This window comes from Moschus berezovskii, chromosome 25 (assembly GCF_049115385.1).
Source record: "Moschus berezovskii isolate FMDL1 chromosome 25, NW_MosBer_1.0, whole genome shotgun sequence".
In the NCBI taxonomy this organism is placed as follows: Eukaryota; Metazoa; Chordata; class Mammalia; order Artiodactyla; family Moschidae; genus Moschus; species Moschus berezovskii.
The window spans coordinates 20,046,509-20,107,891 of record NC_142484.1 but is presented as its reverse complement, the minus strand read 5'-3'; the positions used below and the strand labels follow the sequence as shown (position 1 = coordinate 20,107,891).

The window sequence follows — 61,383 nt, the reverse complement described above, 5'->3', positions numbered from 1 at the left end:
CCTGGTATTACGCTGGAACTTTTGGAAGACGGGGCCTCCCAGGTGGTGCTAGTGGTAAAGAACCCACCTATCAATGTAAGAGATGTGGGTTTGATCCCTGGGTCGGGAAGATCCCCTGGAGGAGGGCATGGCAACCCACTCCAGTATTCTTGCCTGGAGAATCCCATGGACAGAGGAGCCTGGCGGGCTGCAGACATGACTGGTGGCAGTGGTCTCCTAGCCTGCATCTCCCTCTTCCTTGCCCACCTCTCTTGGACCCTTCATTACGTAAACCATAGAATGCAGGATCCAGAATAGACGTATTTGTCACTCTTGTGATTACTGAGTGCTCTTCTCCCCCATTAGACTTTAAGCTCCATGAAAGTGCTGTTTCAGCCTGTCTTGACTACTGCTGTGTCCTCGCTGCCTGAGAGCATGCTGACACACAACAGGTGTTTAATACTGGGGTGGCCAGAAAACTCACTTGGGTTTTCTATAAGCTGTTATGGAAAAACCAGAATGCACTTTGTGGCCACCCCAGTACATTTTTTTTCCCTGCATGAAGGAATGAATGAATTGCCTTTTCTCTGCTTCATGGAGGTAGAGGTATAGGCAGCCCCTAGAGTGGGCTGGGTGAAGATTCTGGGTCAGCTGGAGAAAGCAGGACCTCAGAGATCAGATGTTGCAGAGGCCTACCGTACTTGGCTTGAGTTGGAGGACAAAACTAAGATTCTCAGGTCTTTTGCTTCATCTGGGCAGTCCTACTGCCAGGGGAAGCCATCAAGACCGTGCAAAATCTGTCCCGACATTTCTTTCCTCTGTCTTGTCCGTCTGTCCCTCGCCATTCCTTCATCCCCCTTTATCCCAAGCTCCATCCCAAGCCACATCCACTGCTATTGTTCAGTCACTAAGTCATGTCTGACTCTTTGCAACCCCATGGATTGCAGCACACCAGGCTTCCCTGTCCTTCACAATCTCCTAGAGTTTGCTCAAACTCATGTCCATTGAGTCGGTGATGCCATCCAACCATCTCACCCTCTGTTGCCCCTCTTCTCCTCCTGCCCTCAATCTTTCCCAGCATCAGGGTCTTTTCTAATGAGTCAGCTGTTTGCATCAGGTAGCCAAAGTGCTGGAGCTTCAGCTTCAGCATCAGTCCCTCCAATGAATATTCAGGGTTGATTTCCTTTAGGACTGGCTGGTTTGATTTCCTTCCTGTACAAGGAACTCTCTCAAGAGTCTTCCCGTGGCTACATTCATACACGACTTCTAGTTATTTTCTGAATATGCAATGCCCTCTGTATTTTTATGGTTCCCCTCTCCCCCTTCCTGATATTGTCCTTCTCCATCTCAACTTCCTAACAAGAATTAATTCTTAATCCATGTCAGTCACCACCTATCATTTGGAGACTCCCCAGATCCACCAATCTGTTTCACAGACTCCAGACCCATATATCTGAATTCCAGCTGGAATACCAGCTGGACACTTCCAGCTCAGCATCCCAGAACACTTGAATTTCAACATTTGTGATGTTGAATTTATCATGTGTACCGCCATTACTGAGCCTGTGCTTTAGAGCTGGAGAGCTGCAACTGCTGAAGCCCACCACAGCTACTGAAGCCTGCCCACTTAGCGCCCCCTGCGCTCTGCAACAAGAGAAGCTGCCACGATGAGAAGCCCAGGGCACTGCAAGGAAGAGTAAGCACCCACTGGCAACAACCAGAGAAAAGCCTGCGCACAGCAGCACCGACCCAGCACAGCCAAAAATAAACATATAAATAAAATTATTTTTAAAAAATTTAAAGCTAGTTAAAATGAGAGCAAAAGAAGCCAGGAAAGAACATGGCTTCTTTGGTAGAGCAGGTGGGGGTGGGCAGAGCCTGTGTGCCGGGCTGACACTGGGTTTACCGCATCCCGGGGAAGCCCAGCCCTCCACCTTGTCTCCCATCAGACTATAAGCTTCATTCAGCTTTTATCATTAGGGGAATGAACTGTTGCAAAATGCCAAATGTCCTACCCTGATTGTACATGCTTAGATATATATGGCTCAAAACATGCCGTGGGGCAACCAACATCTGATCCAGCCAAATAAAGAAATACAACAACAAAGCAAAACCAACCAACAACAACAAAAATAGGGGGATTCCCTGCAGTCCAGTGGCTAAGACTTTGCGCTTCCAATGCAAGGGGTGTAGGGTCAATCCCTGGTCAGGGAACTAAGATCCTACATGCTCTGTGGTGTGACAGAAAAAAAAAAAAAAACGCATTTTTGTACACAGGGTTTTTGAGAGTCTGAGGTTTGGGGATGCAAGCAACCACTGCGTTGTTTACAACTGCTCTTCCCTCTGCACGCCTCTCTCTCTTTTCTCTGGAGCCCTACTAACCACAAATCTCCCCCAATCCTCCTCACATCCTTGGGAAGAACAATTTTCTTCTCCATCCCCTATCTTACCCTTGGTTCTGCTTTCACAGATGTACAGATTCCACCATTTCTCCACAAAAACAGAGGCCTTAGCTTTCAGAACTGGAAAAGTTTGTAGTTTTTTCTTTGCCATCATCAGTAGGGACCTTAATCCATCCAAGACGATGCCAATTCACTTAGAATCAGTGTTTTCAATGATTATATTTCTCCATTACACGAATAACATGTTCCTTTCATTCATCTATAATACCCATTTCTGCCAGTAGATTTCTCTAGCCTTCTTAGGAGGCATTCAGAAAACAGTTCTGGACTTTGTCTGTGTACAGGGCTTTCTGCAAATCTGAGGAAGACGTCTTGGGCCAAGTCTGATGGCTCACGCCTATGGAAAAGCTCAGAAGTCTTGTTCGGACAGTTAATTCTTATATTAATTTTGTCAGACTGCTGGCTGCTGAAACTCACACACTAAACTGACATGCCGGCAGTCCTATGCATTTCTACTTTTGTTCAGTGCTGCGCCTAAGCTCAGTGGTATCCGACTCTTTGTGACCCCATGGACTGTAGCCTGCCAAGCTCCTCTATCCAGACAAGAATACTGGAGTGGGTTGCCATGCCCTTCTCCCGGGGATCTTCCCAACCCAGGGATCGAACCCAGGTCTCCCACATTGCAGATGGATTCTTTACTGTCTGAGCCACCAGGGAAGCCCAAGAATACTGGGGTGGGTAGCCTATCCCCTTCTCTAGAGGAACTTCCCAATCCTGGAATCAAACTGGGGTCTCCTCCATCGCAGGCGGATTCTTTACCCGCTGAGCTACTACTCAATCTGTACTTCTGAACATTAAATGCTGAATCTGGTGCAGCTACCGACAAAGAATGCTCCCATTTGACACAAGAGGGCGCCACTGACCAGACCCACCTCACTTAACCCAGGCAGCTTTGGCCTCAGCAGTGTTCAAGAGATTACTCCAAAATTGTTTCATTTTGCTTCTCCTGATTGCAAAAATAAAGTGGGAAATTTAAAAACAAAAATGGTGGTACCAGAAATAAGAATGTTAGGTTCCATAAACTTAGTATTTGATCTATAAATGAAATACAACTGCACCAGAATTAGGACCCTGAACCTCAATTGGATGCTCTTTGGACTTAATTCAGTCGACTTCACACGTGAATAGTTGTGAGGATCACTGGACACAAGGAACAGGTTTGAACTCTGAAAGTAAATATAGTTTGTTCCTAAATGATGACATGCACTTAGGAATTTAGTATTTTAGTTAACTAGGAAGGAAGACCTGGTTGTAACACAGAGGCTACTTTTTCTCTTCAGTAATATTTATTTTTGGCTGGGCTTGGCCTTTGTTGCTTTGCGTAGGCTTTCTCTAGTTGCAGCAAGGAGGGGCTGGTCTTCGTTGTAGTGCTCGGGCTTCTCAGTGGGATGGTTTCTCAATGTGGGGGCTCTCTTGTTGCGGAGGACAGGCTCGAGGTGCACGGGCTCCAGTAGTTGCAGCTAAGGAGCTCTACAGCTCAAACTCAGTAGTTGTGACACTCAGGCTTAGTTGCTCTGAGGCTTGTGGGATCTTCCCAGACCAGGGATCGAACCCATGTCCCCTGCCTTGGCAAGTGGATTCCCATCCACAGCACCACCCAGGAAGTCCAACACAGAGGCTACTTTCGACATTTCTACTTTCACATGCATTTTCAGGTTCAGAGTATGTCCAGAAGTTGGTGATACCTGTATAAAAATATCTGTACTTTCCATGTAGAGTATCAGATAAAACATTCCCCCCCGTCAAAACCCAGGAAAAGGTGAGGTAAAGTTATTATGCTCATTTTACAGATGTAACGCAACGGCTTACTCCTTCATTCCATCACCCCATGTTGTGGAGGGCCACATCCCTGAAGTAGCCAGCCGTCATCCTGTCTGTCATCTTCCTCCTCTTAGAGGATCCTCTGGGGATCCTTTCCCCGACTCTCCCAGCTCCTAGCGGTTGCCCTCCAGGCATCAGTTCCAACTTGATCTTGAAGCTGGGCTCCAATCAGGAAGCTGGCAGATTCAAGTAGCAACTCAGATGAGCTCCGAGGAAAATAGAAAATAGTAGGGGCTGGTGTCTGTTTAACACAGTGTTCAAAGTCCTAGCCACAGCAATTAGACAAAAAGAAATAAAAGGTATCCAGATTTACAAGGAAGAAGTAAAACTGTCACTGTTTGCAGATGACATGATACTTTATAAAGAAAACCCTGAAGTCTCTATCAAAAAGGTGTTAGAATTAATAAATGAATTCAGTAAAGTTGCAGAGTATAAGATTAGCATACAGAAATCTGTTGGTTTTCTATACACCAATAATGAACAAAAAGAGAAATGAAAAAAAATTCCATTTAAAACTGGAAACCGGCAAAAGAACTATACAACCAAAACTGTAAAAAAGATCTTCATGTAACCTGCTGGTGCTGCTGCTGCTAAGTCGCTTCAGTCGTGTCCGACTCTGTGCAACCCCATAGACAGTGGCCCACCAGGCTCCCCCGTCCCTGGGATTCTCCAGGCAAGAATACTGGAGTGGGTCGCCATTTCCTTTTCCAATGCATGAAAGTGAAAAGTGAAAGTGAAGTCGCTCAGTCGTGTGCGACTCTTCACGATCCCATGGACTGCAGCCTACCAGCTCCTCCGTCCATGGGATTTTCCAGGCAAGAGTATTGGAGTGGGGTGCCATTGCCTTCTCTGTCATGTAACCTAGTAGGATGGAAAACAAAGGCATTGCATCGGAACCTGCACACTTGAAGGGATGTGTAAAGAAGAGAAGGTCCATACAGATGGACTCTTGCCCTGGGGGTGAACAAGTAAAGCTACAATCAGGGCATCCCATCAGGTTCCCAAGTGGAGGAGACAAGTCCCCTTGCCTCCCAGGAAATCCACTGACACAGACAAAGGGCTGGAGAAGGCTAGACTGTACTTGTGAGGAGTGCATGCATGGTGGCTTGCTGTTGCCTTGCTTTACTTCCCAACCTGAAGGTGCAAACACCCTGGCCCACTCACAGCACACCAAAGGCTGGCGCGAGATCTGGGATAAGGTTTTCTCTAGCTCTGCAGAAACAGACCAGGGCAGCTGGGGTGTGATTGGACGGGAGCCGCAGAGCCCACTGAGGAGGGCCCACACAGTGGGCAGGTCTCTAGCCACAGCAGACATCAGAGTAGGTACTAGGAGACGCCACAAGAGGGCGCAGCCGCTAAGCACTGAATCTCGGGCTCTGGGAGAGGACTTGCTTTCAGTTCAGTTCAACCACTCAGTCCTGTCCGACTCTTTGCGGCCCCATAGACTGCAGCACGCCAGTCTTTCTGTCCATCACCAACTCCCAGAGCTTGCTCAGATTCATGTCCACTGAGTCAGTGATGCAATCCAACCATCTCATCCTCTGTTGTCCCCTATTCCTGCCTTCAATCCTTCCCAGCATCACTGGAAAGTCTTTTCCCGTGAGTCAGTGCTTCCCATCAGGTGGCCAAAGTATTGGAGTTTCAGCTTCAACATCAGTTCTTTCAATGAATATTCAGAACTGATTTCCTTTAGGATGGACTGGTTGGATCTCCTTGCAGTCCAAGGGGACTCTCAAGAGTTTTCTCCACCACCACAGTTCAAAAGCATCAATTTTTTGGTGCTCAGCTTTCTTTATAGTCCAACTCCCACATCCATACATGACTACTGGAAAAACCAAAGGACTAGACGGACCTTTGTCGGCAAAATAATGTCTCTGCTTTTTAATATGCTGTCTAGGTTTTAGCTTTTCTTCCAAGGAGCAAGCGTGCATAAGTGGCTCAGATGGTAAAGAATCCGCTTCTAATGAGGGAGACCTGGGTTCAATCTCCAAGTTGGGAAGATCCCCTGGAGGGATCCCCTGGAGGAGGGCACGGCAACCCACTCCAGTGTTCTTGCCTGGAGAATCCTCAAGGACAGAGGAGCCTGGTGGGTTGCAAGAGTCAGACATGATTTAGTGACTAAGCACTCAGCACAGACAGACAAGGGGGGCTGGCCTATGACTCGGGTAGGCCTTAGTGGGCACAGTCTCCACAAGAGGCTGGGTGGTGCCACAGAGGGTGCAGTGGTTAAGCGCTGAACATCAGATAGGCCCTGGGAGAGGACTTGGTTTAGCTACAGCCCAGGGTCTGGGGAAGACAGGTCTTGGGAAATGTCAGCCACTTCAATTCCTGCAGCCACAACACCCCGACCTCCAAACACACCACCACTCCACACCGTAGGCATACCCTGGATCTGAGATTGACACAACAGAAAAGGCTATGGAGTTGGGCTGGATTGAACGGAACCATGGATGCCTAGGCAGGAGCGTTTGGACCCTCTGTGACTGCACAGCAATCTTCTCCTTTGGGGCCGGAAATGCACTCAACAGCAATGGAGCCTGATCAAACCAGACCCTTAGGACTTCTACTTCAGCAACTGGGGAGTAGACCCCACCCTTACCAGAGCAGGGACAGCACAGTGTGGACAGGAAGCCCCACCTCATATCCTACACAGTCTCTAAAACCCCAACACAACACACACAGCCTACCAAGGGCATCTGGCCAGCACACTTGGAGGAAAGACACAGCTGGCGTCCACACTAACCAGCCCTTTTAACAAAAATACTGGACACAGACTACACAAGGATGCTCCCACATAAAAGCACTCCTTCAAGACCACAGCAGGTAATAGTTTCTCCAAAATTCATAGAGATAGATGAAGTTCAGTAATATGAAAATGCAGAGGAATGACTCAATTAAGAGAATGAGAAAAATCCCCTGAAAGAATAATTAATGAAACTTTACCTCACCAGTCTACAAGACCTCAAGTTCAAAAGTGTTAGTTGCTCTGTCATGTCCAACTCTTTGGGACCCCATGGAGTGGGGTCCCACCAGGCTCCTCTGTCCATGAATTTCTCCAGGCAAGAATACTGGAGTGGATCACCATTTCCTCCTCCAGGGAATCTTCCTGACCCAGGGATCAAACCCATGTGTCTTGTGTCTCCTGCACTGGCAGGTGGATTCTTCACCACTGAGCCACCTGGGAAGCCCAAAGTTGTCCTAGACAACTTCTGTTTGTGCTTGCCAAAAAACCCTCTGTGAGGACAGGTTTTGAAAAAGCCTGGAAGCCTCTTAGAAGAAGTTAGAGTTCTTTTGGGAAGGAGGAAGAGGAAAGGATAGAGTTGAGTCTGTCAGTTTGTTATCTTGTCACATAATTGGGGCATCTTGAATAATAGTGGCTTCCCAGCTGGCACAGTGGTAAAGAATCTGCACGCCAATGCAGGAGATGTGGCTTCCATGCCTGGATCAGGAAGATGACCTGGAGGAGGAAATGGCAACCTGCTCCAGTATTCTTGCCTGGGAAATCCCGTGGACAGAGGAGTCTGATGGGCCACAGTCTATGGGGTTGCAAAGAGTTGGACACAGCTGAGCACACACACACACAGACTCACACACGACTAATAAACTGCTACCAATCTCCCCTGTCCAACTGTTACTCGTTGTGTATTTAGCCATCTTCATAACCCCAAGGTGGAGATTTTTCCCTCTTAAATCAGCACTTGCCAAGGGCATTTGCCATCTACCTCCACATGGATTAAATGATGTGCTGCTGCAGCTGCTGACTTTGAACACCCCCCTGAAAGAAGCTCAGGGTGCAGAACAGAAATGAGACACTCTATTCTCTGGGGAAAACTGGCAGAACAGGTCTTTAAATAGCTATCTTCAGGAGCCAATTTTATGAGCCCAGTTCTTGTATCTCCCCATATCTAGAAAAGCACTAAAATCCTTCATGAAGATGTCTGCTCTTCATGACTAGCAGAAGTCTTCTGGGAAAAAAAATGTGCTTGAATGCACGAACTCCCTCTTCACCAAAGTATACACCAAATCACATGTATACTGACCTTCTCCACCCTAACTCTGCAGAGCAGTTTCTCAGAGCTATCTGAAATGCAGTCTCCTGGGCTATAGTCCTCATTTTCCCCCAAATAAAACCAACCGCGAAACCCTCACATTGTGCTTTTTTCCCCCTCATGTCAGCACTCTCCATCAAGGAGAGCAGTATGTGATTGTAACACCCACTGAGCTGGAAGCTTGCCTAGACTTGGATTCTTTGTAGAGAAGCTCCCAGGGACTGAATCCCACAGGGCTGAGCTAAGCCACAGGGTCCACTCCCTCTTCCTACCTGGGCCCCCCAGAAACCACATAATCAGGAGACTAGAAAAATCACTTGGTAAAGCAGCTTTCTTCAGTCAATATGCTCATGGAGTCCAGAAGAGGGTGAAGCCGAATAGGTATCTGTGTCCCAACACTGAATTAAATTTCAGAGACAGAGTTTGGAGTGAAGTAGAAAAGAATAGCTTTTTTGCCTTGCCAGGCAAAGGGGTCCAGAGCCGTCAAAACTGTGTGTTCCAATCTAGAGGGAGTAGTGAGTTTTATAGTGTTCAAGGAGCAGGGTGTGATCAGCTCATGGACATTCTTCTGACTGGTTGGTGGTGAGGTCAGTGGGAGTGGTCATCTTCAGCCTCTGGCTCCAGCTATCTGGGTCTACACGCCTGTGGGCGGCTTCCCTCTCCCACCTGGAGGGGTTTCTCTATTTGACAAACAGCTCAAAAATATTGTTTTGTGTCTGCCTTGAGGGGGGACCAGAGCCTTGCTCCCAAGGCTACACTATTGCGTTCTGACTGTTCCTCCCTTATCTCTGCATTTCATCCCTTCCATGATTGGCAACTGTCTGAACCTGCCCTTTGGAACTCAGGGAAGGGGACACAGAATTTAATTTCATGGCTGCAGTCACCATCCACAGTGATTTAGGAGCCCAAGAAAATAAAGTCTGTCACCGTTGCCATTGTTTCCCCATCTATTTGCCATGAAGCAATGGGACCAGATGCCATGATTTAGTTTTTCAAATATTAAGTTTTAAGGCAACTCTTTCACTCTCCTCTTTCACGTTCGTCAGGAGGCTCTTCAGTTCCTCTTCACTTTCTGATATAATGGGAGTGTCACCACGTCCTCTGGCCTCCACTAATTCTGAAGAGAAGTCAGCTTTTAACTTTATTTAGGAAGTCCCTTGTATGTCATGGGTCATTTTTTTTTTATGCTGCTTACAAGATGTTTTTGATCTTTAAACATTTTTACTATGATAATCCTAGGTGTAAATCTCTCTTGGGTTTACCCTATTAAGAATTTGTTGATTTCTGAATAATGTACCTGTCAGGGTTCCCCAGAGAAACAGAACCAACCATATTGTTATAAAGAAGCCAATTCTGACTCCATGTTAGAAACTATTTATTTGACTTGCTTCTTGTTGCTTTTGTTATTACAGTCATGCACAATGGCTTGCATCAGTGGACCCTGCCTGTATGCCTGACTATTAAAATAAAGAGCCTTTGTTCATCTCATGGAGAGATAATCTGGCCCTGCCCACCTGTGAATAGCTAGACAAAAAGAAGAGATGAACACACCCCTTCCACAGGACGGCCCTTCCTGGAGATGTTTTGCAAGACTGAAGACCCTTTTTACTTCCTCACTGCCTCTCTCTCTATTCTGTCTTCGATTTTAGTTCTTCATTGCTTGTCTCTCTCTGACTCTACAAGAACCTGGCATCCAGACTCTGACAAGATGGCTACTTTCAGACATTATTCTGTCATCTTCTCAGTCAGCCGATTTTCCAAATAAATTTGTATTCCTTGCCTCAACATCTCGTCTCTCAGTTTTATTGGCCAGTTTTCCAAGTTTGTTACCAAGTCCAGGCTCGCTCTGCTCACTGCACGAGAGGCTGATAAATCCGAGGCTGACCGAGAAGATGGCAGACTAATGTCTCAAAGCAACCATCTTGTCAGGGGCTGGATGACAGATTCTTTCATAGAGTCAGAGAGAGAGAAGCAATGAGGAGCTAAAGTCAAAAGGCAGAAAAGAGAGGGAGAGGCCGTGAGGAAGTGAAAAGGGTCTTTAGTCTTGCAAAACATCTCTGGGAAGGGCCAGCCTTCGGAAGGGGTGTGTTAATCTCTTTTTTTGTAGCCATTCACACGTAGGCAGGGTCAGATTATCTCTCTATGAGCTGAACAAAGGCACTTTAGTTTAACATTCAGGCATAGGGGTAGGGTCCTATGAGGCAAGCCATTATGTATGATTATAATAACAGCAGCAATGAAAAGCAAGTCAAAGAAACAGCTTCCAACATGGAGTCACAATTGGCTTCGTCTCTGCAACACTGGTGAGCCCTGAGGGAATTTAGGATGTGATACTACCCCCAGATAGCTGAGGTGCATAGCAAAGGAATGATTTCAGTGAGCTCAGACTCTTGGATCTTCCCATACATAGAAAAGCAATAAATTCCTTAACTTGGGATATCTGATTTTCTTTAATTATCAATAAATGTTTGACAAAACTTTCAACATGGGCTTCCCCAGTGGCTCAGAATCTGCCTACTAATGCAAGAGACACAGGTTCAATCCCTGGGTCAGGAAGATTTCCTGGAGAAGGAAATGGCAACCCACTCCAATATTGTTGCCTGGGAAATCCCATGGACAGAGAAGCCTGTTGGGCTACAGTTCATGGGATCAAAAAAGAGCTGGACACAGCTAAGCGACTGAATAACAACTCAACTTTTAGACTGCACTTTTTTTTTTCAGCTGAAACCCCTACCCCAGCTTTATTGAGGTATGCGTGCAAGTTAAGTTACTTCAATAGTGTGAGTTTGTGTGACCCTATGGGCTATAGCCTGCCAGCCTCCGTTGTCCATGGGATTCTCCAGAAAAGAATACTGGAGTGGATTGTCATGCCCTTCTCCAGGGATCTTCCTGACTTGGGGATCAAACCTATGTCTCTATGTCTCTTGCATTGGCAGGCAGGTTTTTTACCACTAGTGCCACAGGGAAGCCCTTACTGAGGTATAATTGATAATGACAATCATGTATATTTAAAAGATACAGTGTGATGGTTTCACGCATGTACACACTGTGAAATGATTACCACAGTCAAACCAATTAAAATATCTGTGGGACTTCCCTGGTGGATCAGTGGTAAAGAATCTGCCTGCCAGTGTAGGAGACACAGGTTCGATCTTGGTCCAGGAAGGTCCCACATGCCACAGAGCACGTGGTGCGTGGGCCACGACTACTGAGCCTGTGCTCTAGAGCCTGGGAGCCAAAACTACTGAGCCCATGTGCTGCAACTACTGAAGCCCACACACCTAGAGTCTGTGCTCTTCAACAAAAGCAGCCACCAATAAGAAGAAGCCAGAGCACTGCAACCAGACAGTAACCCCTGCTTGCCACAACTAGAGAAAAGCCGGCACACAGCAACAAAGACCCCTTATAGCCACAAACAAATAATAAATAAATAAAATTATTTTTTAAAATCTATCTTACATAGTTATCTTTGGGTGTGTATGTATGTTGTAAGAACCCTTAAGATCTATTCTCTTAGCAAGTGTCAAGTACACGATACAGTTTTGTTAAGTATAGTCACCATTCTACACATTAGACCTCCAGAACTTAGTCATCTTACAATGAAATTTTGTGCCCTCTGACCAACATCTCCCCCTCCCCCCCACACCTCCCACCCCCACCCCCCAATCACAGGTGTTTTTTACTGCCTGTTTTTTGTTTTTTTTTTTTCTGTGTCTGGGTCATACTTTCTTGTTTCTTTGCATTTCTCATGATTTGAGGTTGAAAACTGAACATTTAAATAAATCACCACTGCAATTCTGGATATTGATTCCTGCTGTTTCACCTTACCTCCCAGCGTTTGTTGTTTTTATTGTGATTTTCTGTTTATTTGTTTAGTGAATTGGTTGGACTACTGTGATAGGGACAGAGTAAAGAGTCAAAGTAGGTGATTAGTTAATTCCTCTAGAGGATTGTAAGTAGAAAAAATATGAGAGACCCCTTAAGCTACTGATTACTCAAGAAAGCAGGTTTGCTTAATCACAAAACCAAGCAGGCTTGCTTAGCAACAAAACCATGAAACAGAAGCGTGAGACATGCCCCCAAACAATAAAACAATGGTGGCATGAGACCCACAGCCTACCCAGCGAGCTCAGTAAATTAATGATTCCTAGGACATATGCTCTGCACACACAAAAACAGCAACTTGTGAGCCTAGCTTGACCATGTTCAGTTCAGTTCAGTCGCTCAGTCGTGTCCGACTCTCCGCGACCCCATGAATCACAGCACGCCAGGCCGAAAATTCCCCTGGTCAACTGGAGGAGGAGCTGATGACGGAAACATGATGTCTATTCAAGAAAGACCAAGAAGTTCTTCTCCACTTCCCCACTTTTCCTTTGACTATAAAACTACAGCCCATAAGTTCCCAGGGCATGATACCCTCTCGTTCACCTACTTGTAAGCCTCACAAGTATCCTATTCTAATACATCACTTCTTAGCTATCACTCTGCTGTGTGTGCTCAGTAATACAGCTGTGTCCAACTCTCTGCAGCCCCATGGACTATAGCCCCCACCAGGCTTCTCTGCCCGTGGAATCTTACAGGCAAATATAGTGGAATGGAGTGCCATTTCCTACTCTAAGGGATCTACCCTGACCCAGAGATTGAACCTTGCATCTCCTGCATTGAGTCTCTTGCATCTCCTGCATTGGCAGAGCGATTCTTTATCACTGCACCACCTGGGAAGCTCATCTATCACTTTGCCTCTCACCGAGTTCTTTTTGTGCTGAGACATAAGGGACTATGCTCTTCGGAGCCGCCTGAGATGACACCCCGGCAGTTTCAAGTGTAGTGAAATCTGTTTCCCCTGTAGTGTGTCAGTTCTGATGTCACCCTTAGAGGGCACAGTTTAGTGCATGGTCACAGTCATCCTGGGATGAGGGGGTAGGGTATGCCAGATCTTTCCCGGATTTTCTGTGAAACTGTCATTACACCAAGCTGTGGACTTCATGCTTACCGGCTGATGGCCTCCTGTGACATGAAAATCTTCAGAATCTGATCCCATTATTTTCAGGCCCCTTGGCAAAGGTCAACCTTCAAGCCAGTCTTTCATATCTGTTCTGCCCCAAGCAGGATTTTTTTAGCTGTTTCTCTCTGGTAAACTAGCTAACCTACAGTTTATGGTGTTCCTTGCAGGGAGGTAAGAGTCTTTACTTACCACCAAAAGTGCCATTGTTTTTGAGGGCGCCCTTTTTCTTGAACATCCCCACACTCTGTTTAAAATCAAGTTGGTTCTTTTGAGGGAGAACTTCGGATTCTTATATTCTTATGGACTGCTGGCATCCAAACTAAAGCAAACTTTGCTTTCATCAACCTGGCCTCTTCAATGGCTTTTGAGTGGCAAAAATCTGGATCCCACTTTTGGTGGCACTACCTGCCCAGATTCTCACTGTTCCTACTGAGATTTAGTAGATTTTCTTGAAAAAAAATAAAAAGTTTCTTGATTTGCTGTACGCCCTTATGACAATTTTCAGAGATTTAGAATGATTGTAGTTAAGATCCTTTTTGCCAGTGATAATTATTTCATTGGATAGTGTGGGGAAGGGTCGGCAGATTTTCTCCTGACACTATTCTGGAAAGTGAGTTCTCCACTAGCTGTAGTCCAGCTTCCAGAATATGAAAAGAAAATTTTATTTAAAAAGGAAAAATGAGATTAAAAAATAATGAGAGCTCTGGGTCGCTTGTGAAACAGAGCAGGACCCGATGGTCCTTCCCACGCCCCACCCGCCACATCCTCTACCTGCCTTTTGTCTGTGGGAAACTTTAGTCAAAGAATAAGCTTAATCAGAGAAATGAGAAATACGGAAATAAAGGAAAACAGTCAAAGGAGACCAAAAAAGAATAATATGGTCACTAAATATAGTCAAGGACCTTTAGTTCTTTCTCAAGAGAAGTGAAAGTTACTCGGTCTTGTCCAACTCTTTGTGACCCCATGGACTATAGCCCGCCAGGCTCCTCCATCCGTGGAGTTCTCCAGGCAAGAATGCTGGAGTGAGTTGCCATTCGCTTCTCCAAGGGATCTTCCTGACCCAGGGATTGAATCCGGGTCTCCTGCATTGCAGGCAGATTCTTTACCATCTGAGCCACCAAGGACTATAGATAATATTTTGAGCTACATCCTGAGAGCTGTTTTATAGATACAAAAACACTAGGGTGAAGAAATTAGCTACATTATGACCAAACTGTACCCATGACATAAGCTGCCACAATTTTCTGAGAATTCATCTAAAAAAGGGGGGAACAAACGGACCCTGGAACTGAAGATTCACTATACCTAAAACAGTCAAGATGATGTGGTCCAGGCCATCAATGACCAATGTGAAGCAGCTGACTGTGCTGTTTCTGCATGTGGCCCCTTCCTTCTGTCTATATAAGTTCTTGCCCCACTTATTGCCAGGGGAAGGAGGGGAGTCAGCCTTTGGACAGATGTCCACCACCCTACCTGCCCACCTCTCCCCCCACCCCCAGTTGCCGACACCTGAAATAAAGCAAACTTTCCACCAATCTGGCCTGTTTTTTGGCTTTTGAGCAGTGAGCAGCCGGACCCCACCTACACCCTTTCAGTAACACTTGTAGTACAGATCTTGATGACTTGGGGAGAAATACTGCATTTTGCTCCTATTTGCCAAAAAGTGAAAAAAACAAAAGCAGTTGTGTTTCATTTCCAAGGAAGGAGACAATACTACAGAGACAGGCTGGGATCCTTTGCTCAAGTGCTTATATCTGACAAACAGGTTGGAACAATTTGCTCCAGGGCTTGTATCTGACAAATATCTCCTTGAGCAAAACCCCCACAGAAACTAAAAATAACTGTGTACATGTGCAGTTGGAGCAGATTATGGACAACAAGATAAAAAGAGACCAAAAACCCAATTTCTGAAGAGCTGGGAGCAAATGTAGGGTACGTGTATGACCCCTGCACTCAACACCACTAAAGGGGTGGGCAAACCACCTAAGTAACTCCTCTTGCCTGACCCCTGGACACACCCCTACCATCACCCCATACAAGGAGCCAGCTTGCCTCCCCTGAGCGAGAAAGTGAGCAAGTGAACCTGTGGCTTGTTCCCCCTTCCCCTGCTGCATCAGGGGCCCCAGTAAAGCTTTGCCTGAATTTTCTGTCTGGCCTCTGATCAATTTCTATTGATTAAGAAGGCCAAGAACCCTGGTTGGTAACACTATCATTAAAATCTATTTGTGTCTGGTCTGCACTTTACAAAGTCTAAGCATGTGTTTATTTCCCTGGGCTTATTTTAATAAGAGAGAATCCTCAATAGCAGTTTTTTGTCCACATCATACTTCAGTAGTTCGGTCAATATGGTAAACCTCTTAAATGGTAAAACATCACTAATTCAACTGAATTCCCAAGTCCTTCGGTGATGTAAGTCAGACTCTAGTCTTCCGTTTTACAATTGTGCAATGGGGACACAAGAGAGTCAGCTCTTCTTACGTACCGTACCTTGGCTTCCTCAGTAGGGCCAGTGGAAGTGAGCAAGGCCAGTAATTGCTAGAAAGAATGTAGGGCCCTAGTTCCTTCAGGCACTCTGTTCTCTTTGTCTAGGAAAGTGCAAGCCTTTGCCTGGACTGTCATTGGCTGCTCCTCCCAGCCTGGAATTATAAAGTCGGGATCTCAGAGTCTCTTGAGGCTGTGGTTCAGTCCTGCCTTCTGTAAGTCTTTGGGGCTGGAGCCAGATCCAGAGATGGCTAAGTGCCTTCTGCTACTGTTGCTGGTGGTCCTGTCCTCACTGCTCGGACTCCTGCAAGGTGAGCTCCCCTGCTCCCCCTCCCCCTCAACATGTAGGAGGGCAGAGGGGAACCTGGGTGAGTGGCAGCTTATGGTTCTAGGCATTGCCTGTCTCTTCCACTCTTTGCCTGCCTAGACGTTTGAATGTCCAAGAGATAAGATTACCATTTACCCTGTAATCTGGGGCATTCTGCTTTTGTAGGAATACATTTCAATATCTTTTTTGCTTGGAAGTCTGTTTTTCATAATTTCAACTGGTTAAACATTTTTGAAAGCTGAAATACTTGGGTACTTCATTTCTTGAACACTTGAAGATGTTAAACTGTTGGGGTTATGTGATAGAAACAGGATGGATCCTCACCCAAACTTGGATTATATGTCAAGACTGATGATACCATGTACGTACCAGGAGGGTATGAAAAGCCTTAATTAGTTATCTCATGAGGCTTTCTTGGGAGAGTAGGGCTTACTGCCAGGTGTCTTAAGATGGCTTGGGGGAGCAGAGAAAAGAGACTCTTGAATTTAGATGATGGTGAGGAAGAGAGGCAGGGCGATGGTTCCTACATTCAGGTGGGGGCTTGTGTGGTGTGAAACTCCCACCAGTGTTGAAAGAAGGAGCCCCTGGGGCCCGCATGTGGGGCACAAGGGACAAGACTTCAAGGTTGCCAGCTGTGAAACATCAAAAACCGGAGTCAGACACTTTATTACATGACCAAACTTCAATGAATACTTGTGGGACCTTTTACAAAATGTCCTTCACTTGTTGTAGAACACAAATTGAATCCCAATGTAGTTCTTCAGAAGCTTAACCATTTTCTAATCTGCTTGATGACAGGGAGCAGGGAGAATTTTTGCTGAAGACTATTTTTTATTCCACATCACCTTTACCACAAAACTTTTACAGTTCAGTTATTCTACCTGTGGGTGTTTATCTGCACATACACATAGAATATATATTTTCATATATATAGTTCATAATATATGCTATATAAATACATCACTTGTTTTAATATTTATGCATTAATATATATTTGTGTACTTTAATATTTATATACAATATATTCATAATGTATAAATATTTTAAATATACTTGCTGCTGCTAAGTCACTTCAGTCGTGTCCGACTCTGTGTGACCCCATAGACATATACATTTATTTATATTCATATACTATCTTGTTTGGACACAGGACACAATTCACAATTATATGTGCATCAAAACCAACTGCAAGGGCATTTTTCACTCTCTGGGTTCTCAGTTTAGTGACTTTTGCTGCACTATCGTATTCTACTGGCATTTCTATTTATTCTTCCACTGTAAAAATAAATGAGTTTATGTGCTTTGTGGATTTTCCAATTAAATTTATTGTAGCATTACGAAAAGTGTTTCACCTTCTACAGAATATACTTTCATAGTTTTTTTTAATTCCATGACTGATTAAAACTGGTATGATCATTGGCATTAACAGGCACCGCTTTTTTCCAGTGTTCTTTAGCAAATGGAATCAGCCTGCTAACAGTCAATGTTTTGTTTTTTCTGTAAAAGCACAAGAAAACTTGGAGTACAAAATATGAAAAATTAATTTATAAGAGCATACACTTGATCTAAATGAAAATCCATCATCTGAAGCTGATAGGAATAAAAAATCATTTGTCTGGAAGCTGATTCCAGGAAATTCCAGGAGGGGTGTGGAGAATTAAGACAATGCGCAGGCATGCCTGGTCGCTTCCGTCGTGTCCAACTCTCTGTGACCCCATGGACTGCAGCCCGCCAGGCTCCTCTGTCCATGGGATTCTCCAGGCAAGAACGCTGGAGTGGGTTGCCATGGCCTCCTCCCGGGGATCTTCCCAACCCAGGGATCGAACCCACATCTTTTATGTCTCTTGTATTGGCAGGCTGGTTCTTTACTACTAGGGCCACCAGGAACACACAAAGAAATTAATAAGCTGGACACCATGGTGAACAAATGGAGCCCATCCTGCTGGAAACTGTGGAGGGCAGTGTAGGGGATCCAACTCATGGGAGGAAAGCTGGTGTATTCATCTACCAACTCCCCATCTGTTCTTGGGAGAAGGGTGCTCCCAGGGGCATTTGCTCTCCACTCTGTGCGCTGCCCGACGTGCATGTTGAGTGTGTCAGAGTCACATGTGCCACAGGGGCTGCCTCAGCGTGTGCAGGTGGAGGCTGAGGGCTGTGGGCTGGGCAAGAGGAATTGCACCTGCTTCATCCAGTTCATGAGGCCTTTGTAGCAGTTGCTCATATGAAATCATTCAAGAACACAGTTCTAATAAAATGACGATAACTTTCAAAAGAGTCAGTGAAATTCTCAAGCAGATTTGTATCTCCAGTCCAAATGCTCAAGGACATCACAGATCCAGGGGTGATGGTAAATACTGACAAGACAGACTGCTCAGGTTATACAGTCATCATTAAGTTTATAGGAAGTGGAATTGAGAGCTCAGTTTCTTTTTTATTGAGTGTGTATTTTTCAAAGTTCATTATTTTTGAAATTTTGGAAAGTGTTTTGCAAAATAAAAATGTGTGAGTAAATAAAAACATAAATGTACAGTTTTAAATGACACAAAAAGATGAAACCATGATAAGCACATTGCAAGACCTTCTATTTGTTCTGTTGTAGGTTTCCTAGTCCCTGTTTCCCACATCCACACCTCATTTATGAGCGCATGCTGAGTCACTTCAGTCATGTCTGACTCTTTGTGACCTTATACACTGTAGCCTGCCAGGCTCCTCTGTCCTTGCGGATTCTCCAGGCAAGAATACTGGAATGGGTTGCCATGTTGTCCTCCAGGGGATCTTCCCCACGCAGGGGTCGAACCCGGGTCTCCTATATCTCCTCTATTAGCAGGCGGGTTCTTTACCACTAGCACCACCTGGGAAGCCCTATTTCAATATACACCTGACCTATAATTTCTCACATTTTTGCTTGGATGCAGTTGACTCGTGGCTTCCTTCCCAACTTCCAGTTACCTCCAACCCTGTCCTGGGCCTCTGTTACTCTCTCCTTTAAAGTCTATTGTCTGCAGAGCTGCCAGAGTGTACATGTAAAAAGCTAGTCAATGCCACTGCCTGTTGAAAAAGCCTCTGATGGCCTTTTCCACCTTTGAATACGATCTCAGTTCTTATGATGGCCTAAATGATGGTCCAAATAAGATGTAAGCCAAGTTGCAGACATCATTTTTACTCTTCCAGTAGGCATATTAAAAAACTCAGGAATGTGTAGAATTAACTTTAATATACACTTTATTTAACCCAATATATCTAAACTATTGGGCTTCCCTGGTGGCTCAGTGGTAAAGAATTCTGCAATTCAGGAGCCGCAGGAGATGCAGGTTTGATCCCTGGGTCAGGAAGATCCCCAGGAGAAGGGAATGGCTACCCACTCCAGTATTCTTGCCTGGAGAATCCCATGGACAGAGGAGACTGGTGGGCTACAGTCCATGAGGTCACAAAGACTCAGACACGACTATCATTTCAGCATGTAATCAACATCAAAGTCACTGATGAGCAATTTAAACGATTTTTGTGTGTGTGTGCTACGTGTCTGAAATTGACTTACAGCCCATCTATTTGGACTACTGGCATTTCACAGGCTCAACAGCCACACGGGGTCCATGAACACCTCCACAACAGCGCAGGCCTATGCAGATACCTGCTTGCGGTCTGCCCCTGCTCTCTCGCTTTCCACTTTGCACGTGCTGATGCTTCTGTTTCTCAAACTGGCCAAGCTAATTGCAGCTCAGAAACTTTCTGTGCGCTTGCCCCTGTATCCCTGGAACCAGTTTGCCAGCTACTGTCAGTTGTTTTAGTGATTAGCATAAAAAAAAATTCAGGTTTGAGCTCAAGTCACCCCTGAGAAAGCTCTCTGCCTCCCCACAGCCTCCTCAGGCTCATTCTTCCATGATCCTCCTTCCCATTGCCCTCATGAGGCACCAGGACCTGAAATAACCTTTCTTATTTCTTCATTGTCAGTCATTTCCCCAATTTATTTGTTTAGCATTTGATAGGTGGAATGGATGTTTCGGTGCTCCCTTCAGCACCCTATTTCCAACACCTAGAATAGCGCCTCTCACTGGCAGGAGCTCAGTTTGGTAAATAACTCGGGAACCAGCGAGGAGGGTGAGGAGCTGTGACCCCAGGCGCATGCGTTTGTCCGGCAGATCGCTCCCTCCCTCCCCCTCCTCGGCTCCCTCCCTCCCCCTCCTCGGCTCCCTCCCTCCTGCTGTCAATCACCCTCTTTCCCTCCTCCTCCCCCTCCTCCCCTTTCTCCCCCTCCTCCCCGCTCCTCCTCTCGTTTCCCTCCCCCATTCCTCTCCCTCCTCTCCCCTCCCCCTCCTCCCCTCTCCCTCCCCCCTCCTCCCCTCTCCCTCCCACTCCTCCCCTCTCCCTCCCTCTGCTCCCCGCCTCCCCCTATCTTGCCTCACCCTCTCCTGATCTCTTTTTCTTCCCAACCCCCTCCGCCCTCCTGTCCGATCTCTCCCTTCCCTGCCCCTGTTTAGGCCGGGTTGGGGGTTCTCGGAGTTGTCTCTTCAGAGGAGGAGGAAGGGTGGCGGATGGGGGGCTCTGCGAGAAGGAGGGGAGTGGGCGGTGCTGACTCCTCTCTCCAGCCCTCATCCAGCTCCTGCGGATGCCATTCACCCGGGACGTCTTCAGTGGCGCCTCTGGGATTGGGGTGACAATCAGCTGGCAAGTGGACACCGCGGGTCCCTGGGAGGACGGGGGAGCTCTCTGTGCTCAGGGGCAGGTCTTGTGCCCGGGGGCACGCATGCCTCCTCCCAGGTGGAAGCCACGCAGGGAGAAACCACCTGCCTCCAGAACATTCGTCAGGAGGAGGGAAACCGTCAGCGTCCAGGAGCCCCGGGTCACAGGCGCACTCCCCCCTGAGCTGCCGGGAGGCTGGCCCGGAAGAACCTTACGGTGTTGGTTTGACTTTCCAGCTCTAGAATGTTTCCAGTGTCACAAAGTCAACGCCAGCGGGGTCTGCGAGTCTAGGGGAAGCACCTGCCAGACTCAAGACAGCCAGGAGTGCTTTCTGAGGAGGATCTACGAAGGTAGGTGGTGCCTAGCAGGTCTCGGGGTGAACTTTGCTGGAGGTTAGGGGTTGACAGTGGGTGTTCCAGGAAAGGGGGGCAGGGGGTAGTATGAACCCTGCATGGGACTCCGTGAGTACCTGGACCCCAAGGACAAGTCAGGATAGCTGTGGGACTCGGGGAGGTGGCCCCTCAGGAACCCTGGGAGCAGGAGCCACATGGAAAGGGGTTGGTTTTCTTTTTTTAACCTAAATTAGTGAAGCATTATCCCCTTGTTCTGCTACTGGGCTACAACTGGCCCTTAACTGGAATGGGAACCTTTAAGGGAGGGGGAGGGGAGGGAGGAACGTGGGAGGGAGAGAGGGGTGAAGGAGAGAGGGAGGGGTGATGAGGGAGGGAGGAGGAAGGAAGGGAGGGAGGAAGCAGGGGGTTAGCTCCTGAAGGTAACTGGAACTAGGCTGAGTGGGACCTGGCTGCGATGGGGCTTGGGGGAACTAGGGACATAGATTGGGGAGAAATGGGCAGGGCGGAGAGGACGGTTTCTTTTCATCCTTTCTGCCTTTTCTCGTGGGGGGATGGATTGCACTCTAATGTACAGAGCTTGGGCTTCCCTGGTAGCTCAGCTGGTAAAGAATACGCCTGCCATGCCGGAGACTCTTCCCTGGGTCGGAAAGATCCCCCGGAAGAGGGCATGGCTCCAGTATTCTTGCCTGGAGAATCCCACGGACAGAGGCACCTGGCGGGCCACAGTCCATGGCATCGCAGAGTCGGACACGGCTGAAGCGGAAGAGCATGCACGCTTGCAGAGCTTGCAAAGCTATCCCAGGAGAGTCCACCAGGGGGCCCTACCTCCAGTCTCTCAGTCCCAGATGGCTGACATTCTCTCTACTGAGAGTATGAGTCCTCCTCCAGCAAATGTGCTATTTTCCCCTCATTCTTGATTAGTTGGTTAATGCATTAATCCTGTGCTTCATGCAGGATTATTTATTGAGCAGTACCCCCAGGATATGCTGGGCCCCACACCCGTAGGGCTGCGTCCTGGGTTCTGGGGTCTCACTTGTCTTCTCTGCTCCTCTCCAGATGGCACGCTTTCCTATGGACACCAGGGCTGTAGCCAACTATGTATTCCCATGAAGCTCTTTAATGTCAATGTTACTGTGGAATATAAATGCTGTCATGACTCGCCTCTCTGCAACAAGTTCTAAAGTCAGGGCCCCCAGCTTTTGCCCTGATCTGATGGATGACGCTAATTTAGGAATCCCTAAATTGCAACCACGGCAGCCTCCAAGACTCTCTGATCTGAATGTGGATCCCCTATGAGAAGCAGTCTCAGACTTGTTCTGTCTTCAGACTCCTTTTCCTTCACTGCGAGAAGCCCCAGGGATGTAGTCTTTGAAACCAAACTGGGATGAAGATTAGTGGGCATAGCTAGGTCCGAGGGTACTTTCTCCCTTTTCAGGTCCTAATTGGCAGTCACATTGATTGGCTGCTTAAAAAGGCAGGGTCTGGGGAAGGCTGAATTTGTGATTCTGCACATTATGGAGGCAGGAACTGAAGGAGGAGAGGGAGTCTTCCAAGGCTGAAAAAAGTAGAAGTGTGAGGGGCTCCATGAATGATGGGTTAGTTTAGTGGGCTAGGCGTTGTAACACAAATCTCTTAAGTATCAGTGGCTTAAAAAAAAAATGGAGTCGCTTATGTCAAAGGGATCCAAGATGGAGCTGGGAGGCATTATGGAAGTGGAACTTACACACATCCACCACTAAACCCAACATAAACTTTGAACCCAGACATCCTGAGACCACCTAGAACTTTTCTTCTTTTCTCCTTAGACAGCACAGCTTAGCAACCAATCTGCTGCCAGCAAGTGACTGAATGCCTGCCAGCACCAATCATAGTTCTGTAATGATAACCTTTGTTTCTTCTCTAGAATGTCTCTGTTGCTTTTATAATCCCCGACTATTGTCTGTTGCCCCATCTGGAGCACATTTGAGTTGCCATTCAAATGGTTGCCTCCCAAAATGCAATTCTTAGGACTCTCAATAAACTCTTTTTCTTATTTCCAGCCTTCTGCATTTTTTGGGTTATTACTTGATAATGGTCTCTGGATGGCCATAGCTTGCTTTTGTATTCACAGAATACATGCCACAGGCTGGGAGGGAGAATGGTACACCCATTAATAGATACATCTCCTCAAGGGTGCAAACCGTATGGACATTCTAAGACTTTCCTCTGGTCTGGGTTGACTGGGTAAGTGGTGAACACTTGCTGAGTTCAGTCAATAAAATTCTCTTTCCTGGCATTTTGTTATTGGATTTTAGAGACTAATTCTCTGAATGTGATTAGAACTGTAATATGAAACTCAGCTGCTTTGGGGGGTATCCATCTTCAGTCACATGATGGAGAACTAGAGAAAGTCCATCTGCCAAGAACGGAAGACTGGAGATAATTCTGAGTGGTAGAATTATCTTTAGAATAAGAAGCAGAATGCAGGAACTTCCCTGGTGGTCCAGTGGCTAAGACTCCATGCCTCCAAAGCAGGGGGTCTGGGTTCTATCCCTGACCAAGGAATTAGATCCCTGATGCTGTAACTAAGACCCAGAGAAGTCAAATAAATAAATAATTTAAAAATAAGTAAATATTTTTTTAAAAGCAGAGTGCATATGTGATCTAATTCTGGCACACTGAGTACCCATTTTTCATCCACCTGTGCTTGACGTCTAAATATTTCATCCAAAGGTGCATTTCATTAGCAAACTGCAGTGTATGCTACAGTGTATCCCACCTTCCTGACTGTGTCTGCTGTCAGCATTTATATCTTTCTGCGAAGTAGCCAATAGTAATAATAACAATAATAATCATATTAAATCCATTGTATCTTTTTATTCTCACAGCTCTGTAAGGGAGGTACTATTATTTCCATTTTATAGATGAGGGAACTAAAGACTAGAGAAGCGTGGTGAGTTCTCAAAACTATGGCAGTAGATTTCCACCCAGACAATCTGTCTCCAAAGTTCACAGTACTGCTGTCCAATCCAAAAGTTATTAATTGGAGCAAGAACAGCTCAATGTTCTCTGTAAGGACCAGAGAGTAGATATTTTAGGTTTTATGAGTCATAAGGTCTCTTACAACTATTCAACTCTGCCATTTGTAGCAAAAAGGGAGCCACAGAAAATAGGTAAAGGAATGAGCATGGCTGTGTTCTAAAATTCATATAGTTTTTTTGAGGTTTTTAAAATTTTTTAATGGGAGTATAATTGCTTTACAATATTGTGTTTGAATTTCATATAGCTTTTGCCTGTTATAAAATACTATTCTTCTCTTGAGTTTTCCAGTCTTTAAAAAGGCTTTTTTTTTAACTTTTTATTTTGTTTTGGGGTATTGTCAATTAACAATGTTGTGATAGGACTGCAAGGAGGTCCAACCAGTCCATTCTAAAGGAGATCAGTCCTGGGTGTTCATTGGAAGGACTGATGCTAAAGCTGAAACTCCAATACTTTGGCCACCTCATGCAAGGAGTTGACTCATTGGAAAAGACTCTGATGCTGGGAGGGATTGGGGGCAGGAGGAGAAGGGGACGACAGAGGATGAGATGGCTAGATGGCATCACCAACTCGATGGATGTGAGGTTGAATGAACTCCGGGAGTTGGTGATGGACAGGGAGGCCTGGCGTGCTGTGATTTATGGGGTCGCAAAGAGTCAGACACGACTGAGCGACTGAACTGAACTGAACTGATAGGACTTACCAGGTAGTCCAGTGGTTAAGAATCTGCCTGCCAGTACAGGGGATGTGGGTTTGATCCCTGGTCTAGGAAGGTCACCTCAGCCCATGAGACATAACTGATCCTGCATGCAGCAAGAGGAGAAGCTCCCACCCACCACAACTACAGAGAGCCCTCACACAGCAAAGACGACCTTGTGCAGCCAAAACCAACCAAAGGAAAAAGAAAATAGAATAAAGGAAACTGTATTCTAAAAAAACACAATGTTGTGATCGTTTTAGGTGAACAGTAAAGGAGCTCAGCCATACATTAATATGTATCCATTCTCCCTCAAGGACTTCCCTTGCGGCACAGATGGTAAAGAATCTGCCTGCAATGTGGGAGACCTGGGTTTGATCCCTGGGTTGGGAAGATCCCCTGGAGAAGGGAATGGCTACCCACTCCAGGATTCTGGCCTGGAGAATTCATGTACAGTCCATGGGGTCACAAAGAGTCGGACATGACTGAGCAGCTTTTGCTTTCTTTATTCTCCCTCTCACTCCCCTCCCATCCAGGCTGCCACATAACATTGAGCAGAGTTCCTTGTGCTCTACAGTAGATCCTTGTTGGGTATCCATTTTTAATATAGCAGTGTGTCCATGTCCATCTCAAACTCCTTTTGAAAAAGAAGCAAGCCCAAAGATGAAGGCACAACTGACATTTGAAAGCACTGACCATTTCTATATAGTTCTTCGTTTGTTCAGTGTTCCCCCATGCTGTGGCATGTCAACAAAGAACAGAAAGCATTGCTCACCCCCCATTTCTCAAGGGGTAAGTTGTAACCCACTGCAGGGCTCACTGGGCACTCTGAGCGGAAATTCCGATGATGACAGGTGAAGCACGCTGTGCTGTGGACAAGCAGGCCCCTCAGGTACTTAGATACATAACTCAGGAAAAATGTTAATAACCCCATGGTCTTGCATCTTCCTATACAGTGGAAAAACCCTAAAGTCATTAACTTGAGATAGGTGTTCTTTTTGACTGGCGGTTAACCTTCATCAAGATGTATACTTGGCCTCATGTACTCCCTAGCCAAAAATCACAAACTGGCTTCTCCTCTGCCTCTTCAGACAATCCCCCTTAGAGCTACTGAGAGGCTGTCATCCAGTCTATAGTTCTCAGTAAGTCCCTGAATAAAACATACACTCACAACTCTTAGCTGTACACTTTTCTTTAAGTAGACAAGTATGTCTCAGCACAGCATTTCTTTTTATTGCTGAATAATATTCCATTGTATGGATAGGGTTTTTTTTCCTCTACTTTTTGCCTATTATGGATTATACTACTATGAACATCTGTGTGCAAATTTTTGTGTCAGCTTGTTTTTAATTCTCTTAGGCGCATGGGTGCCTGCTAAGTCGCTTCAGTCATGTCCAGTTCTTTGTGACCCAATGAATTGTAGCCCACCAGGCTCCTCTGTCCATGGGATTCTCCAGGCAAGACTACTGGAGTGGGTTGCCATGCCCTCCTCCAGGGGATCTTCCTGACCTAGGGATCAAACCCAGATCTCCTGCATGTCCTGCATTGGGAGGCAGGTTCTTTATCACTAGCATCACCTGGGAAGCCCCTCTGCCTCCTCAGATAATCCCCTTAGAGCTACTGAGAGGCTGTTATCCAGACTATAGTCCTCAGTAAGCCCCTGAATAAAACATAAACTCACAATTCGTAGCTGTACATGTGTACTGTCGATGAAAAAACTAATCAATAGTCAATCCAAGAAAGAAGGGGGGAATTTTATTCAACCCAATCTGAGGATTATAACCCAAGAAACAGTCTTTCAGAAATCTCTGAGGGCTGTTCCACCTATAAGAGATCAAAGTACAGTTATGTACATTTTTGAGACAAAAGGTTATATATCAAAGTAGCATATGGATAGTCCACATAGTCCATATCTGTACTTCCAAAGCAAGTAGTGGATCACCATGACCGCTTACAGGAGTGAGAAAGAATGTTATCTCCTAAGGACTTATCTTGCTGGCGTCAGAAGAAAATTCTCTTTTCAGTCAAGCAGGCATTCCTACATCTTTCAAGGAGATCTGGTTAATGTATAATGTGGATGTTATAGTGCACAGTTCATGGGGCTGCAAAGAGTCAGACATGACTCAATGACTGAGCACGCAAATAATGCACAGTAAAGAGGGTAGTGGCCCAAATGGATAGACAGGATTTTATGCTTAAATTTCTTTTCTTGTTCTGCCTTAAACAGATTTATATTTTGCCAATTCCTGGGTATGAAATTGCTATGTCACACAGTAATTCATTGTTTAACTTTTTAACGAAAAGTTAAAAGAACTGCCAAAGTGTTATCAGAAGTGGCCACACCATTTTATAATCCGATGACGTATGGGGGTTTCAATGTGGTTTTGATTTGCATTTTACTGATGACGTCTCTTTTCTTCCTAAAACATGGCTTACTTGTTTCCAATGTCTCCTTCACCTTGCTTGTCTTCTCTTGTCAACGCACTCATGAGTGAACGCCCAGCGAGGCATAAGGGCAAGAAAATCATGATTGGGATCAAGCAGTTTGTCTGGCAAATATGGAACCTACACAATTGGCTAGAGCCTGTGTTGGACTATTAAAAAATTAAGAACAATCCCACACCCTCCCACTGTATGTGATCTTCTACAGTCATCTCTCTCTCATGGAATTGCTGGCCCCCATCCCAATCAGCCCTTCAATCAGTTTCCATGTACCAGTTCCATGTCTCTTCCTTCCATAAAAATCACACTGAAAACCCTGATAACTGACACAGAGAAAAAACATTAAGGGGTAAAAATATGCTTAGCCCTGGGAGGGAGGGAGGGAAGTAGGTTTAGAAGCCAGGCTGAGAAGCAAGGAAAGGGCTTGGTTTCTATCATTTGGTGGCTCAAGCCAAACACAGAGATGTATATGGGTGACAGGAAGATCTTTTTCTGTTCACAAACACACTTCTAACTTCTCCCTCCCCTGGTGGTTTTAGTGAGAATGTGTGGAGCAAGCAGCTTTGCAGGTGGTAGTGGATGGAAAAGGGCGCCTGACTTTGACCAGTGGACAGTCCCATCTTAGCTTTAGGTCTTTAATCTACTCTGAGGTGGTTATTATTATTTATTTATTTGGTATACGGTGTTAGAGAATGTTGTAATTTCATTCTTTTACATGTATCTGCCCAATTTTCCCAATACCACTTACTGAAGAAGCTGTCTTTTCTCCTTCACATATTCCTACCACATCATACCAAAACTGGATAAAGACACTACCAAAAAAGTTTAAAAAAAAAAAAAAGTTTAGAGGCCAATATCTTTGATGAATATAGGTGTAAAACTCCTCAACAAAATCCCAGCAAACTGAACCCAACAACACATAAAAAGGATCATACCATGATCAAGTTGAATTCATTCCAGAGACACAAGGATGGTTGACTGATTTATAACTGAATCATGTTGCTATACAGCTATTATATAGTGTACTTATTGCACACTAATACAAAATTGTAAATCAACTGTACTTCTTTAGAATTAAAAAAAAAAGCTACCCTGAGAATCTAACCACCACAGGTGCAAACTGCAGCCATAAGCAGTTTCACATTTCCAATTACATCAACCTGAATTAAGGAGCTGGTGATTCTACACAGGGACTCATAAATGATGTGCTGGGTATGATGACAGGACCAACAAGTGACGTTTGTTTGGTTGTGAAAATGATTTTTTTGTGCACAAAAAGAAAAGTGAAAAACACTCATAATTATATCACCTAAAGATCTATGCTGTTAAATTTTGGTATGCATGTGTGCATGCTAAGTCACTTCAATCACGTCTGACTCTTTGTGAACCCGTGGACGGTAACCATCCAGGCTCCTCTGTCCTTGGGATTCTCCAGGCAAGAATACTACTCCAGTACTCTTGCCTAAAAAATCCCATGGACAGAGGAGCCTGGTGGGCTGCAGTCCATGGAGTTGCTAAGAGTTGGACACGACTGAGCGCCTTCAGTTTCACTTTTCACTTTCATGCATTGGAGAAGGAAATGGCAACCCACTCCAGTGTTCTTGCCTGGAGAATCCCAGGGACCAGGGAACCTGGTGGGCTACCGTCTATGGGGTCGCACAGAGTCGGACACGACTGAAGCGACTTAGCAGCAGCAGCAGCCCTTCTCCAGGATCTTCCCAACCTAGGTATCGAACCTGAGGTCTCCTGCACTGAAGGCGAATTCTTTACCATCTGAACCACCAGGGAATTTTGTTATGGTGGTCCTAGCAGACCAACACACTCTCCAAGCTTCTTCCAGATAATTTCCCCCAGTGGAGATGGCTTGGGATGGTGAGGAAAGAACCCTGACCCCCCACTTCCTGCACTCGGCACTCCCCGCAGCCTGCAGAGCAGAGTTGTTCCCAGCACCTGCAGTGGGTCCACTGCCCTCAGGACCAGAAGGTTTCCAAGAAGACGACCTGCCGCCTACACAGCCCAGCCTCCCAGAACCCTGGCTTTGTACTGACCTGGGAGGAAGCAGGGACACCAACAGGCCTCAGGGAAGTTTTTTCTTTCATTGTCCTCAGAGAAGTTAAACACAATCGTCACCTCTTCCAAAAATAAAAAGGAAGGACATGCTTGAAAGAGGCAGGTAATTCATTCCTGTGAGGGTCTCAGAGCAGAAGGACTTCACAGAGCAAAGCTGATCTCTCCCTAGAATCACTGGATAGTGTCTTAGCTCAGGCTGCCATAACAAAACACCATAGATGGAGTGGCTTAAACCACGGAAATTTATTTCTCACAGTCTCTGGAGTCTGGGAGGTCCGAGGTTGACATGCTGACTGGTTCCGTTCCCTGGTGGGGGTTATCTTACAGGTTTGCAGCCAGCAGGCCTCCTTACCTGGCAGAAAGTAGCAGAGATAGAAAGCAGGCAGAGGGAGACAGGAGGAGAAGGAGAACGAAAGGAAGAGAGGGTGAGAGAGCAAGCGAGCTCTGCTGCCTCCTCTTATAAGGGCACTAACTCCATCATGAGGGCTCAGTCTCACGACGTCACCTAAATCGAATTGCAGGTTTCCCTTGCTATCTGGAAGTAGAGCGCTCCTGCGACACCTTTCATAAGCTGAAATAGCATCAAGTGAAGAAGCAATTACCTTAGGACACGTCTTGCCAACAGTTGCACAAAATAAATCCAGATAAAGCACATTCGCCGACACAGTTCTAAGCACTGGTAGCTTGAAGCTGAGAGGCTGAGTGTAGTTATTGGGGAGGAATTCGACAATGAAGCTCTGGCTGCCCAGGTGTGCCCTGTCTCTATAAAGACTGGTAAAAAATCACATGTTCCATCACTATCTTCATTTTTCGATCGCTTTTATTTTTGTAAAAGCGAGTTCTCTCCAGGTTCCTTTTGTTTAGGGAAAACACGTACAAATGTAAGTATCTCCTAAAAGCAAGTAGCATAAAGCAAACTTTTGAAAAGCGAGGTATACCTCAGTTCAGTTCAGTTCAGTCGCTCAGTCGTGTCCGACTCTCCGCGACCCCATGAATCACAGCACGCCAGGCCTCCCTGTCCATCACCAACTCCCGGAGTACACTCAAACTCATGTCCACAGAGTCGGTGATGTCATCCACCCATCTCATTCTCCATCGTCCCCTTCTCCTCCTGCCCCCAACCTTTCCGAGCATCAGAGTCTTTTCCAGTGAGTCAACTCGTCGCATGAGGTGGCCAAAGTATTGCAGTTTCAGCTTTAGCATCAGTCCCTCCAATGAACATCCAGGATTGATCTCCTTTAGAATGGACTGGTTGGATCTCCTTGCAGTATAAGGGACTCTCAAGAGTCTTCTCCAACACCACAGTTCAAAAGCATCAATTTTTCGGCGATCAGCTTTCTTCACAGTCCAACTCTCACATCCATACATGACCACTGGAAAAACCATAGCCTTGACTAGACGGACCTTGGTTGGCAAAGTCATGTCTCTGCTTTTTAATATACTATCAAAGTTGGTCATAACTTTCCTTCCAAGGAGCAAGCGTCTTTTAATTTCATGGCTTCAATCAGCATCTGCAGTGATTCTGGAGCCCCAAAAAATAAAGTCTGACACTGTTTCCACTGTTTTTCCATCTATTTCCCATGAAGTGATGGGACCAGATGCCATAATCTTTGTTTTCTGAATGTTGAGCTTCAAGCCAACCTTTTCACTCTCCTCTTTCACTTTCATCAAGAGGCTTTGAGTTCCTCTTCACTTTCTGCCATAAGGGTAGTGTCATCTGCATATCTGAGGTTATTGATATTTCTCCCAGCAATCTTGATTCCAGCTTGTGCTTCTTCCAGCCCAGCGTTCCTCATGATGTTCAAAGCTCCCTCTCCAAATACCATCACACTGGGGGTAATGCATCAACATATGAATTCAGGGTCCACTTTAGTTTAAACAGATAGTTACCCCAGGGGAAATCTGAGGAAAAGTCTGTGAGAAGCCGGTGGGGAGGAGTTGTCTGGGAAGAATTCTCTTGTCCAAGTTAAGGCAGGAGATGCTGTGTGCTCAAGCATCTGTTCAAAGAATCAAAGCCCAATTCATGGAGCTCTTGTTTACTTCTCTTACAGGAACGTGTCGGACCCTTTTCCTTCTAGTTATCCACCCTCACAGCTGCCCCATCTGCCCCGCCTCATCCAACCATGCCTCACACACAACATGGAGAGTCTTGGCTGCAGCCCAGCAGGGATGAAGCACAGATAAGTCCTCCCCATGTTGCTGGCGGGGATGGGGTGGGGGGGGGGTGCCATGGTGGGATGTGGAGACAGAAGCTCCTGCAGACACACCGGGGTGTCGCTTCTGGGAAGAGGGAGGTGGGAAACAGAACTTGCTTGCCCTGATGAGTTTCTGCCCAGTGAGGCTGACCACACAATGCCTGCGATTTTTCATTACAGTCCCTCAGCATGGCTGATCTGAACTGGCTGGCACGACGCTGTAAGAGGATGCCATTTCCACTGGCTTAACTTGGGAAGTGATGAAGAACTCTTGGGCTGGGCTGTCTGTCCCTGTTCTAGCCTCCATCGCTCCCTTGTCCTTTGGCCCGTGGCTGAGATAATGGCTGTCCTGCGTAGAACATCTGTGAGAGTGAAGCTTGTGAGACAGGGAACAGCCGTGCAGGACTAGGCCTGCCCTTAGGCTGAGCTGAAGCAGGCTTTCATGTTCTATGGTGTGAGGGGCAAGAGAAGTGTAGCTGTGTGTCTGTGAGTACCGGCGGTGTCTGCTCATGTTGGGGAGGTGTAGGCCTGCCCAAGAGAATAGAAGGAACAGAGGAAGAGAAGTTGGAGGGTCATCATTTTCAGTCTTCATCTCCTTCCCAAGCCCAGAGTTTTATATAGGACTTGTGACAGCCTGCACACAAAGATATAACAGGGATAAGACAAGTGTGAAAAGAGTTAACACACATCAAGTACCTGTAAGGCATCGTTTTATTTAACCTCAGCAAAACTCCAGCAAGTGGGTTCCACTGTGGTCCTCATGTGCCTCATGAGTAGCTGATGCTTTCAGAAAAGTTAAGTAACTTGGCCACGGTCCCGGCCAGTAAGTGCTGGAGTCAGGATTTGAGCCCAGACCCGACCAGTTATGGATCTTGTGCCGTTAATCACCCTGCTCCACTCTGGTCCCAGCCTGAACCCCCATCCTGGAAGTCGGAGAGACTGGAAGACCCCGTCAGGGACCCTGGAGAGGAAGAGGCTCCTGCAGAGAAAGGCAGGCCTCTCAGGTCCCTGCCAGCTTCTCTGTAACTGCAATCATCAAGGCTCCCTCTAGTCTTCCTCGTGGATCTCCCAAGCCTTCTTTTTTCTTGAATAATCTAGAAAGCTCACAGCTTGGCATTCAAGGCTCAGCATCATCCAGTCTTACCAGACCATCCCCTGGAGGAGGCAAAGGCAACCCACTCCAGTATTCTTGCTTGGGGAATCCCACGGACAGAGGAGCCTGGAGGGCACAATTCATAGGGCCGCAGAGAGTCGGACATGACTGACTTATGTGGACTGAGGCAGAGACTTGGGTACTGGTGCTCAGGTCCTGGGGCTTCCGTGCTGGCTCAGCGGTAATGCGGGAGACCCAGGAGATGCAGGTTCGATCCCTGGGTTGGGAAGAATCCCTTGGAGAAGGGAATGGCAACCCACTCCAGTATTCTTGCCTGGACAGAAGAGTCTGGCGGGCTACAGTCCATGGGGTCACAAAGAGTCGCTACAGTTGCTACAGTCACTACAGTCCATGGGGTCAGACACAACTGAACAACAACAATGATACAAAGTCTTACCTTATTTATTTCTGAAGACTGAGGCATGGGGATATATATATGTCAGACCATTTTTCTGAGTTCAGTTCAGTTCAGTCGCTGAGTCGTGTCCGACCCTTTGCAACCCCATAGACTGCGCATGTCAGGCTTCCACGTCCATCACCAACTCCCGGAGCTTACTCAAATGCATGTCCATAGAGTCAGTGATGCCATCCAACCGTCTCATCCTCTGTCGTCCCCTTCTCCTCCTGCCTTCAATCTTTCCTAGAATCAGGGTCTTTTCCAAGGAGTCAGTGCTTCACATCAGGTGGCCGAAGTATTGGAGTTTCAGCTTTAGCATCAGTCCTTCCAATGAATACTCAGGACTGATTTCCTTTAGGATGAACTGGTTGGATCTCTTTGCTGTCCAAGGAACTCTCAAGAGTTTTCTCCAACACCACAGTTCAAAAGCATAAATTCTTCAGTGCTCAGCTTTCTTTATAGTCCAACTCTCATATCCATACACTACTGGAAAAACCATAGCTTTGACTAGATAGACCTTTACTGGCAAAGTAGTGTCTCTGCTTTTTAATATGCTGTTGAGGTTGATTGTAACTTTTCTTCCAAGGAGCAAGTTTCTTTTAATTTCATGGCTGCAGTCACCATCTGCAGTGATTTTAGAGCCCCCCCCCAAAAAAAAATTGTCTGTCACTGTTATCTCAATTATTTCATTGCAGGGACTTCCCTGGCAGTCCATTGGTTAGGACTCTGACTGCATTTTCTCATCTCTCACACTGGTTTTAGCTCCTCGCTGAATGGGTGGCTTTTTAAAAAATCATACAGATTCTGAAAGGGAGATCCTTTCTCTGCAAACATTATGAATTCTTTATTGGCCACATAGGAAATGATGGGCTTGGTAACTGGATACAAAGGTGTGAACACTTGGATAATTGTGTAGCTGGAGATGTGAAGTTTGGGATCATAAATGGCTACGTGCTAACCGAGGATGTATATGCTGCTAAAATCCTGAGTTAGGTGGTTTTCCACTGGGGTACTGAATGGTAGGATTGCATGGAATTCTAAGGAACACTAAAGTTAAAGGGTTGAAGAATTCCCTGGTAGTCCAGTGGTTAGGACTCTGTGCTTTCACTGCAGAAGTCCCAGGTTCAATCCCTGGTTAGGGAGCTAGGATTCCTCAAGCCATATGGCATGGCCAAAAAATTAAAATAAATACAAGGTTGGATGAGGGAAGCACCTTTAGAATGAGGGGATTCTGGTAAGATAGGTAGAATGCTAACTGAAAGGAACAGCATCCAGAATTCAAGTCAGAAGTTTTAAGAGGCAGGGATGTGTCAACATTGTTCGAGAAACAGGCAAGGTCCAATCAAGACCTTGGTGCCTGCTATGACCTTGGTCAGGGCAGGTTCTGGTGAGAATTGGTGGCAGAAGCCAGATCAGAGAGGATTAAAGAGTTCATCCACAGAGAGGAAGTGAAGATAGTAAGTTCAGGCTTCTTAAAGAAGCTTGGAAAAGATAAGAAGATAATGGAGTGGTAGCTAGAGGGAAGACTGAATCAAAGCACAGCATTTTTAGGAAGAAAGATTTTAGCATCTTTTTAGACAAAGATAAATTTCTGTCATCTTTTTCCTTTCCTTACATTAGTGCAAAAAGTCTACCTTATCAGTTTCAGTTCAGTTCAGTTCAGTCACTCAGTCGTGTCTGACTCTTTACAACCCCCATGAATCGCAGCACACCAGGCCTCCCTGTCCATCACCAACTCCAAGAGTTCACCCAAACTCATGTGCATCGAGTCGGTGATGCCATCCAGCCATCTCATTCTCTATCGTCCCCTTCTCCTCCTGCTCCCAATCCCTCCCAGCATCAGACTCTTTTCCAGGGAGTCAACTCTTCTTTCAAATCTTGAAAGATGATGCTGTGAAAGTGCTGCACTCAATATGCCAGCAAATTTGGAAAACTCAGCAGTGGCCACAGGACTGGAAGAGGTCAGTCTTCATTCCAATCCCAAAGAAAGGCAATGCCAAAGAGTGCTCAAACTACTGCACAATTGCACTCATCTCACACGCTAGTAAAGTCATGCTCAAAATTCTCCAAGCCAGGCTTCAGCAATATGTAAACCATGAACTTCCAGATATTCAAGCAGGTTTTAGAAAAGGCAGAGGCACCAGAGATCAAATTGTCAACATCCGCTGGATCATGGAGAAAGCAAGAGAGTTCCAGAAAAATATCTATTTCTGCTTCATTGACTATGCCAAACCCTTTGACTGTGTGGATCACAATAAACTGTGGAACATTCTGAAAGAGATGGGAATCCCAGACCACCTGACCTGCCTCTTGAGAAACCTGTATGCAGGTCAGGAAGCAACAGTCAGAACTGTACATGGAACAACAGACTGGTTCCAAATAGGAAAAGGAGTACGTCAAGGCTGTATATTGTCACCTTGCTTATTTAACTTATATGCAGAGTACATCATGAGGAACACTGGGCTGGAAGAAGCACAAGCTGGAATCAAGATTGTCGGGAGAAATATCAATAACCTCAGATATGCAGATGACACTACCCTTATGGAGGAAAGTGAAGAGGAACTCAAAAGCCTCTTGATGAAAGTGAAAGAGGAGAGTGAAAAGGTTGGCTTGAAGCTCAACATTCAGAAAACTAAGATCATGGCATCTGGTCCCATCACTTCATGGGAAATATATGGGAAAACAGTGGAAACAGTGTCAGACTTTATTTTTTTGGGTCCAAAATCACTGTGGATGCTGATTGCAGCCATGAAATTAAAAGACGCTTACTCCTTGGAAGGAAAGTTATGACCAACCTTGATAGTGTATTAAAAAGCAGAGACATTACTTTGCCAACAAAGGTCCGTCTAGTCAAGGCTATGGTTTTTCCTGTGGTCATGTATGGATGTGAGAGTTGGACTGTGAAGAAAGCTGATCGCCGAAGAATTGATGCTTTTGAACTGTGGTGTTGGAGAAGACTCTTGAGAGTCCCTTGGACTGCAAGGAGATCCAACCAGTCCATTCTAAAGGAGATCAATCCTGCGTGTTCATTGGAAGGACTGATGCTAAAGCTGAAACTGCAATACTTTGGCCACCTCATGCGACGAGTTGACTCACTGGAAAAGACTCTGATGCTAGGAAAGGTTGGGGGCGGGAAGAGAAGGGGACAACCGCTAATGAGATGGCTGGATGGCATCACTGACTCTGTGAACATGAGTTTGAGTGAACTCTGGGAGTTGGTGATGGACAGGGAGGCCTGGCGTGCTGTGATTCATGGGGTCGCGGTGAGTCGGACACGACTGAGCGACTGAACTGAACTGAACAACTCTTCGCATGAGGTGGCCAAAGTATTAGAATTTCAGCCTCGGCATCTGATCTCCTTTAGGATGGATTGGTTGGATCTCCTTGCTGTGCAAGGGACTCTCAAGAGTCTTCTCCAGCACCACAGTTCAAAAGCATCAATTCTTCGGCGATCAGCTTTCTTCACAGTCCAACTCTCACATCCATACATGACCACTGGAAAAACCATAGCCTTGACTAGACGAACCTTTGTTGGCAAAGTAGTATCTCTGCTTTTTAATATGCTATCTAGGTTGGTCATAACTTTCCTTCCAAGGAGTAAGCGTCTTTTAATTTCATGGCTGCAATCAGCATCCGCAGTGATTTTGGAGCCCCAAAAAATAAAGTCTGACACTGTTTCCACTGTTTCCCCATCTATTTGCCATGAAGTGATGGGACCAGATGCCATGATCTTAGTTTTCTGAATGTTGAGCTTTAAGTCAACTTTTTCACTCTTCTCTTTCACTTTTATCAAGAGGCTTTTGAGTTCCTCTTCTTTCTGCCATAAGGGTGGTGTCATCTGCATATCTGAGGTTATTGTTATTTCTCCCAGCAATCTTGATTCCAGCTTGTGCTTCTTCCAGCCCAGCATTCCTCATGATGTACTCTGCATATAAGTTAAATAAGCAGGGTGACAATATACAGCCTTGACGTACTCCTTTTCCTATTTGGAACCAGTCTATTGTTCCATGTCCAGTTCTAACTGTTGCTCCCTAATCTGCATACAGATTGCTCGGGAGGCAGGTCAGGTGGTCTGGTATTCCCATCTCTTGAAGAATTTTCCACAGTTTGTTGTGATCCACACAGTCAAAGGCTTTGGCATAGTCAATAAAGCAGAAATAGATGTTTTTCTTTAAAATGACTTTTATAATTCCCCCGGCTTCCTGTTTAGCAAATTAAAATGTGGTTTCACTAAAGACAAGTTTTAAAAGTCTTGTCTACAGCAAAGTGGTCTGTAGCAAAGTGATTCAGTTATACATGTACATGTATCCACACTTGATACTAAAACGTCATTATTAATCAAAAACTATACTTCAATATAAAATAAGAATTTAAAAAAAGAAAGTGAATTGTCCATAAGAAGTATGGCTACCATTCTTACACTGAGAATATAACCAAAGTTTTCTGGACTCAAAAATTATATATATAAGGTCATGTATAATACAAGTAAAATAAACTATTAAATAATCTATTAACCAGAGTTAACCAATGTAAGGAGATCAAAACACTCAATCCTAAAGGACATCAGCCCTGAATATTCATTGAAAGGACTGATGTTGAAGCTGAAGCTCTAATACTTTGGCCACTTGATGCAAAGAGCCAACTTATTGGAAAAGTCCCTGATCCTGGGAAAGTCTGAGGGCAGGAGAAGCTGGCAGCAGAGGATGACATGGTTAGGTGGCATCACCAATTCAATGGACGTGAGTTTGAGCAAACTCCAGGAGATGGTGAAGGACAGGGAGGCCTGGTGTGCAGCAGTCCACGGGGCTGCAGAGAGTCAGACACAACTGAATGAGCGGCAGCAATCGGTATAAATGTATTAGTCCCTGTACTTCTATTGTCGTGCACGTAAATGTTTAACTGTCTCACATTCGCCTGAGGAAAAGGGGTTTTCCAGGATGTGAAACTTTCAGTGCTAAAGCCAGAAAAGGCCCGGGCTACCTGGGATGAGCTGATCGCTTTGTCACAGTTTTTTTTTTTTTTTTTTAAGCAAATAAGTTTTAATACATCTAAGTTTAACATCTTAAGTACATTTTAAAACTTTTAAAAACTGAAAAAATTTTAAAGTATTTTGTGCCAGCATTTTTTCTCCTTTTTTTTTATTGGAGCATAGTTAATTTACCATGCTGTGTTATTTTCAGGTATACAGCAAAGTGAATCTGCTATACTCTGTTATAGTTTTTTGATGTGTTTTTTAAAAATTGTTTAAAAGAATGTGTTTTACAGAAAGATGATGAAAATGTAGTACATGGCTTTTAAGAGGCAGTTCTTTCTTGGGTGGTCAGCCACTGAGCCAGCTGACCAGTTTACCAGGGTCACCAGGTTACGAGAGTTCCCACCTACCCAGCACTCACCAGGCAGGAGGCAGAACTAGAGCTGTACTCAGCCCTAGCAGCTTGTCCATCGGCCTCAGAAGGCAGTCCCTTAAGTAGGTCAAAGGGCCCCCGCCTCCCCCACCCCAGGTCTTTGGCCTTATACTAGTCCTTGGTAGAAAGTGAACAGTGCCAGTCGCTCAGTCATGTCTGACTCTGCTACCCCATGGACTGTAGAGTCCATGGAATTCTCCAGGTCACAGTACTGGAAAGGGCAGCCTTTCCTTTCTCCAGAGAATCTTCCCAACCCAGGGATCGAACCCAGGTCTCCTGCATTGCAGGTGGATTCTTTACCAGCTGAGCCACTAGGGAAGCCCAAGAATACTGGAGTGGGTAGCCTATCCCTTCTCCAGCAAATCTTCCCAACCCAGGAATCGAACCGGAATCTCCTGCATTGCAGGAAGATTCTTTACCAACTGAGCTATCAGGGAAGTCCTGTCCTTGGTAGAGACAGCGGCCAGTCATTGGCAGAGCAGGTCCACTAACAGGGTCTTTTTTTTAATTGAAGGATAATTGCTTTTAAATATGTGTTGGTGTCTGCCATACATCAACATGAATCAGCCATAGGTATACAAATGTCCCCTCCCTCTTGAATCTCCCTCCCACCTCCCTCCCTATCCCACCCTTCTAGGTTGTCACAGAGCTCCGGTTTGAGCTCCCTGAATCATACAGCAAATTCCTACTGGCTATCTATTTTACATAAGGTGCTGTGTATTTGCAGGGCAGCAGTGGAGATGCAGACAGAGAGAACAGACTTATGGACACAGGAGGGGGTGGGAAAGGAGATGGAGCAACTGCAGAGCAGCCTGGAAATGTGCACTATCAGGGTCTGTTAACAAGGTCAGCGCTCTTCTACCACCGAGTCCTCACTTCACGAAGTATCACGGGCTCTCAGAGTAAATCCCCAGTTGATGAAACTCTTTCTGTTTTTCAGGGAAAGTGAAAGTGTTAGCAGCTCAGTTGTGTCCGATTCTTTGGGACCCCATGGACTGCAACACATCAGGCTCCTCTGTCCTCCACTATCTCCCAGAATTTGCTCAGATTTATGTCTATTGAGTCGTCGACACTATCTAAACATCTCAGCCTCTGCCACCCCTTTTCCTTTTGCCTTCACTCTTTCCCAGCATCAGGGTCTTTTCCAATCAATCATCTCTTTGCATTAGGTGGCCAAAGAACTGGAGCTTCAGCATGAACATCAGCCCTTTTAGTGAATAAGAAGGAGCCCAAGAAACAGGCAGAGAATAAAGGTCACTAAATATAAACCTGTGATACTATTTAGTTCCAGTTTTTAAATTAAATTTTTCTTAGTAGTTGAACAGAAAGATGAATATAAAGAATTGAATGCAGAACCGAATGACTTCAGCGGTATTATATTTCCTATTTCCCTGATGGGGAAATTGGGGCCTATAGATTAATGACTTGCCAAGGTCTCCAGCATTCTTGCCTGGAGAATCCCCAGGGACAGAGGAGCCTGGTGGCACAGAGTCGGACATGACTGAAGCAACTTACCACTCTTGCATGCAGGGTTTCATAGCCAGTAGATGTTGGAACGAGTCTTTAAACCCAGATCCACCTAGTTTCTGAGTCTGATCTCTGGCTGGGACACTTCCTGGTTGGGTTTCTGCCTAGACACATTACTGCAAGATCTGATGGAGATCACTGTGGGCCTGGAAGCTTGCGGTGGTTCTAAACGCCACTTGTCTGGCTGCTTCCTGCACTGAGGGGGAGATCGTGCTTGATGACCTCTAGGTCGACTGACCATATAATTTATTCTCTAGACCGAAGCTCCAGAGACAGCAATGGCTCCCCACTCCAGTGCTCTTGCCTGGAAAATCCCATGTTCGGAGAAGCCTGGTGGGCTGCAGTCCATGGGGTCACTAAGAGTCGGACACGGCTGAGCAACTTCACTTTCACTTTTCACTTTCATGCACTGGAGAAGGAAATGGCAACCCACTCCAGTGTTCTTGCCTGGAGAATCCCAGGGACGGGGGAGCCTGGTGGGCTGCCGTCTATGGGGTCGCACAGAGTTGGACACAGTGAAGCAACTTAGCAGCAGAAGCAGACTGAAGCTCTGGGGAGTGAAAGGGGAGTTTACTGAGTAAGCTTGGAATACCATGAATTAGAACTGCTAGTTCTCTCCCAACTTTGGAAGTCTCACGGGCTCAGGATAAATTTAATATATGACATTATCAAGCTCTCCATTTCTGATGGACCTCTGAAGGCTCCTCTCCTGAAAAACCAGAAAAACTTTACAACACATCATTCACAGAGGTGCATGTCTTATTCAGCATAACTCCACCATTTAAAATGACCTTTATCTTCCAGTGCAACCTAGTGTGGACACCTTATGGAATGTTGTTTAAGAAACTATGAGGAAGAGTGGATGAAGGAAGGCCAGCCAGGAATGTGGGGCAGTATATTCTTTGAGGCAAGCATGGCCTTTTCTGGTGTAGATTTAACTCAGAATACTTCTAAATGACTTATGTGAGGTTCAGATACACAAGTGAAGCTATTAGTCATATCACATCTCCATTTTATTTTAGCATAATCAGATAGCTGTCACCAGCATTTTCCAGTGGGGCCACATTTCCTAAATCTTTTTTAAAAAGTGTTGGTGATTCATATTTACTGTCCTTAAAGTATAAAAGTCTTTTTTAAAAAGTATAGTTGATTTACATTACTGTATTAGTTTCTGGGGTACAGGAAAGTGATTCAGCTTTATATAGACAGACAGACCAGACACACACATACACATATATATATCCTTTTTCATATTCTTTTCCATTATGGGTTATCACAGGATATTGAATATAGTTTCCGGTGCAAAACAGTAGGACCTTGTTGCTTATCTATTTGATATATGGGAGTGTATATATACAACTCCCAAACTTCTAGTTTGTCCCACCCCATCCACTCTCATTAACCAGACCTTTGTTTTCTAAAGTGAAAGTGCTAGTCACTCAGTTGTGTCCAACTCTTTGTGAGTCTGACTATAACATGGACTGTGGCCTGCCAGGCCTCTCTGTCCATGAAATTCTCCAGACAAGAATACTGGGGTGGGTTGCCATTCCCTTCTCCAGGGCATCTTTACGATCCAGGGATCAAACCTAGATCTCCTGCATTGCAGGCATATTTTTTACCATCTGGGCCACAGGGGAAACCTTGAGTATATTTTTGTTTAGTAAATAAGTTCATTTATGTCATATTTTAGGTTCTATATACAAGGGATGTCATGTGGTATTTGTTTTTCTCTTTCTGGCTTACTTCACTTAGTATAATAATCTTAGATTTTTCTAGGTTGCTGTTCAGTTCAGTCGCTCATTCGTGTCCGACTCTCCGCGACCCCATGAATCACAGCACGCCAGGCCTCCCTGTCCATCACCAACTCCCGGAGTACACTCAAACTCATGTCCACAGAGTCGGTGATGCCATCCAGCCATCTCATTCTCAGTCGTCCCCTTCTCCTCCCGCCCCCAACCTTTCCCAGCATCAGAGTCTTTTCCAGTGAGTCAACTCGTTGCATGAGGTGGCCAAAGTATTGCAGTTTCAGCTTCAGCATCAGTCCCTCCAATGAACACCCAGGATCGATCTCCCTTAGAATGGACTGGTTGGATCTCCTTGCGGTACAAGGGACTCTCAAGAGTCTTCTCCAACACCACAGTTCAAAAGCATCCATTCTTCGGCGATCAGCTTTCTTCACAGTCCAACTCTCACATCCATACATGACCACGGGAAAAACCATAGCCTTGACTAGACGGACCTTGGTTGGCAAAGTAATGTGTCTGCTTTTTAATATACTATCAAGGTTGGTCATAACTTTCCTTCCAAGGAGTAAGCGTCTTTTAATTTCATGGCTGCAATCAGGTTGCTGTAAATGGCCTTATTTTGTTCTTTTTTATGGCTAAATAATATTCTATTGTGTATATGTACCACATCTTCCTTATCAGTTCATCTGTTGATGGACATTTAGGTTGATTCCATATCTTGGTTATTGTGAACAGTGCTCCTACAAACATTGGGCTGCATGTATCTTTTTGAATTAGAGTTTTCTCCAGATATATGTTCAGGAGTGGGATTTCTGGATCATATATGTATATATATATTTGGACTGTTTTCCATAGTGGCTGCACTAGTTTACATCTCCAGTAACAGTGTGGAGGCTTCCCTCTTCTCCTCACCCTCTACAGCATTTGTTATTTGTAGAGTTCTTCATGATGGCACCAAGATCCTTTCCTGAGGAAGCACCATGAGGATGTTTGAGGAGCATAAACTTCCATGAGAAGTTTTGGCCAGCTCATTTTCTTTTGCTTTCCACTCTCTTTTCCTAGCTTCTGCAGTGATAGATAACATGCCTCTTTCCAATATCACAGTACGCATTGTGTCCTATGCACTATTATCATCAACACATCCTTCACGTTTGCATAGACCAGGGTGGAAGTAACACTATGGAAGAAGAATTTTATCCTTTGGTGGCTCCAGTGATCTGTTCATATCCTGTTTTCTCCATTTTCTACTCCTTCCTCACCCTCTGCTCTTGCACAGCGATGATGGGGGTGATGTGGGACTCAGGGCCCTGTGGGCAGCTCTGGAACCCCACTATCCTGTGAGAGGGGCTGCTGAGCATACAGGGGATTCTGGACCATTCAGCAAAGTTCCTCAGTGTGGGGACTGGGTATCAATGACATCCTTCGTCCACGCACCCCACACTGCTGCAGAATTTACTCTGAATCACCTTTGTCTTTGGAAGGCGGTGGAGGGGAGTTCTCTCCTCTCCCAATGTGGGAGGAGTTGGACTCCCAGTCTGTGGCACGTGGGGGCTCTGGGCCCCTTTCCCCCCCCCAATTGCTTTCTGGGCTGGCAGACCCTCATGCATTCATGCATTTGTCCTACTATTCTTGTTGAGTCAGAAACAGGGCTGAGCGCCTGCTCTGTACCACGCAGTGTGCGGAGAGCTTCTGGGGAATGGTGAGAGTGACTGTCAGGGTCTCTGCCGTGAAAGGATTGTTCTGATGGAGAAGGAGAGAGGGAAATGGGAAACACCCCCATCCTGCACTGTGACCTGGAATGGTTTCTCTAGCCCCCGACCTGCGCATTGGTACCTTGCTCCATCATCTTTCTCCTTCCTTTGACTGGATCTCCTAGAATGAATAGTCTTCTTCGGAAATTAGCTATTTTTTATTACACATGACTAATGAATTCAGGATACCACAAAATTGTACTTTCAAAGGTACTGGGACTTAGGTGTTCCATTGAGCAACAGCAACAAAATTGTAAATTAAATTATCTGCTTCCTTTGTAGTCTAGAGAAATAAGAGTAATACAGAAGAAATTATTTCATATTTTATAAAACAGACTAGTCCTCTATAATGCTTTGGTTCCTTTTTTATTTGGAAAGTATTTGCCATACATTTAATGTGTATATAATATGCTGAAGATACATCCTGATTTAGATATTCACGATAGCAGTAGATGTGGATACTGGTTTATAGAAAATACTTAGTGGGCTTGTCTCTCAGTCATGGCCAACTCTTTGGGACCCTGTGGACTGTAGCCCACTAGGCTCCTCTGTCCGTGGAATTCTCCAGGGGATCTTCCCAACCCAGAGATTGAACCAGGGTCTCCCACATTGAAGGCAAATTCTTTACCATCTGAGCCACCAGGGTTTGCTTTTACAACTACCCTCGTATTGTGAACACTGATTCAGTATTGAGAGGCCCATTGACATCTCACTTATGAGCTCAATCAGAGGGAGGGGGAAGGGAAAGCAAAAGGCAGGGGATGCACCTAAAAGGCAGTGAGTGCACCCTGAGCCCTGAGGCAGGTGTCAGCCCAGGCTGGGTACTGGTTTGAACTCTGAGATTGGAGGGGAGGGAATAGTAGGGGACTTTGTACCCAGAGGAAAAAGCTATTTTAGCAAAGCCTATTCACAGGAGAGGGCTTCCCAAGTGGCTCAATGGTAAAGAACCCACCTGCCCATGCAGGAAATGTGGGTTCGATCCCTGGGTTGGGAAGATCCCCTGGAGAAGGAAATGGTAACCAACTGTAATATTCTTGCCTGGAGAATGCCATGGACAGAGGAACCTGGCAGGTCACAGCCCGTGGGGTCGCAAAAGAGTTAGACACAACTGAGCAGCTGAGCACACACCCAACCACCCACATGAGAAGCTCTTGTTTGGGGGCCTGGGGCAGACGGATGTCCAGAGAGTAAAGAGTCCAGGACTGTTATCCAGGTTCTCACTCAGCTTCCCGGACAGTGAACAGTTTATATTTCATAAAAAATATTATTTCATTAGTGGTGACAATAGTACCAACCGTATTCATTATTATTAACTAAACTCCATATTGTATTCAGATTTCCTTCGCTTCTTGCCTAATTTTTCTCTTTCTTTTCCAGGATTCTTACATTTCTTTTACTCACCACATCTCCCTACCTGCTCTGGACTATGACAATTTCTTAGAATTTCTCTGTTTTTTGTGATGTTGATAATTTTGAAGAATACCGTGAAGTTATTTTACAGAATGTCCCTTGTTTGGGGTTTGTCTGATGTTTTTCTTGCAATTAGACTAGGGTTATGAATATGGGGGAGGAGAACCACAGAGGGGCAGTACTATTCTCAGGGCTTAGTATCTAAGGTTTATGCTGTTAACCTGCTTTATTGCTGTTGATACTAACCTTGATTATCAGGCTGAGATACTGTTTCTCAGGCTGCTCCAGATAAAGTGACTTTTTCCCTTTTACCATACTATGCTCTTTGAAAGCAAGTCACTATTGCCCATTAACTCTATTTTTAATGTTCTTTTAACTTATTTGTACTTTTAAAATGTTTTACAATAGTCAGGGTTCACATTGCTCATGAGAATATAGCTAAGAACACAGTTATTTTAAAATGTTTTTATTTTTTGGTCACACCATGCAGCATACTGTACCTTAGTTCCCCAACTCGGGATTGAACCCAGGTCCCCAGAAGTGGAAGTGCAGATTCTTAACCACTGGACCACCAGAGAAGTCCCAAGAGGAGTGCTTTTAAAATAAAAAGAACCTCGCACTGGTCCTGCCTCCATCACCTCAGCCCATCCGTAGGTCTCCTTAGTATGCATGTGGGCATGTTAAGTCATTTCAGTCGTGTCCTCCTCTTTGTAATCCCATGGACTGTAACCCGCCAGGTTCCTCTGTTTATGGGATTCTCCAGGTCAGAATACTGGAGTGGGTTGCCATGCTCTCCTCCAGGGGATCTTCCCAATCCAGGGATTGAACTTGGCATCTCTTATGTATTCTGCACTGGCAGGCAGGTTCTTTACCACTAGCACCACCTGGGAAGCTCTCTCCTTAGTAGAGCAAGATCTAACTAGACAAGTTTAATGTGGGCTAGAATACTTGAGTTGGTTTTTCACCAGCGATCCTGATGGAGTTTTTCCTGATGTTTTACAGGGTGTTTTGGGTTTGGTTTTTTTTTTTTGTATTTTATTATTGGAGTGTAATTGCTTTACAATATTGTATTAGATTCTGCTTCACAACAAAGCGAATCAGCTAAATGTATACATATATCCTCTCCCTATTGAACCTTCCTCTCCCCAACCCCCATCCCCCCTCCAGGTTATCACAGAGCACAGAGCTCCCGGTGCTGTCAAACAGCTTCCCACTAGCTATCTGTATACACAGGATCGTGTATATATGTTAATACTCCTCTCTCAGTTTGTCCCACCCTTTCCTTTGCCCTGTGACCACATGTCCATTTTCTGCATCTGAGTCTCTGTTCCTATGCCCTGCTAATGGGTTCATCAGCACCAGTTTTCTAGATTCCATATATACGCGTTAATATACAACATTTACTTTTCTCTTCTGACTTACTTCACTCTTTATGACAGACTCTAGTTCTGTCCGTATCACTACAAATGACCCAATTTCATTCCTTTTTATGGATGAGTAATATTCCATTGCATATAGGTACCACATTTTCTTTAATCATTCACCTGTTGATTAACATTCAGGTTGCTTCCATGTCCTGGCTATATTTTAGAGTTTAAAGACAAAGCTCTGGCTTAGGCGGTGCCCTACAAAGGCTAATCTAACTGGCCTTATATTTTATTTTCTATCTCACCTCAATTTTAGGGGGAAGATACCATGAAAAATATTTACACTTGACATTCTGAAAATAGAAGTAGATATACAGAAGACTTTCTCACAAGTTCAAAAAATTTTACTGAAATTAAAAAATCATACAAAAATGAATTTTTAGACTCTACAAAAGAAACAAAATATTATTCATACTTTGTTTTAATTTATGAAAGAGAAGTGTAAGATTATAGTAAAAAAGTAAAGCAAGATGATAATATTCTTGCATCACAAGTGGTTACGGAAAGAAAATAAAGGAAAAGGGTAAGGCCAGAGGAGACAATACAAGGGAGAGAAGAGAGGTCAAAAGGTCAGAAAAAACACGCAGAGCAAGAGTGATGATAACATGGTGATGTATTTCTAGTCATAATCATAGAAGCATTTTTACACTAAAGAGAAGACATAAATCCTCCTATGCCTGACAACTTACTAAACTCATTGTTCTTACGAAGATGCTATTCCACATTCTCAATTCTTCCCAAACTTCTTGGAAGAGCTGCCCACCCTCACTACCTCCTCCTGTCCTGGTCCATTCACTCCTCAACCTGCTGGAAGGTGGCTTCTGTGCCACTTCACTGAACCCGCTCTGCCAATAACATGCACGTTGTCATGGAAACACCGAACCCTGCTCCTCTGTCCTGCTTCCCCACCTACTTCCAGGACCGTCACCCACGGCCCTTTTTGGAGAGTGACCTTCGCCCACTTTTTCTTTGGGTAGCTTCTAGTGTCAATGACTTGACCACTTCCATTCCCACCTCACTCCCTGGAGAACCTCTGTCAGCCTTGTCACCAAAGCTGTCAATAGATTCTGAGTGTGTATGTAGCATCTAAATCTGATGATCCTACTTTTTCTTCTTTGGACCTCGGTACTTGGTATCTTCTTGGACTTTGAGGCCTCTCCGTCCATCTGCCAGGTGGACACATTTTCCTGAGTTTTCCACTGATCCCATGAACTCCTGATGTAGAAAATGGAACCCATCCCCTTTCTGGGCTCACTGCAGTTACTGCTGAGCAGGTGGGATCAGAAACCAGGCGGCCAGAGGAACAGAGTGACTGCGAGGGATGAGGGTGGGGTGGTGATTTACGGATGTGAAGGAAGCAGGAGGTGAACCACGGGTGAGCTGAGCTGAGAGTACTTGGTGTTGTGGGGAAAGAGCTGGTGGCCAGGAGGGGAGTGAAGAGGGAAGCTTGCAGGAGAGAGGTGGACACTGCATGCTCTGCAGGAGGGCGATGGAAGGATCCAGGACAAGAGATGCCGGGAAGGGAAGGGTGAGGGGCCACCTCTGACAGGGAAGTAGCAGTTAGTGACTCTTCCAATGCAGTGATCTTCCTCTATACATATTGCAGAAATCTTGGCCTTTACAGCAAAAACTTGAAACTTTGAGGTTTCCGCGCACCAAGTTCCAAGCTCTACATTTATCGTAACAGTCCAGTTGCGTGTGGTTGTATAACCAACCATCTGGATGGGAAGGATGTTGATGCTCAGCACCAGAGAACCATACCTGGAACCTCTCCCAGCCACATCCAGCCCAGCCTCGGACCAGGGACATGTCCACCTCCCAGGGAGGGCCCCTCAGACTGCAGCCCTTCCCCAGGGTCAGGAATAAAGTGCCCACTCAAGGCAGAGAAGCCCCGCATGACAACATTACCTTTCACATTGAAGAAGAACATATCGGAAGTTCTGCAACCGGGGCCTTCTTCGGCAGTGCAGTTCCCCTCGCCATGCAAACATATGCCCCTCTTAAAAATAGTGCAGACCTTACACAAGGTGGCTGGCGCTGCAGAGAAACACACAGGGAAGTGGAGGCCAGGGTAGAATGGGCTGTGACCAAGGTATGTAAGACACAGTAGGACCTAGGATTTGAGGGACAAAGCCTGGCTCTAAATACTTGTCCTGTGTGCTATCTGGGGAAAGAAATACCCCACTAGGTTGCTCCCATTGGATATTTAAGGAAATGGGGTCTTTGACATGGAAATCTCAAAATCCATTCAGGATAAACAACTTTGTGTATACTTTATGAGTGAATTGCATACTATGTGAATGATGCCCCACTAGAGCTGTTTGTTTTTCCAAAATAACCTTGAACAAGAATATGGCATGTTACCTGCTGGGAGAAATGGCAGATACTAGAAGGTGAGATGTGAGAGGGAAAAAAAAAAAAAAGGTATGGATTCTAACCAAGCGAGTGAAATTTCCAAACTTGCAGCTGAATAGCACTAAGAGATTATGTCTGCTCAGCCTTTGTTCCCTGGGGTCTGGGCTGAACACTCCCATAGTACCAGCTCTGTGCTCACAAGCTGCCTTTAGCCTTGGAGCAATTGTTCAGAACACACTCAGTGCACTCCATATAGCTACCGTGGACCAGGATCTCTTGGGAAAGGGATGGAGCATAAGTACTATACTGGTTTAAGTATGAGGAAGCAGATTTTGGTCCCCAAAGATTTTCAAGGGCAGCACCAAAAGTCATCCAAAGTACACACATAGTCAAGTAAAAGGAGCACTGTGAAAATTGTTGATGCTGTTTAGTCACTAAGTCATGTCTGACTCTTTTTGACCTCATGGACTGTAGCCCTGTAGGTTCCCCTGTCCATGGGATTTTCCAGTCAAGGAGACTGGAGTGGGTTACCATTTCCTTTTCTAGGGGATCTTCCTGACCCAGGGATCGAACCCAAGTTTCCTGCATTGGCTGGTGGATTATGTACCACTGAGCTACCAGGGGAGGATGACAGCAAGCACTTCCCAAATAAAACAGGAACAAAAGCATTATATAGGACTAGTCTATTTTATAAAATATGAAACAATTCTTGCTATATTACTCATTTCTCTAGACCACAAAGGAAGCAGATAATTTTTTTAATTTAAAATTTTGTTCTTCAAAGGAACAGCTATGTCCCAATACCACCAAAAGGAGTCTGACAGTATCCTGAATTCATTAAGCATACATAATATTACAAAAATAGCCAATTCTGTAAAAGTATTGGTTCAAAATAAGCTATCCAATTACCTCCTCTTACTACATCACTGCCCCTTGGCTGTATCTTTATGGAAAGTCTGGAGCAGCCATTGACTCTGCCTCATAGGACCAGCCCAGCAAAGTACAAATCGTTCTCCCTTGAGAGGGGGCCCCAGCCCCAGTCTGCCCGCATGGAGGGACTGACCCCACCCTGAGATCTTGGGAAGGAACCTGAACTCTTTCCCTGTGTGCAGTCCGGGTGGGGAGAGCAGAAAGAACCCTCAGATCCTTGCCGGTCAAACCATCCCACAACCTCATCCTTGACTTTGTCCCCTCCCGAGCGGGTCGGGTCACCAGGCGGGCGCCACTGCCAGGCCCCGCTCCATGTCCTCAGCCCTGGCCCAGCTCCCACAGAGACTCACCCACTCCGTGGAAGAACACGAAAGGGAAGACCCCAAGCAGCAGGAGCAGCAGGAGGAGCTTGTCCATCTTGATCTGGGGGTGCAGGAGGCTGGAAAGGTGCAGAGGTGGCTGGAGCAGGGGAGCAGAGTGCCCAGGGAGGGTGAGGACAGACCGCACTTGTGCGCAGGTGGGAGAAGGCCGAGCACTCTGGACAGAGCCGCACCTGGGCTGTGGGCAGGAGCTTCCTTTACACACCTGCCCGTGGGTGTTTCACAGCCAAGTGGGCCCAGGAAATGTTCTCACGGGACCAGCCCACTTGGACACTTTCAAGGACAAATCTCCCAGGTGCCACCCTTGTTCCCTTGAGGCTGCTATCTAATCAGTGGGGGACATGAGGCCTGATCAGATCTCTGGGCCCCTCAGCAGTTCCTGATTCTTTATTCTCGGGGCATTTCACTGCTCCAGGCCCAAGAACAAGAGCTTCTTTTGTGGGTAGGGCTTTGCTGAAATAGCCATTTCTTCTGGGTCAAACATCCCCCATGACTACCTCCCCTCCAGTCCCAGAGCCCAAGCCTGCACCCAGCCGGGGGGACACCTGCACTGAGGCTCAGGATACACTCATTGTAGGTGTAGCCCATGCTGTTTGCTTTTCCTTCCTCCTCCCTCTGTTTCTACTCACAGTTAGGACCATGGCCCTCTGCTACATGAAAAATACTCATGGGGCTTCCCTGCTGGTACAGCGGTTATGACTTAGCCTTGCAGTGCCTGGGCTGTGGGTTTGATCCCAGGTTGGAGAACTAAGATCTCACATGCCTCACAGTTAAGAAACCAAAGCATGAGACAGAAGCAATATTGTGACAATTTCAATAACAACTTAAAAAATACTCAGGACATTTGTTGAAAGCAGTAAGGCAGATTTTATTCCAGGGAACAACTCTAGCGGGGTTTGGTGGTAGGGAAGAGAGCTTGGACTCAGCTCTGAGTCCATCAAAGACTAGTGAAGATTTATAGACAAGGGGTTGGTTGGGGCTGGGGGTGGCATCAGTGATGTAAAATTACTAAGAGGAAACATCAGATCTATGGGGAACCTGCTAGGTTGACTCAACAGGATTCTTGCTGAGGGGCAGCATGTTAAGATATGGAGGCAGGGAAGGAGGAATTTGATCAGATTATCAAGGTGGAGGGTTTTACTAAAAACTGAGCCAGCAAGATTCTTGCTAAAACTGGACTGGCTGTGCCAAGGACACAGTCCAGGTCAGGAAACTAGACAAAAAGAGAGCTTAGAGGAGCTTGACTCACTTTTGGTGAAAGTAAAGAGTCCCTGTCACAGTGCCAAGTCGGTGTTGGCAATTGTGAGAGTAGTTAGAACAACAACACTTATTTAGTATTTTCAAAACCCATGATCGATAAAGGCAAATACATCTTTTGAGATTTATCTTCAACCTATCATAAACACATCGTAAACAAATATGCAAAAACAAATCCTATCCAAACAACAGAAGTAATCGAGACCTTAGAGCTAGGTAGATGGCTACGCTATTTTACAATGTATAAGACAATTTCTACCATATTCAACTCTTTTATTTTTCTAGCCCCTAAAAGATCTGTGTTCCACCAAGTTGGATTTATATAGACAGAGACGATCGCTGCTCCAGGACTAAATAGGAGGACGCAGAATTTTTACAAACACTTGGTCACTGGCATGGACTAACTAGGTGACCCACACAAGGCAAAGAGGGTGCAAATATCTTCCTTACATTTTAATTACAGTTTTTTTAGAGCTATGTCACTTTTCTTTTATTTTTTAATTGGAGGACAATTGTTTTACAATATTGTGTTAGTTTCCTCCACACATCAACATGAATCAGCCATAGGCACAGGTATGTCCTCTCCCTCTTGAAACTCCCTCCCACCCCCCACCCCATCCCACCTCTCCAGGTTGTCAGAGAGCACAGGGTGGAGCTCCTTGCGTCATACTGCAAATTCCCACTGGCTATCTATTTTACATATGGTAATGTATATGTTTCTATGTTACTCTTTCAATTCATCCATGCTACTTATATTCTCCAGAGTATCTTCACGTTTTATAAAAATAGCCAGTTCCCCAGCAATGATATTCATGCTTGGAAATCCAGCCAAAGGAAGGAGAAAGATGAAGGAGCAAGGTCCCAATGTGCAGGTCGGGGGCTAGAGAAACCGTTCCAGGTCACGGTGCGGGGTAGGGGGTGGGGGTCTCCTATTCCCTTCTCTCCTTCTCCATCAGAACAATCCTTTCACGGCAGAGACCCTGACAGTCACTCTCACCATTGGTACAGAGCAGGCGCTCAGCCCTGTTTCTGACTCAACAAGAATAGTAGGACAAATGCATGAATGCCTGAGGGTCTGCCAGCCCAGAAAGCAATCAAGGGGGGAAAGGGGCCCAGAGCCCCCACGTGCCACAGACTGGGAGTCCAACTCCTCCCACATTGGGAGAGGAGAGAACTCCCCTCCACCGCCTTCCAAAGACAAAGGTGATTCAGAGTAAATTCTGCAGCAGTGTGGGGTGCGTGGACGAAGGATGTCATTGATACCCAGTCCCCACACTGAGGAACTTTGCTGAATGGTCCAGAATCCCCTGTATGCTCAGCAGCCCCTCCCACAGGATAGTGGGGTTCCAGAGCTGCCCACAGGGCCCTGAGTCCCACATCACCCCCATCATCGCTGTGCAAGAGCAGAGGGTGAGGAAGGAGTAGAAAATGGAGAAAACAGGATATGAACAGATCACTGGAGCCACCAAAGGACAAAATTCTTCTTCCATAGTGTTACTTCCACCCTGGTCTATGCACACTTGAAGGATGTGTTGATGATAATAGTGCACAGGACACAATGCGTACTGTGATATTGGGAAGAGGCATGTTATCTATCACTTGGGATGCCCAGGTGGCTCAGTGGTAAGGAATCTGTCTGCAATTCAGGAGCTGCAGGAAACATGAGTTTGATCCCTAGGTCCAGAAAATCCCCTGGAGGAGGGCATAGCAACCCACTCCAGCATTCTTGCCTGGAGAATCCCATGGACACAGGAGTCTGGCGGGCTACAGTCCATAGGGTCACAGAGTCGAACAGAACTGAAGCGACTTAGCATGTGTCACTGGGGAAGCTAGGAAAAGACAGCGGAAAGCAGAAAATGATCTGGTCAAATTCTCAGGTCAATGCTTCACTCTAGAGAGTAAATTATATGGTCCATCTACTTTGAGATCAGTTCAGTTCAGTTCAGTCGCTCAGTCGTGTCGGACTCTTTGCGACCCCATGGACTGTAGCATGCCAAACTTCAGGCACCATCTCTCTCCCAGCACAGGAAGCTTCCCTGGGCAGCAACCAGACAGGGGGTGTCTAGAACCACCACAAGCTTCCAGGCCCACTGGATAACATCCTTGTAAGTGTCCAAGGGGGCTGGTCCTGTGGGAACATTTCCTGGGCCCACTTGGCTGTGAAACACCCACGGGCAGGTGTGTAAAGGAAGCTCCTGCCCACAGCCCAGGGGCGGCTCTGTCCAGAGTGCTCGGCCTTCTCCCACCTGCGCACAAGTGCAGTCTGTCCTCACCCTCCCTGGGCACTCTGCTCCCCTGCTCCAGCCACCTCTGCACCTTTCCAGCCTCCTGCACCCCCAGACCGAGATGGACAAGCTCCTCCTGCTGCTCCTGCTGCTTGGGGTCTTCCCTTTGGGAGTGGGTGAGTCCCCATGGGAGCTGGGCCGGGGCTGAGGATGTGGACGGGGGCCTGGCAGCGGCGCCCACCTGGTGACCTGACCTGCTCAGGAGGGGACAAAGTCAAGGACGAGGTTGTGGGATGGTTTGACCGGCAAGGATCTGAGGGTTCTTTCTGCTATCGCCACCCGGACTGCACGCAGGGAAAGAGTTCAGGCTCCGTTCCGAGGTCTCAGAGTGGGATCGGTCTCAGAGTGGGGTCATTCCCTCTGTGGGGGCAGACTGGGGCTGGGGCCCCTTCTCAAGGGGAGAGGATTTGTTCTTTGTTGGACTGGCCCTATGAGGCAGAGTCAATGGTTACTCCAGACTTTCCATAAAGACACAGCCAAGTGGCAGTGATGTGGCAGGAACAGGTTGCTGAAAGGTCATCTTGAATCAATGTTTCTGTTAGAAGGGACGATATTTCCATTGTCACTTAGATATGTTTGGATATCAGATTCCTTGTGGGGAGGGAGGTATGGTGGGAAATTTTGTGAGACTGCAATCCTACCTTGGGGCCAACACGGTCTGTATGTCCTATGAGAGTCTGGCCTCAGGTGGCTGTATGTAAACGCTCTCATTGTGTTCATAATAGCATCATAGCTAAGAGGACAGCTTTCACATTATTTTTAATAGAGACAAAAATCCCTGTATAGGGACTCCCCTGGTGGTCCAGTGGACTCTGTGCTCCCAATGCAGGAGGCCCATGTTCCATCCCTGGTCAGGAAACTAGATCCCACACGCCACAGCTAAGACCCAGTGCAGTCAAGTTAATAATTAAAAAAAAAAACAAAACCTGTGTAAAAAACGCCTATCCTTACAGAATCCACAGTCATCCATGATGCAAATGTTCCCAAGCTTTAAGAGTATATTGGAAGGAAATATTTAGGATCGTGCTTTTCCCTCGACCGCTTGACCCTACCAGTGTTCTGCTGCTGCTGCTGCTAAGTCACTTCAGTCGTGTCCGACTCTATGTGACCCCACAGATGGAAGCCCACCAGGCTCCCCCGTCCCTGGGATTCTCCAGGCAAGAACACTGGAGTGGGTTGCCATTTCCTTCTCCAATGTGTGAAAGTGAAAAGTGAAAATGAAGTCGCTCAGTCGTGTCTGACCCCTAGCGACCCCATGGACTGCAGGCCACCAGGCTCCTCCATCCATGGGATTTTCCAGGCAAGAGTACTGGAGTGGCTTGCCATTGCCTTCTCCGTACCAGTGTTCTAGCCCAGCTTAATATCAGCCCATTCAACTCTGTAAGCAACCTTTGCTTCTATTTTCTATAGCTCCAGATACATTATGTATGGTCTGCAAAAATTTTAAGAAAGGTCAGTGTTTGCAGGGCAAAGGCAATTGCACCATGGAACAAGGTCCCGGATGCAGAACCAGAGATTTCTTCCTTTTCTCAGAGAAAGGTAATGCTACGAAGCCAGGTTCTTCTGGCTCCAGCTGGCGCCTCACTCCTGACCCTGGGGAGGGGCTTAGTCTGAGGGGCCCTCCCTGGGAGGTGGACAAGTCCCTAGTCTGGAGGCCGGACTGGGTGTGTCTGGGGAAGGTTCCGGGTATGTTTCTATGGTGCTGAGAGTCACTGTCCTTCTCTTCCAGGTCGATGGAACTTAAACCACACTGAACTGGACTGTTATGATTTCTGTATGTCTTCAAATTACTATATTGGAGCCCTGAAGATTTCAACCTTTTGCTGCAAAGGTCGAGATTTCTGTAATAAATATACTGGAAAAGAAAAAGAATGATCAGGTCACTAACTGCTACTTCCCTGTCAGTGGTGGCCCCTCACCCTTCCCTTCCCGGCATCTCTTGTCCTGGATCCTTCCATCGCCCTCCTGCAGAGCACGTGGTGTCCGCCTCTCTGCTCCAAGCTTCCCTCTTCACTCCCCTCCTGGCCACCAGCTCTTTCCCCACAACACCAAGTGCTCTCAGCTCAGCTCACCCGTGGTTCACCTCCTGCTTCCTTCACATCCGTAAATCACCACCCCACCCTCATCCCTCGCAGTCACTCTGTTCCTCTGGCCGCCTGGTTTCTGATCCCACCTGCTCAGCAGTGACTGCAGTGAGCCCAGAAAGGGGATGGGTTCCATTTTCTACATCAGGAGTTCATGGGATCAGTGGAAAACTCAGGAAAATGTGTCCACCTGGCAGATGGACGGAGAGGCCTCAAAGTCCAAGAAGATACCAAGTACCGAGGTCCAAAGAAGAAAAAGTAGGATCATCAGATTTAGATGCTACATACACACTCAGAATCTATTGACAGCTTTGGTGACAAGGCTGACAGAGGTTCTCCAGGGAGTGAGGTGGGGAAGGGAGTGGCCGAGTCATTGACACTAGAGGCTACCCAAAGAAAAAGTGGGCGAAGGTCACTCTCCAAAAAGGGCCGTGGGTGACGGTCCTGGAAGTAGGTGGGGAAGCAGGACAGAAGAGCAGTGTTCGGTGTTTCCATGACAACATGCATGTTATTGGCAGAGCAGGTTCAGTGGAGAAGTGGCACAGAAGCCACCTTCCAGCAGGTTGAGGAGTGAATGGACCAGGACAGGAGGAGGTAGTGAGGGTGGGCAGCTCTTCCAAGAAATTTGGGAAGAATTGAGAATGTGGAATAGCATCTTTTATAGGAAGAGCGACCATAATGAATTTAATCAAAGAAAACTTTTTTCTTCTTAATGTTTATTTCTTAGTGTTTACATTTGTTTAATGTAAAAATCCTCTTGTTATAACTGTAGCAATGTATGTTTATACATCTTCTCCTTTTCTGTATATATATATACAGATATATATCTGTATATGTATATATATATATAAAACATTTTTTGCTCTTTTTGTCTATCTCCTTTTTTTCCTTTTTCTTTCCTTCTCTTATTCTTAACATGTTTTTTCTCTTTTCCTTTGCCGTGGGGAAATGGAGATCATTATTTCTGTTCTTAGTGCTTATTTTTATTATTTCCATTCACAATTTAAAACAAATTAAATTAGACATGGTATATTTCTCTTGAAAAAACAAGAATAAATTAAACCACTTTATGACTTTCATTCATTTTTAAAATATGTGTATTATTTTTATTATTTATTTAGCTGCACTGGGTCTTAGCTGTAACGTGCATATCTTCAGCTGTGGCATGTGGGAATCTTAGTTCCCTGGATCGAACCTGGGCAGCTTGCATTTGGAGCAGAAAGTCTTAACCACTGGACCATGAGGGAAGTCCCACGACTTTTATTTAGTTAAAACATTTCAAAGTCATAAGAAAAATCTTCTAAAAACCTATTTTTCTTTCAGAATATCAAGTTTAAATATATTTTTAAAAATGTTTGAGCTGAAATGGGAGGTGGAAAGGAAGACAAATTGGATGAGCCACCGAGGAGCGTGGCTTAAGCTGAAACCTTGCTATTAAATGCGCAAGTGTGAGCAACAGCCCTGTCAAGACCAATGGCAATGAAACCCAACGCAAATATTCCAGCCTGTATTAAGCTAGGTGTACTTATATTTGGTTCCACCAGAAAGAACTATGGCTGGGTCATGGTCACTCTTCTTGCCTGGGAAATGCTATGGACAGAGGAGCCTGGAGGACTACAGTCCATGGGGTCAGTAAATGTCAGACACAACTTAGTGACTGGACGACAACAATTCTCTTGGTTGCTGTATATTTTTGTTTACCAGAGCTCCTATAAAGTTGTTTTAGCCAGTCTCTAGTTATCGTTGTAAATTTTCAGTGCAGTTGGGTAAATATGAAGGCTTGTGATTGCTGAATCATATGGTAAGAGTGTATTTATTTTTGTAAGAAGCTGCCAAACCATCTTCCAAAATGGCTGTACCATTTTGGATTCCAAGCAGCAATAGATGAGACTTACTACTGCACCACATTCTTGCCAGCATTCCGGTTGTCAGTGTTCTTGGTATTGTCCCTTCTGATAGATGCAGAGTGGTATATCACTGTTGTTTTTATTCGAATTTCCCTAACGATGGATGATGGGAGCATCCTTTCATGTACTTATTTGCCTCCTGTAAGTCTTCATTGGTGAGATCTTTTTAAGGTCTTGGCTCCATTTTTCAATTGGGTTGTTTGTTTTCTTGTTGAGAGTTTTTTTGTTTTTTTTTTTAATTTTTATTTTATATTGTAGTATAGATGATTTTTACAATGTTGTGTTAGTGTCAGATGTACATCAAAGTGATTCAGTTATACATATACATATGTCTATTCTTATTCAGCGTCTTTCCCATTTAGGTTATTATAGAATATTGAGTCCTGTTGTTAACTTTTAAAAAATTCATACTATGTTTTGGATAACAGTCCTTCATCAGCATGTCTTTTGCAAACATTTTCTCCCAATCTGTAGCTTGTCTTCTCATTCACTTGACATTATCTTTTGCAGCACAAAAAATTTTCACTTTCAGGAAGTTCAGCTTATCATTTCTTTCTTTCATGGGTTGTCGATTCGGTGTTACATTTATGTTATCACCAAACCCAAGGTTATATAGATTTTCTTCTATGTTCTTCTGTAATAGATTTACAGTTTTGCCATTTCCCTTTATGTCTGTGATCCAGTTTGAGTGAAATTTGTGAAAGGTGTGAAGTCTGTGTCTAGACTGATTTTTTTTGACACATGGATGTCCATTCATGATCTATCTTTTGACAATACACTGCAGTTCCTCTTTAATAAACAAAAAATTATTTTCCATTAAAAATCTTACAGTGAAAATCAGCTTTGGAGGAACGCTCTGATGAGGCAGAGGCAAAGATTTAGACGGAGGTCCTTATGGCACCGAGTCTCAGGTTTATTCTCCTGCTCCGTGCTCTCTGAGTTGCTGTGCTGCATGCATGGCTAGTTTGCCATTGCAAGTGCTTAGTGCTTAGTGCAAGTGCTTCTGTTGTGTTATCTCAGTAGATCTTAGTGATGCTTGACAGCTTTTCGTTTATTCCTTGGCCTTGGAGAGCAAGGAAGTTCTGTTGTTCCATCAAATGTCTGTTATGTATCCCATATTTATTTCTTTTTAAAATAATCAGTTAATTAATTTGGCTACACCGGGTCTTAGTTAAAACATGTGCAATCTTCAGTCTTCTTTGAGGCATGTGGGATCTTTAGTTGGGGCATGTGTGATCTAGTACCCTGACCAAGGATCGAACCTGGATCCCCTACATTGGGAGCCCAGAATCTTCGCCACTGGACCACCAGGGAGCTCTCTATATCCCATATTTCTTGGAGAAACTGTTCCTGGGCCATGGACCTTCCGCTCTGATCTTCTTTACTGTTTGAAGGTTAGATCTGACTTACTGTTCTCAGATGAAACTGTCACAGTCCTGCACCCACAAAAGGCTTTCATTGCCCAGGGAAGGTGGGCATCTTCTGGAGGAGCTCATCAGGAGGGAGGTGGAGTGCTCAGTGGCATTAGGTGTGGGTGGTGTGTTTCAGTACAGGCTTCATGGGTAACTGCACAGAAAACAGAGGGCTTCAGGAGGCTGACAGGAAGGACTCTATGGGCTCATGATTAGGAAATAGACACGGATAAGCACAGAAGAGCACGCCAGCACATCCCAGACATATTAGCTAGAGTAGCACTGATGGATGAAATCTCTTACCTAGCCCCTGGCCCACTCTGGGGGTCATTGAATCTCAGTTCTCCCAGCTAAGAGAGAAAGGGGTGATATGGGGACAAGCCCTCAGGCTCCACGGTGCATCTGAGAGGTGCTGGGAGGAAAAATCAGAAATCTTGATCTCAAAGACCCATGGCACCAGAAAAATTGATTAAAAGATGAGGACTGCTATGGGGGCATCCAAGGGTCATTTCATAATCCTGCTGGCATAACCTCCAGCTCTCTGCTATATCCAGGGAAATTCACCTCCTCTGAATATATCATTTTCTACTCTTTAATTTGACCGTCTTTGAGATCCAGCTCATCCCCACAACACTGAGATAACTTCCCTTGCAACCCCCTGTTTGTGCTAAGGTCTATGGTATACATAGCCTGCTGCTGTAGTGAACTTACCTTGCTTTCTCTATAAATTTCCCAGAGGGAAATTTTTTTTCCTCTAGCAAAGTAGAGAGTTGCTTAGAAGAGGGAGCGTTTCTTACATTAAATTTTTTTTAATTGGAGGATAATTGTTTTACAATGTTGTGTTGGTTTCTGCCATACCTCAACAGGAATCAGCCACAGGTATACTTATGTCCGATCCCTCTTGAACCTCCCTCCCACGCCCCATCCATCCCACCCTCTAGGTTGTCACAGAGCCCCTGATTTGATCTCTGCATCATGCAGGAAGAACGACAGGCCTACCTTGCCCCAGGAAGCTAGGCAATTAGCGTGCTGTCCATAAAACTTGTTAACTTTGAGGGACTTCCGTGATGGTCCAGTGGTTAAAAATCCACCTTAAATGCAGGGGACGTGGGTTTGATCCCTCATCAGGAGAACTAAGATCCTGTATGGTGCAACTACAGGATCCTGTAGGCTTCCCTGATAGCTCAGCTGGTAAAGAATCTGCCTGCAACGCAGGAGACCCCAGTTCAATTCCTGGGTCGGGAAGATCCCCTGGAGGAGGGATAGGCTACCCACTCCCGTATTCTGACCAGGAGAATTCCAAAGACTGTATAGTCCATGGGGTCGAAGAGTCAGACATGACTGAGTGACTTTCACTTATGCTGCAACCAAGACCCAATGAAGCCAAATGAAAAAAAAAATATATATATATATTTTAAAATATTCTCCTGGTGTTGCTCACCACGCCACCTCTAGTTCTTTTCACTGAGCGTGGAACTCAACAGGTTTTCAGCAAATGCTTCGTGCTTCCCTGGCTTAGAGGGAGAGGCTGCTGTGTGCAGTCAGCAACTAGAACAACAGCTCCCCCGATGGTGCCAGTTCCTTCATGCTAAGTCGTTTCAGTCATTTGGACTGTAACCCGCCAGGCTCCTCTGTCCATGGAATTCTCCAGGCAAGAATACTGGAGTGGGTTGCCATTTCCTTCTCCAGGGGATCCTCCAGGGATCAAACCCGTGTCTCCTGGGTCACTAGCATTGGCATGCTGGTTCTCTACCGCTAACACTGTACTCTCGAATCCTGGGAGAAGAAGCTCAGATTGGACTTTTGAGAGGCAGGCTCCATTCTGGAGCGTCTGTTCTATAAATCTCTCTTTCCTTAAAGCAGTATTTGGCTTCCTGCAGACTTGGCTTTTGGGAACAGTTTATTCTGCTTTTTTCTTTCACAGGGAATGTTCTGACATGAACTGAGACCCCAGGTTCAACTTGCTGCCATAATGAGGAGGTTATTCAGGGAACTGCTCTTGAAAACCTGCTGCAGAATAAGGGATTCCCTCCCAAAGCTATTTACAATATAATAGTGTGAGATGGACCGACTCCAGCGTTCTTGCCTGGAGAATCCCAGGGATAGGGGAGCCTGGTGGGCTGCCATCTATGGGGTCGCACAGAGTCGGACACGACTGAAGCGACTTAGCAGCAGCAGCAGCAGCAAGGTGAGACGGGGGTCACTTGGTCATATCCTCTCCATCCTTATAACTCAGGCTTGTCTCTTTCCTTCTCTTCAGGATGCATATTTATTTATTGAGGTTTCTCTTGTATCACTATCTCTGGTGGGTACGTTGACCTTGGGGAAGTCTGTTCTCTCGTCTTTCTGTCGCCCCATTGCCCACACAATGTATGCTT

At 45.7% G+C, this 61,383-nt stretch overlaps 1 protein-coding gene and 1 non-coding gene across 3 annotated transcripts; both read left to right on the top strand.

Annotated features, from left to right (window-relative positions):
* The first annotated feature begins 16,044 nt into the window (after positions 1-16,044).
* Positions 16,045-23,181, top strand: LOC129548478 (secreted protein of Ly-6 domain 1). 2 transcript variants are annotated; one of them, XM_088832251.1, is made up of 3 exons: positions 16,045-16,108; positions 21,042-21,155; positions 22,215-23,181. In XM_088832251.1, exons 1-3 carry the CDS (start codon positions 16,045-16,047, stop codon positions 22,337-22,339), a joined length of 303 nt encoding a protein of 100 aa, XP_088688377.1. In that variant the 3' UTR covers positions 22,340-23,181. The 2 variants fall into 2 exon arrangements, with proteins under 2 accessions (XP_088688377.1, XP_055270972.2); XM_055414997.2 differs by lacking the exon at positions 16,045-16,108 and having other exon boundaries at positions 20,547-21,155.
* An 11,019-nt stretch (positions 23,182-34,200) lies between these two features.
* On the top strand, positions 34,201-34,273 carry TRNAE-UUC (transfer RNA glutamic acid (anticodon UUC)). Its single transcript has one exon. It is a non-coding gene; the product is annotated as a tRNA-Glu (tRNA).
* The last annotated feature ends 27,110 nt before the right edge of the window (positions 34,274-61,383 follow it).

Excerpts from the sequence above, each read along its gene's own strand:
- LOC129548478 (XM_055414997.2), top strand. The coding sequence starts at position 20,732 with ATGCCATTCACCCGGGACGTCTTCAGTGGCGCCTCTGGGATTGGGGTG. Across the intron at positions 21,156-22,214 it reads TCTGAGGAGGATCTACGAAG|ATGGCACGCTTTCCTATGGA; the intron begins GTAGGTGGTGCC and ends GCTCCTCTCCAG.